The sequence below is a fragment of the Ascaphus truei genome, chromosome 2 (genome assembly GCF_040206685.1).
Source record: "Ascaphus truei isolate aAscTru1 chromosome 2, aAscTru1.hap1, whole genome shotgun sequence".
NCBI lineage: Eukaryota > Metazoa > Chordata > Amphibia > Anura > Ascaphidae > Ascaphus > Ascaphus truei.
In genome coordinates, this window is record NC_134484.1 from 202,331,098 (window position 1) to 202,403,186 (window position 72,089).

At 45.6% G+C, this 72,089-nt stretch overlaps 1 protein-coding gene across 3 annotated transcripts; it reads right to left on the reverse strand.

The window, feature by feature from the left end:
- Positions 1–11,422: 11,422 nt before the first annotated feature.
- On the reverse strand, positions 11,423–45,656 carry LOC142487111 (serpin B10-like). Of its 3 annotated transcripts, XM_075585832.1 has the most exons (8): positions 45,474–45,655; positions 44,672–44,858; positions 43,036–43,083; positions 32,679–32,816; positions 29,980–30,097; positions 25,131–25,273; positions 24,821–24,988; positions 11,423–12,733 (listed from the first exon to the last, which is right to left on the reverse strand). In XM_075585832.1, exons 2-8 carry the CDS (start codon positions 44,837–44,839, stop codon positions 12,329–12,331), a joined length of 1,188 nt encoding a protein of 395 aa, XP_075441947.1. In that variant the 5' UTR covers positions 44,840–44,858; positions 45,474–45,655; the 3' UTR covers positions 11,423–12,328. The 3 variants fall into 3 exon arrangements, with proteins under 3 accessions (XP_075441947.1, XP_075441948.1, XP_075441949.1); XM_075585833.1 differs by lacking the exon at positions 43,036–43,083 and having other exon boundaries at positions 45,474–45,656; XM_075585834.1 differs by lacking the exons at positions 43,036–43,083; positions 44,672–44,858.
- Positions 45,657–72,089: the final 26,433 nt, after the last annotated feature.

Genomic DNA, 72,089 nt, shown 5'->3' on the forward strand with positions numbered 1-72,089 from the left:
ATATATAATGTCTGCATCATGCCACAGTATCTTTAGTCCCAGATTAAGGCAGGGAACTTTGTACTTCTCTACTCAGGATTTTATTTACAAGGGTTAAATAATACAATACCAGGCCGCCCATCCCTTTAAGGCAAAACAAATAATAAAGTAAACATCTACTCGTTCATAGGAGACTGACTAAACATGCGTCTTCAGCCCTTTCTAACACACTTCCTGAAACACAACACTCACACTTTGGGGGTGTTCTCAGGCTTGTGGGGGTACTCCGGTTACCGATGCAGATGTTGGGCCCAATTTACGGGCGGGCCTAGCTTCTGGCATGGACCAGCGGGCGAAGCCCCGGAGGGGAACTGGGGGAGACAGCAGGTGTGGCCAAATAGTTATTTTATATAAATGGCTAAACTAATTAACATACTTTAATGAAATCCTGCATAATGTGGAAAAAGGGGTAAAAGAATAACATTGTGCCTCAATGATAGAGTAGAGACAGAACCCTTCCAACAAAGATTACATCCTTTTTACTGATGTAAGAATTTATTTTTAGGATTAAGAGCACATATTTCAGATTTCTGTCTCAGAAATATTTAGGGTGTTTGACACCTTTACGTAACAAGGCCATGCTTAAAGCCAACCCTAATAAATGAGGGAGTGGTGTCTTGATTTCTAGGCCAATTGTAAATTTGAAACCTTTCACAATGAATTCTACTTGACCGTTTCTTATTTTTTACCTCTCCATTGCATTCAATACTGTAGACCAGGAGTGCGCAAACATTTCCCCGTGCACACCCATGCCTGCTCTCCTCTGCGCATCGCGCCCCCCTCTCGGCCCCAGCATCAAATGATGCACAGGGTCATGTGACGTCACGTGACCCCGCGGCGTCATTTGATGCTGGGTTACCAAGACGACGCGTCACTGGAAGGGTGTGTTATAGAGGCTTTGTGCGGTTCCCCGGCATTTAATTTAAATGCCTTGGAGGAGAGCGTGGGACCTCTATAACTGCCGCGCCCCACCTATAAAATCTAGCGCCCCTCAGTTTGTGCACCCCTTCTGTAGACCTCCCTCTTGCCCTGCTCATTATTCTGTCTCTTGGCATCTGTTGCACCGTTCTCACTCATTTTTCCGTGTACCTCTCTTACCATACCTTTAACTAAGCCCTCCTCTGCCTTTACTTAGCTCTCTGTTGGTGTACCTCAAGGCTCTGTTTTAAGTATGGTACTAAAACACAAATGGTGAAAAAACAAATAAACAGCGCAAAAAATGAAGTGAAAATTATTTTAAAAATATGTTAAAATATAAGTAAAAAGTGCAAAAAAGAACAAACAAGCGTAAGTAAGTGACAGAAACCTGCCACCTAGATATGTGACCTTATACCAAAGTGAAGGTGATGAGTTGGCTGCTATCCATGGAAAGATGGCTCACATCTTAAATAACTAGAACAAAAACAAGAGGAAAAAATGCACAACTCATGGTGTAGAATGCAAAATAATGTATTGGTGGAGATAAAAGGTGAGTATCACACGTACAGGAATAAAGATCTTTTAGTCATGTTTATGCATAAACCAGCATTATGTTACCGCAGCCGATAGGAGACTCTCGCAGGTGGGCTACGACGTCAGCTATTCAGTCAAGCAGGAAAGGTGAGTCCTTAGATGGTCAGATAAGGCTGGCGACCATCGAGTTTATAGTTCTCCACTGGAGGTTTCAGCTCAATCAACAGGGGAGTAACAGTCCTGAAAATCGCCAGGAAAAAGGTAATGAAGCCAGCATCAACCACACTCAGTGCAGGGAAATAGCTCTGGGACTGACCTGTATAGCAGAACGAGATAGCTACTGTATCACACCACCATTATGCTGCAGGAGCTGCCAGGTGGGAAAGCTTAACACAAATATAGAACTGCACAGGATCAGATTCCACTTAAAGTTGCTATATGTACACACGTTGTGATGTGGGAGATAAAGCCAGCAATAATCTTAAATAGTAGGGCACCACTTTAGGCTACTGCTTAATGCAGACTCACCTATAGAGCAAACGGCAACGAACAGCAGCGCAACTGCTAAGCCGTGAGGCATTGTGGCAGGAGACGTGCTGCCGTAAGCGCCGATTACTTCGCTCAGGTGTACGGTAGCTGCAGCTAATTGCCGTTAAGAGGGGAACACGATAAAAGGAATACAAATACTCGTAGAACACCTGTTTGTAATGGTGCACTCCCTCCTTACCTGATGTCTCACGCAACCCAGGGGAATGCTTCTCACTGGATGGAGAGAAGGGACAGCGGGCACCGCTCGGCAAAAAAGAGAGAGAAGGCTGGACTGCGCTGGGTTAAAAACTTATTTATGTAGCCATATGCCAACATGAATTAAAAAGGGATGGTCCCCCGCAGTAACTCTAACGCGTTTCGCCCCTACGGGGCTTTGTCAAAGAGTGATAACTCTCGGTATGCTGCACATTTAAATACCAAGCCTAACCGGAAGTGACGCAGTCCCACCGTATGTGAGGAACTCCCACAAGAATCGATTGAGGAAATCCCAAACACCGGTGCACAGTATAGCCACTCCAATCTAAGCTAAACTAATCAAATAGAAACTACAACAACAGCAGCATTAATAATATGAAAAACATAAACAAGTAAAAAACTTAACATTACAAAAAGTAAAAACTAAACAAATATAACAAAATAATAATAAAATGTGCAAACGGATGTACAAAAAACATAATGAAAAAAAACATAAGTGTAAAGAATTGTTAAAACCAAGTGGGGGAATGGGGACAACAACTGCCATTAGTAAATATTGAAATCTAATTGTATGAGAATATTAATGGATGTCATCTAATAATTAAGAGAATATTTTAATAATGAAAATAATTAATATATAATATACAACTACGGTTATCAACAGAATGATCCAAATATGTGCATATTTGTGTGTTATTAGATGGATAAAATGTTTGATGTACATTCAAATAACCATTATTGGTAGAAGTGTTACACATGCAAACATTATATCTGTATCTCACTAGTAATGGCTGACATGAAGATCGCAATATAGCCATTCTAATTGAAATACACACTAAACAAATTGTATAATATGCAAAGCACAACAAGATATGAGACAAGAAGAGGACATATAAAAGGCATCACAGTATGAAATATGATCATAGAACTCTAAAAGACTGCACCAACAGTCATTAAATTGTAAGTGATAGTTTGCTACATAAATATGAGTAGCATATTGACCTCTAGCTCCATCTAGAGGAGAAAAGTTATATTAAAGCTATGAATAAACCTGGAAGATGTATCAAAAAACTACATCAATCCCTACAGCTCATAATGAATGGGACAATGGTGCAAAAATAAGGATAGTGTTGGTATGATATTCACAAGCAAGGTCTTATTTAAAGGTAATGTTTAATCTCCCACTCGACATTAATGCCATTGGGCACTAAAGTGTCCATGGTGAAAATCCAGAACATTTCTTTCTTATTTAAAATGTTCTGGCGATCACCATGTCTGATGGGTAGGGGCACATGCTCAACACCACAAAATGTGAATGAATCCATTGTACCCAATGGGCACTCAACAAAGTGTCTTGCAACTGGGGAACTCAGATCTTGATTTTTTATTGATCTTACATGCTCCATTATGCGTATCTTTAATGCACGAATGGTTCTCCCAATATAGCTCCTACCACACCCACAGGTTAACATATAGACCACATAATTTGTGTTACATGTAATAAAACTTTTTAATTTGATTCTGTCATTATTTTTCTTAGATTGTATAATTTTAATGGATTTAGCATAAGGACACATTTTGCAAAAACCACATTTGAAAAAGCCTAGCGGTGGTAAGAATCCTTTGGTCGTCATCGATGGTGTTGAAAAAAGAATTGGAGACACATAATTTGAAAGTGTTTTAGCTTTTTTAAAAACAAATCTTGGTTGGTCCATGACCGATGGTTTCAACTTATTGTCTAATTTCAAAATATTCCAATGTTTAGCAACTATAGAACGAATAGTATTGGCCTGTCGGCTATGTTGTGTGACAAAACATAATGGAACTTGTTGGCCATTGTCTCTATGTTTAGTTTTGTTTTTTAGATTGTCTCTATGTTTACTTTTGTTTTTTAGAAGATCAACACGTGGAGTATGGCAAGCATTATCAAAAGCCCCCTGTATGTCCTTCTCCTTGTATCCCCTTTGACGAAATCTTAAAGCCAATGTCTTGGCTTGATCTATACATTTATCATCATCAGAACATATATGCTTAAGACGCAAGAACTGCGCTTTAGGAATGCCCTTGAGTAGGGGTCTCGGATGTCCACTATCTGCCTTCAAAAGGGCATTCCTAGAATTGGGTTTCCGAAACATATCAGATTGTATCTGACCATGAAGGTCAATGTATAGTTGTAAATCCAGGTAATCAATCTCTTGAATATGGTAGGAAAAGGTGAACCGTAAATTTAAATCATTTTTGTTCAAGTGGTCCACAAACTCCAACAGTGACCCTGTGTCACCCTCCTAAATCATAATCAAATCATCAGTAAATCTACGATAGAATATAATCTTATTACGAAAAGTGTTAGTGTGACTGAATACAGTATGTGCATCAACTCCCAATAGCCCATAAAATAATTAGCATAAGAGGGTGCGAAAGATGTGCACATTGCTGTACCTCGTGTCTGTAAGTAATAAAGTGAATCAAAAAGAAAATAGTTGTGCGTTAATAAGAATAAAATAGATTCTATAATAAATGTGACTTGTGCTGGTGATAATTGTGATTGATTAAGAAAGTGTTGAACAGCTGAAATACCATGTGAGTGATCAATTATAGTGTATAAGGATGTGACATCTAATGTGACCCAAAGAAAGTGTGTGGTCCCGTGGGGTCCGGTGGCGGAGCACAGCAACGCAAACAATGGGGGCTGCAGACCAGTTCAGGAATAAAAACGATTTATTGGGTGGTCATAAGGAGTACAAAACACTCTGACGCGTTTCAGGGCCTAAGTCCCTTTATCAGCATTTTTTATTACAAAATTTTTGTTGTTCTTTAAAGTCAAAAGACTTGTTCGTTCTTCTTTGGTTAAATTCGTGCTGTAATTAGGGGAGAAACTGTAACCCAGACCAAGTGAATATAAGTCACGTTCAACTAATTTCTCGATAGTGGTTATATGTGGACCTATTGTATATGAAGGATAAAAGATGGATTTACTCTTTAATACTGAGTCACATGAACCTGATAGAAAAGAGGAGACATAATCAATATCCTCATTTGTGTCCTGTTCTTCCAGGAGACTGTTCATATCCTGTAGGGTGCAAAGGTCACGGAAAGTAGTTCATTCACATTTAACTGGAGAATCCATTGTGGCAAGTGGTGATCGATCAGGTATTGTCTGTTCAGATCTAACACTTGCCACAGGGGTAATCTGCAGTGACCCACTCGTATGAAAATCACTATCCTTATTGAAGAATTTTTTTAACACTAGCTTTCTTACAAATCGCTGCAAATCAATAACAGTATCAAATAGCTTAAAATTTTCATACGGAGCAAAATTTAAACCCTTATTGAGCAACAATAACTCTTTATCTGCAACATTGATTCCAGAAATATTAATAACATTATTTGTCTGATCTAATCGTATATAGATTTCCTTGTGGTATTGGTTTTCTTACTATGATTATGGACCAATTTATATGATGCTGCTCTGTTCGTTTATCCACTTGATATATATCACTTCCTTAGGTCTAGCATAATAGTATACCTGCTAGACACTAGACAGTTTCTCCACCTCTTGTTGTTTTTAATGTTCGCGTTTTTAACTATTATAGTCTTAGAATGTATGTCTTGTATTATCCACACTGTGTTTTGTATATATTGCTACTCCCCCATAATACATACGGCTCCCAGGCCATACCCACAGGGGAGGCGAGTCTTCAGCTAGTTGCGCCATTGGTTGTTATATTCACCAATGGGTTAGTCTTTTGAGCAACCCGCGCGAGATTTGGAGCCCCGCGACGTCATCGTTGGGGGCGGGAGCCATAGTTTATAACGGGGAATACAGCAGACGCGAATCTACTCTTTGATAAAGGGACTTAGGCCCTGAAACGCGTCAGAGTGTTTTGTACTCCTTATGACCACCCAATAAATCGTTTTTATTCCTGAACTGGTCTGCAGCCCCCATTGTTTGCGTTGCTGTGCTCCGCCACCGGACCCCACGGGACCACACACTTTCTTTGGGTCACATTAGATGTCACGTCCTTATACACTATAATTGATCACTCACATGGTATTTCAGCTGTTCAACACTTTCTTAATCAATCACAATTATCACCAGCACAAGTCACATTTATTATAGAATCTATTTTATTCTTATTAACGCACAACTATTTTCTTTTTGATTCACTTTATTACTTACAGACACGAGGTACAGCAATGTGCACATCTTTCGCACCCTCTTATGCTAATTTATTTATGGGCTATTGGGAGTTGATGCACATATTCAGTCACACTAACACTTTTCGTAATAAGATTATATTCTATCGTAGATTTACTGATGATTTGATTATGATTTAGGAGGGTGACACAGGGTCACTGTTGGAGTTTGTGGACCACTTGAACAAAAATGATTTAAATTTACGGTTCACCTTTTCCTACCATATTCAACAGATTGATTACCTGGATTTACAACTATACATTGACCTTCATGGTCAGATACAGTCTGATATGTTTAGGAAACCCAATTCTAGGAATGCCCTTTTGAAGGCAGATAGTGGACATCCGAGACCCCTACTCAAGGGCATTCCTAAAGCGCAGTTCTTGCGTCTTAAGCGTATATGTTCTCATGATGATAAATGTATAGATCAAGCCAAGAAATTGGCTTTAAGATTTCGTCAAAGGGGATACAAGGAGAAGGACATACTGTACAGGGGGCTTTTGATAATGCTTGCCATACTCCACATGTTGATCTTCTAAAAAACAAAAGTAAACATAGAGACAATGGCCAACAAGTTCAATTATGTTTTGTCACACAACATAGCCAACAGGCCAATGCTATTCTTTCTATAGTTGCAAAACATTGGAATATTATGAAATTAGACAATAAGTTGAAACCATCGGTCATGGACCAACCAAGGTTTGTTTTAAAAAAAGCTAAAACACTTTCAAATTATGTGTCTCCAAGTCTTTTTTCAACACCATCGATGACGACCAAAGGATTCTTACCACCGCTAGGCTTTTTCAAATGTGGTTTTTGCAGGATGTGTCCTTATGCTAAATCCATTAAAATTATACATTCTAAGAAAAATAATGACAGAATCAAATTAAAAAGTTTTATTACATGTAACACAAATTATGTGGTCTATATGTTAACCTGTGGGTGTGGTAAGAGCTATATTGGGAGAACCATTCGTGCATTAAAGATACGCATAATGGAGCATGTAAGATCAATAAAAAATCAAGATCTGAGTTCCCCAGTTGCAAGACACTTCGTTGAGTGCCCATTGGGTACATTGGATTCATTCACATTTTGTGGTGTTGAGCATGTTCTCCTACCCATCAGACGCGGTGATCGCCAGAACATTTTAAATAAGAAAGAAATGTTCTGGATTTTCATCATGGACACTTTAGTGCCCAATGGCATAAATGTCGAATGGGAGATTAAACATTTCTTTAAATAAGACCTTGCTTGTGAATATCATACCACCACTATCCTTATTTTTGCAACATTGTCCCATTCATTATGAGCTGTAGAGATTGATGTAGTTTTTTGATACATCTTCCAGGTTTATTCATAGCTTTAATATAACTTTTCTCCTCTAGATGGAGCTAGAGGTCAATATGCTACTCATATTTATGTAGCAAACTATCACTTACAATTTAATGACTGTTGGTGCAGTCTTTTAGAGTTCTATGATCATATTTCATACTGTGATGCCTTTTATATGTCCTCTTCTTATCTCATATCTTGTTATGCTTTGCATATTATACAATTTGTTTAGTGTGTATTTCAATTAGAATGGCTGTATTGCGATCTTCATTAATGTCAGCCATTACTAGTGAGATACAGATATAATGTTTGCATGTGTAACACTTCTACCAATAATGGTTATTTGAATGTACATCAAACATTTTATCCATCTAATAACACACAAATATGCACATATTTGGATCATTCTGTTGATAACCTTAGTTGTAAATTATATATTAGTTATTTTCATTATTGAAAAATTCCCTTCATTATTAGATGACATCCATTAATATTCTCATACAATTAGATTTCAATATTTACTAATGGCAGTTGTTGTCCCCATTCCCCCACTTGGTTTTAACAATTCTTTACACTTATGTTTTTTTCATTATGTTTTTTTGTATATCCGTTTGCACATTTTATTATTATTTTGTTATATTTGTTTAGTTTTTACTTTTTGTAATGTTAAGTTTTTTACTTGTTTATGTTTATCATATTATTAATGCTGCTGTTGTTGTAGTTTCTATTTGATTAGTTTAGCTTATATCGGGGTGGCTGTACTGTGCACCGGTGTTTGGGATTTCCTCAATCGATTCTTGTGGGAGTTCCTCACATACGGTGGGACTGCGTCACTTCCGGTTAGGCTTGGTATTTAAATGTGCAGCATACCGAGAGTTATCACTCTTTGACAAAGCCCCGTAGGGGCGAAACGCGTTAGAGTTACTGCGGGGGACCTTCCCTTTTTAATTCATATTGGCATATGGCTACATAAATAAGTTTTTAACCCAGCGCAGTCCAGCCTTCTCTCTCTTTTTTTGCCGAGCGGTGCCCGCTGTCCCTTCTTCCCATCCAGTGAGAAGCCTTCTCCTGGGTTGCGCGAGACATCAGGTAAGGAGGGAGTGCACCATTACAAACAGGTGTTCTACGAGTATTTGTATTCCTTTTATCGTGTTCCCCTACGGCAATTAGCTGCAGCTACCGTACACCTGAGTGAAGTAATCGGCGCCTAAGGCAGCACGTCTCCTGCCACAGTGCCTCACGGCTTAGCAGTTGCGCTGCTGTTCATTGCCATTTGCTCTATAGGTGAGTCTGCATTAGGCTGTAGCCTAAAGTGGTGCCCTACTATTTAAGATTATTGCTGGCTTTATCTCCCACATCACAACGTGTGTACATATAGCAACTTTAAGTGGAATCTGATCCTGTGCAGTTCTATATTTGTGTTAAGCTTTCCCACCTGGCAGCTCCTGCAGCATAATGGTGGTGTGATACAGTAGCTATCTCGTTCTGCTATACAGGTCAGTCCCAGAGCTATTTCCCTGCACTGAGTGTGGTTGATGCTGGCTTCATTACCTTTTTCCTGGCGATTTTCGGGACTGTTGATTGAGCTGAAACCTCCAGTGGAGAACTATAAACTCGATGGTCGCCAGCCTTATCTGACCATCTAAGGACTCACCTTTCCTGCTTGACTGAATAGCTGATGTCGTAGCCCACCTGCGAGAGTCTCCTATCGTCTGCGGTAACATTATGCTGGTTTATGCATAAACATGACTAAAAGATCTTTTATTCCTGTACGTGTGATACTCACCTTTTGTCTGCACCAATACATTATTTTGCATAATACACCATGAGTTGTGCACTTTTTCCTCTTGTTTTTCTACTAAAACACGAATGCATGCCATCGTACTCTCCGTTATTAATTACTGCAACATTTTTCATCTGTCCTCCCTGCCTCATACACAGGGATTCCAGTTTTCGATGTGTATTTTTTTAAATCTCTAAAATCATTGTTTATTTAATTAAGTTGTTTTTGTTTTATTCAAAAATCAGTGTTTACAATGAAAGTGAATCGACACACATTTGAATATGGTGTTTAGCTGTGCACTTAGTTTTAGTTTCCATACTCCCCTTGTGTTGCCTTTGTCTCTTACCTATGGCTGAGCTGCTATCTACAAGAGGTAGAACATTATAGAGTTTATAGCATTAGCAATATGACACGTTATCAGATTAACCTCTTTGTATTTCTGACTTTTATATTATTCATTATATATCTTTGTATGACACTTCAAGCTATGTCAATAGAAAGTGTTAAGTGCCATACCCACAACTTTTTTGGGTACCACTTTTACCTGTGGTTCCCCCTGTGTGTTACAAACAACACACTCAAACTGCCCCTGTCAGGTTCCTCTCCATTGTGCCATGGACATGTGACTTATGATGGACATAGGATCAGCCAATAATCAAGGCTGTGGAAGAGGTGGGACTTAGGAGAGAGGAGCCTTTAAGACGAGTTGGCAGGGCACGTGTGAGTCAGATCTACACAAGCCTGCATGCTTCAGGCTTGACCAAGTGTGAACTGGGGCCAGTCTGTGTCCTGATAAGAGAGAGCAGGCATTGACTGGAAGCAGAGCAGTATATCATGCTGGGAGGTCCAACAGATCATCACCTGGAAGCAGCATGGAGGAATGAGTCACAAGGTTCCCAAGTATCTATAAATATATATAAACTCAGTTATATTAAAAATGCCATTGTAGTTGTCGGACCACACACCACGTGTGGCATATCATCCAGAGATAAGGACTTGGGTCCCCACCGCAGCAACAGATATATCAGTCTGGCGTTTAGGAAATAGAAGGGTTACACCTGCCTTTGACATTATTATGCAAGTCACTGGTCTGGCTGTGATTAACGGCAACTTTTGGTATGACCTATTTATCATAACGTTATTTTTCTGCGCCAAAATAACAGAGTTTTGAGAATCTGAGATTTTGGGCTAGCACAGTGATTTGCAACTAGGGTTCCACAGCCACCAGGGATGGAGAGCTGGGACAACTCTCCCATGCTGTCCCAGGCCCAACGGCACAGCAGCACCTCACGTAGCAGTGACCCGGGGGGTCCCTAAATCAGCAGCAGCATGCGCCCGGTCACTGCTATCCTTCCTCTCCCTGCCTAAGTCAGCGCCGGAAGTCGCTTCAACTTCCAGCTGACATGATGGAGAGGAAGGATCAGGTAAGAGCGCACTGCTTAAAGTGTGTGTGTGTGTGTGAGAGGGGAGTGTGTGTGTAAGTAAGTGAGAGGGGAGAGTGTGTGTGTAAGTCAGAGGGGGAATGTGTGTGTGTAAGTGAGAGGGGAGAGCGTGTGTGTGCGGGAGAGTGGGAGGGGGAGAGACACGAGAGACAGGGCTAAAGGTTCCCCAGAATTTCGCAATCAAATTCTGGGGTCTCCTAACCAAAAAGGGGTTGAAAACCACTGGGCTAACTGTTCATTGGCATCTAAAATGCATATGAGTAAGCCTAAAGTCCAACAACAGTTATCAATACGCTATTTTACTGATTAACTCTAGGTTATCGTTATGTTAATCTCCTTAGTGGACAGGTGTAAGGAATATCCTTACGATAAATAGCCTTACTGAGCCTTGTGGATCAGGCACTATGTGCAGTGACAAGATACATCATCATATTGAAGTCTGGTTTTGCTTTATTAAAATTTCACACAATACATATAGTAGAAACAAATGATGTGATAACTGGACAACCAGTTCATACCTGCAGTAAATGCATTCATGTTCTTTTTAAGGCAATATGTTGCGAGTTTATCTGACAGTAAAGAGAAAAAACAAAACTTGCTTTGTACTGCAGTAGCAAACGAGGATGCAGAACAGTACATGTATTGAATTTCCAACTATCATATATGTAAATTACAAGATGAATGTTGTATTTTTCCTAAGTGTAAGCAAAAATTTATTTTTAAAATGTAAGAAAAACTGTTGCAATTAATATAATATCCATAGTCTAACATTTTAAGTTTGATTTTGCAAACAAAACAAAAATTTAAATGACTGTACAACACAAAGTTACAGATATTGTTTCCCTTGGTGCTGACCTAGTAAAGGCTTAAGAGCCTACAACAGGCCCTGTTTCGTGTACAGGTGTGGCGCATTGCAGCGGGAGATACCCAACACACCAGTGGGAGAAGCGGCCATTGTTTTGAATCAGCCTCTCAGGAGTAAGCCATGTGTTGTAATAACGTTGGCTACATCTGTAACCACATAAAAGGCAGGTGAGTACGTGGCTAAGAAGACAGCCTGAAAATGTGCGTCTGATAAATGAAAATGGAAGCATTATCCTGTATTAAGCACTCTTCCTAATATATCAACACTATGTTTTCATACATGTTGATGGAAATTCTGCCAGCTTTAAGAGAAGCAATCAGATTGCATTATAAGTGGGCAGGAAAATATCGTAAACATGTTCAGGTGTAATATGGTAACTTGCTTTGCACTAGCAATGTACATAGCCTGCCTTATGGTTGGAAGAAAATAGCTTCATGATTTTTGCCAATCAGGTGATCAATGAGTGACACAGTCTATGGGGAGCAGAATTTTCCATAGAAGAGAATGCTGTTTGTCTTGTTATGTCTTATAAAGAACAAGAAAGGGTGATCTGCCTCAAATGTAACATTAAAGAGGGCACTTCTGACCGCTGCAATTCCAGCCGTAGCAGCAGCGGCCTCTGTCCCCTCTTCATTAATTTCTACAAAGGATTTGTGAAACACTTGTGACAAGTAGAGCTTGCTTTTAGCTGATATGCCTTTAAGATCAGCTATCTCTGCATTGAAGAGGTCACTTAATCCCATGCTACTCAGAGATCCTTTCAGGTCATAGCTCTCTTCAAGGAGGATCCGGGGGAGATCCACCACCACTTTTGTCTTTTCCATCATATCTGCGCTGGTCCACTCTTTTAGCTTTTTGACGCTCATTTCTTTTTCTAGCTGTAATTGTTAAAGAAATTATTAAAAAAAAAAAAGATAATGAAAATGTAAAATTGAAATGTAAATACTTGAATGTATGAGCAATTCATTCATATTATAATATTTAAATATAACTTGGGGAAATATGACCACTCCATTTCTCTATTTTCCCCTACTGGCAGCACAAATTGGAGAATGCTCTTGTGCTTTTATATTTTAGACAAGCTAACAGAGAGGCAACCACCACCACTGACAGAGAGACATGGACACATTGGAACTCATATAGTATGGGTGTCTGCATTTATGTTTGGGGTGGGGGGGATGTAATAGGGCCTTAATCCCTGTCTAAAATGGCTTCAATAGAAAGCCTGTAATGGTCCGAGGAGTATAGCAGGGAGCTGGTTAATTGCTGCTACAAACAATTAACCAGTCTCCACCTGCCTCATCAGACAGGTAGAAAAGCCTCCTGCTTGAACTGCAGGAGATTTCTTAAAAACAGAGGGACTGTGCTGCCAGCAAGAGACTCACATGAACAGTTGTCTTGAGAACAGAAGAATTGCACTGCCAGCAAGACACCCTAAAACCAGACGCTCTACATCCAGGGCACAGCAGACCTTGGAACCGGCCAGAGGGTGGACCCCAATAGACACAACCCAGAAACTGACATAAAGGATCTCCTGCATTCAGCTACAGGTTCTGCTGCTGGCGGGGGGTGGGGAGGAGAGCTGGGAAAACTGTACCAGACTCAGCTGCCTGACGGCACACCATTCCAGACTCGGCAGCGCGATGGCACCCTACAGTATGCAGAGCTGACCAGCTCAGCAGTCGCCCAGTCACTGCAATTCTTTATCTCCCTCCTCCCGTCGGCACCGGAAGTCACATCTGACAAGAGGAGGGAGCCGGTGCAGTAGCGTAGGCCTCCTTGCCCCACTGTAAGTGGTGTGTGTGGGTTTGTGGGGGGGGGGGGGGAGTATGTGTGCAGAGGGGGAAGAGTCTGCGAGGGAGTGTTAGGGAGGGAGTGCGAAGGGGAAAGAGAGTGCGAGTGTATGGGAGGGAGTTTGAGGAGAGGGAGTGTAAGGGAGGGAGTATGTGGGGGAAGGAGTGTGAGGAGGGAGTAAGTGTGATGGGCAAGAGAGGGCAGAGAGTTTGTATGGGAAAGAGAATAGGGAGAGTGTGAGGGGGAAGGGTCAGAGGGAATGAGTGTGAGGGGGAAGAGAGGGAGTGAGTGTGAGGGGGAAGAGAGAGGGAGTGAGTGTGAGGGATAAGAGAGAGGGAGAGAATCTGACGGGGAAGAGAGAGGGAGTGAATCTGAGAGGGAAGAGAGGGATTGAATCTGAGGGGGAAGAGAGAGGGAGTGAATCTGAGGGGGAAGAGAAAGGGAGAAGAGGGAGGGGGATAGTGTGAGTGGTAAGAGATTGGAGGTGGGAGAGTTTGAGGGGAAAGAGAATGGGGAGAGTGTTAGAGGGAAGAAACAGAGGGAGAGGGAGTGTGAGGGGGGATAGAGAGGGGGGGAGACAGAAGAGGAAGCGATTGGAGAGGAAAAAGTTTGAGGGGGGAAGAGGTGAGATTGTGAGCTGGGATAGTGTGATGAGGGAAGAGAGAGAGGGGGAGTGAATGTGAGAGGGAAGATACAGAGGGTGAGTGAGTGTGAGTGGGGGAGAGGGATTGTGAGGGGGAAGGAGTGTGAGAGGGAAGAGAGAGGGAAGAGAGAGGAGGGAGAGACGGAAGAGGAAGAGATTGGGGGGGGGGAAGTTTGAGGGGGGAAGTGAGGGGAGTAGAGTGTGGGGGGAAGAGAGAGGAGGATGGAGTGTGAGGGGGAATAGAGAGGGGGATGGAGTGTGAGGGGGAATAGAGAGGGGGAGAGATGGAAGAGGAAGAGTTTGGAGGGTAGAAAGTTTGAGAGGGAAGAGATTGGATGGGGAGAGTGTGAGGGGTTAGAGGGGGAAGGAATGTGAGGGGGAAGAGATTTGAGGGGGAGAGTGTGAGGGGTTGGAGGGGAAAGGAATGTGAGGGGGAAGAGACAGAGGGGGAACGTGTGTGAGTGGGGAAGAGAGAGAGGGAGATGAGTGCGAGAGCGGAGAGAGGGAGGAGAATGCGAGGATGAAGAGAGAGAGAGGGAGGAGAGTTTGAGGGCAAAGAGAGGGAGGAGCATGCGAGGGTGAAGAGAGAGAGGGAGTGCAAGAGCAAAGAGAGAGAGAGGGAGGTGAATGCGAGGGAAAAGAGAGAGAGGGAGGTGAGTGCGATGGCAGAGAGGGAGGGGGAAGAGTGAGAGGGAGGAGAATGAGGGAAGAGAGAGGGAGGAGAGTGTGAGGGGAAGAGAGAGAGTGGAGAGTGCGAGGGCGAAGAGAGAGAGGGAGGAAAGTGCGAGGGCGAAGAGAGAGAGGGAGGAGAGTGACAGGGGGAAGAGAGGGAAGAGAGTATGAGGGCAAAGAGAGATGGGGAGGAGAGTGCCAGTGTGAAGAGAGAGAGGAGAGTGTGAGGGGAAAGAGAGAGAAGAAGGAGAGCGCGAGTGGTAGGAGGGAGGGAGTGTAAGAGGGAAATGGAATGTGAGGGGGAAGAGACAAATGGGAATGAGTGTGAGTGGGGATGAGAGAGGGAGAAAGTGTGAGGGCAAAGATAGAAGGAGGAGAGTGCGAGGCTGAAGAGAGGGAGGAGAATGCGAGTGTGAAGAGAGAGAGGGAGGAGAGTGCGAGGGCTGAGAGAGGGAGGAGAATGTGAGGGTGAAGAGAGAGGCAGGAGAGTGCCCGGGCAAAGAGAGAGAGAGAGGGCAGTGCAAGGGCAAAGAGAGGGAGGAGAGTGTGAGGGCGAAGAGAGAGGGAGAAGTGTGAGTGCGAAGAGAGAGAGGAGAGTGCCAGGGTGAAGAAAGAGAGGGAGGAGAGTGTGACAGGAAAGAGAGAGAAGAAGGAGATTGCGAGTTGGAAGAGGGAGGGAGTGTAAGAGGAAAAGAGACAGGGGGGGAATGAGTGTGAGTGGGAAGAGAGGGGAGGGAGTGTGAGTGGTGAAGAGAGAGAAGGAGGAGAGGGCAAAGAGAGAGAGGGATTGAGTGCAAGGGTGAAGAGAGAGAGGGAGGAAAATGCGAAGAGAGATAGGGAGGAGAGTGCGAGGGGGAAGAAAGAGAGAGAGAGAGGAACAAGTGTGAGTGGGGAAGAAAGAGGAGAGTGCGAGGGTGAAGAGAGAGGGTGAGGAGAGTGTGAGGGGGAAGAGAAGAAGGGCGGAGAGTGCGAGGGGGAAGAGGGAGGAAGTGTAAGAGGGAAAGAGAGATAGAGGAATGTGAGGGGGAAGTGACAGAGCGAGAACAAATGTGAGTGGGAGAGAGAGAGGGAGGGCATGTGGGAAAAAGAGAGGGAGGGAGTGTAAGGGGGGAAGTAAGAGGGAGGGAGTGTTAGAGGGAAAGAGAGAGGGAGTGTTAGAGGGGGAAGAGAGAGGAAGAAGAGTGGGATGGGTGAAAGAAACAGAGGGGAGGGAGCGTCAGGGGGGAACAGAGAGTGGTCGATTGAAGAGGAAAAGATTTGAGTGGGGAAGAAAGAAAGTGGGAGGGAATGTGAGGGGGAAGAGACGGGAGCGAGGAAATGTGAGGGGGAAGAGATAGGCAGGGTGTCTGTGGGAAAAAAGAGAGGGAGGGAGTGTTAGGGGGGATGAGAGAGGCAGGGAGTGTTGTGGGAAAGAGAGAGGGAGGTTGTCACGCTGCGCTCACCACAAACAGGACGGAAGACCGCGGGGCTGAGGTGGGGATTGATAGGCACCGACCCACAACCATGCAGTCCTGTCCGGAATGCGTAGTCCTAGTCGTACCGCGTCGTAGGGTTGGAGAGGTCAGGGTAGTCAGGGTACTTGCCGTGTTCCAGGGTTGGAGAGTCCGGGTAGGTAGAGTTTCGTAGCCAAGGTCCTGGGTAAATAGAAGGTAGAGTAGTCGAGTAACGAAGCCGGGGTCAAAGTGCTGGAGAGTGCAGAAATCCAAGTAACAGGCAGGGTCAAACAGGTCAGACAAAGTTCAAGACAAAACTAGACAGCAGCGGTGAGCACAATGCATAAACAGGAGTTTATGCTCAGCAATGAAGGACAGGCAGAAGCAGGTATATATGTGGGAAGGGTCCAATTACCTTGCAGGGGTGTGTAATGGTCCACCAATGGTGTCAGAGAGACACTGATCAAAAACAGCTTGCAATTAGGCTTTCCTGATGCTAGGTCTGGTTGCCGGGCAACCCACGCGCGTGCGCGATGCGCGTCGCGACGTGATGACGTCATGCGGTTTACTCAGCAAGTCTCCGCCTGTGGGAGGCTCCAGCAGCTCCCTCACGTTCTCCTGCTTCCTGGTTGCCGAGCAACCCGTGCGCGTGCGCGATGCGTCTCGCGGAGCTCCACCATCACGCCGCTGCGCCTGCACTGCCCTGGCAGTGCGTGGGCGCATGACTCTGCCCCGTGGTGCTTCCCTGAGTCGGTCTCCGCGCGGATCAGAGGCAAGTGTGACAGTATCCCCCCCTTGAGGGGAGACCTCCGGGCGAACCAGAGATGGTTTCTCAGGATGCCTACGGTGGAAGGCAGAGATGAGGCGGTTGGCATGTACCTGATGATGAGGAATCCACTCTCTCTCCTCTGGGCCATAGCCTCTCCAGTGTACAAGATATTGTAATCCTCCTCTGGATATTCTGGAGTTGAGAATGGTCTGAACCTCGTATTCTTGTTGGCCCTCTACCAGTATGGTTTGCGGAGGTTTAGATTGTCCTTTGGAGGATGAGTCTTGATGATAAGGTTTGAGAAGGGATGAGTGAAATACAGAAGGAATCCTCATATTTTTTGGCAGTTCAAGCCGATAGGCTACTGGGTTGATCCTTTTGGTGATGCGGAAAGGGCCGATAAAACGTGGTGCCAGTTTGGGTGAAGCTACCTTTAGCCGAATGTTTTTGGTAGATAACCAAACCCTTTGTCCTACAGAGTACCCTGGGACCTCTCTTCGGTGACGATCCGCTTGTCTCTTGTGTAATATACCAGCGTGCTGTAGATTCCGATGGATCTTCTGCCATAGGTCTTGTAAGTGGCGAATCCTGTCCTCTGCAGCCGGGACTCCAGACTTGGAGATGAGGGAAGGAAGTGCCGACGGATGGAAGCCATAGTTGACCATAAATGGTGACTGTCGGGATGATTCGTTCTGTAGATTATTGTGGGAGAATTCTGCCCATGGGAGAAGTTCCGCCCAGTCGTCCTGAGTGTCAGCGATAAAGCACCTCAAAAACTGTTCCAGAGACTGATTGGTGCGTTCCGTCTGTCCATTGGTCTGGGGGTGATATCCTGATGAAAAGTGTAGGGTAACGTCCAGATTTTTACAAAACGCCCTCCAGAACCGGGAGATGAACTGGGATCCTCTATCGGACACTATGACCTGAGGGGACCCATGCAACCTGAAGATCTCCCTGATGAAAACTTCGAATAACATTGGTGCAGTGGGTAAACCCTTCATAGGGATGAAGTGTGCCTTCCAGTAAGTGCCTCCACTCTTCCAAAGCCAGCTTGATAGCGAGGAGCTCCCGTTACCTACATCGTAATTCCTTTGGGCGGAGGAAAATTTCTTTGAAAAATATGCACAAGGATGAAGTGGAGCTTGAGGATTCTTTCTCTGTGAAAGTATAGCACCTGCTCCTACATCGGAGGCGTCGACCTCCAAAAAAAAAGGTAATGAAGGATCTGGATGGGTTAAGATGGGTGCTGAGGCGAATGCCGTCTTTATTCTCTCAAAAGCCTGGAGGGCCTTCTCAGTCCACTTTGTAGGATCAGCTCCCTTCTGTGTGAGTGCCGTGATGGGTGCTACTACCGATGAGAATCCCTGAATGAACCTCCGGTAGTAGTTAGCGAAACCGAGGAACCTTTGGATGGCCTTGAGGGAGAGGGGACAGGGCCATTCGAGTACCGCCTTGACCTTGGTAGGATCCATAGCAAGACCGGTATCCGATATGATGTAGCCGAGAAAAGAGGTGGATGTTTGATGGAAATGGCATTTCTCGAGCTTGGCATACAAATGGTTCTCTCTTAAACGCTGCAGGACTTGTTTGACATGCATCATATGTTCCGGCATGGATCTGGAAAAAATTAATATATCGTCCAGGTATACTATAACATGGTGGTCCAGAAGGTCTCTGAAAATGTTGTTGACAAAGTCTTGGAAGACCGCAGGAGCATTACACAATCCAAATGGCATGACCAGGTACTCGTAATGCCCGTCGCGAGTATTGAATGCTGTCTTCCATTCGTCTCCTTCTCTGATTCTAACCAGATTATAGGCTCCTCTGAGGTCCAGTTTGGTGAAGATCCTGGCTCCCTGGATTTTGTCGAACAGTTCGGCTATCAACGGAAGGGGGTAGCGGTTTTTTATGGTGAGTTTGTTGAGGCCCCGGTAATCAATGCAGGGTCTGAGGGTTCCGTCCTTTTTTTTGACGAAAAAAAATCCTGCCCCCGCAGGTGATGAAGATTTCTTAATGAACCCCCTCTGGAGATTCTCCTGAATATATGTTCTCATGGCCTGGGTCTCAGGAATAGATAGTGGGTATGACCCTCCTCTGGGAGGTATGGCCCCGGGTAGAAGATCGATAGGACAGTCGTACGTCCGATGTGGCGGAAGTACCTCTGCTTGACGTTTGTCAAAGACATCGCGGAAATCTTCGTATATCCCCGGCAGCCGTACCCTGTCAGGATCCGTGACCTCCATTCCTGCCACTGCCTTTGGAGCAGACATGCAATGTTCCAAGCAAAAAGAACTCCAACGAAGTGGTGTGGCCTCTGTCCAGTCAATGACAGGATTGTGGATCCGGAGCCACGGAAGTCCCAGAATGATGTTTGAGGAGGGGGTGTGAATGACATCAAAGGTTATAGTCTCGGAGTGAAAGTCGCTAGTCATGATGTTAAGGGGTATGGTTTGTAAGGAAATGATCGCGGGCTGCAAGGGTCGTCCGTCAATGGCTTCAAGACCTACCGGTCGATCTTTGGGTACCAACGGTATTTTATTCTTGAAGGCGAACTTTTGGTCCACGAAGTTTCCTCCTGACCCCGAGTCCAGAAAGGCCTGTGTCTGTACTGTGAAGGTCTCACCGGATATGGAGATAGGTAGATAAAACCTCGTAGAGGGTTGAGGAGGGCGAAGAGTAGCAGTACCCAGCGTGATCTTCCTTATACTCACTGGGCTTTGGCGTTTCCCGGCTTCAGTGGACAGTTGAATACCAGGTGGCCGTTATTGCCACAGTAGAGGCATAGTCCCGCTCGTCTTCTTCGTTGCCTCTCGATAGGCGAAAGGCTAGTCCCTCCCAGCTGCATGGGTTCATCTAGGGCAGGAGTTGTGGAGAGTAGAGGCCCTATGGTAGACAAAGAAGACGATTGTATACCTCGGGGGTGTTTGTTTCTCTCCATCCTTCTCTCTTGGAGGCGCTGGTCCATCCGGATGCACAGGTCTATCAGGTTCTCAAGTCCAGCGGGACGATCCAGAGCTGCTAATTCATCCTTCAACCATTCGGACAGGCCCTGCCAGAAGACTGCAGATAGAGCCACATCGTTCCAGCCGGTCTCGGCCGCCACCGTCCGGAAGTCCAGAGCATAACGAGCCACAGTACGGTCTCCCTGAGAAATATTAAGCAGAGTGGATGCAGCCGTAACCTTACGCCCTGGGGTGTCAAACACCTTTCTAAATTCGGTGATGAAGAGAGTAAGGTCAGAGGTCAAATCTGGGCGTGGCTCCCAGATAGGAGAAGCCCATGCCAGGGCGGCGTCAGTCAGCAGGGAGATTATGTATGCGACCTTAGTACGAGAAAGCGGAAAGCGAGAGGGCATTAGTTCAAACTGTATGAAACACTGGTTCAGAAACCCCCGACAACCGCTGGGATCCCCTGCATAACGGTTGGGCGCAGGTAGTCGTGGTTCGGAGGTAGGTGTGATAAGTGCAGGAGTGGCTGCGAGTGGAACGGGGTTGGTGGTAGATACTGTTAGACGTCTAACTTGTTCAGTCAGGGTATCCACGTCTTGTTTAAGTTGGGAAACTAGTTGTTCTTTTAGTGTAAATGAGCCGGTAAGTTGCCGGAAGCATTCCTCATGGGTGTCTAAGCGTCGGGCTACCTCAGCGGCGTCCATGTTTGTTGGGCTGAGCATATTGTCACGCTGCGCTCACCACAAACAGGACGGAAGACCGCGGGGCTGAGGTGGGGATTGATAGGCACCGACCCACAACCATGCAGTCCTGTCCGGAATGCGTAGTCCTAGTCGTACCGCGTCGTAGGGTTGGAGAGGTCAGGGTAGTCAGGGTACTTGCCGTGTTCCAGGGTTGGAGAGTCCGGGTAGGTAGAGTTTCGTAGCCAAGGTCCTGGGTAAATAGAAGGTAGAGTAGTCGAGTAACGAAGCCGGGGTCAAAGTGCTGGAGAGTGCAGAAATCCAAGTAACAGGCAGGGTCAAACAGGTCAGACAAAGTTCAAGACAAAACTAGACAGCAGCGGTGAGCACAATGCATAAACAGGAGTTTATGCTCAGCAATGAAGGACAGGCAGAAGCAGGTATATATGTGGGAAGGGTCCAATTACCTTGCAGGGGTGTGTACTGGTCCACCAATGGTGTCAGAGAGACACTGATCAAAAACAGCTTGCAATTAGGCTTTCCTGATGCTAGGTCTGGTTGCCGGGCAACCCGCGCGCGTGCGCGATGCGCGTCGCGACGTGATGACGTCATGCGGTTTACTCAGCAAGTCTCCGCCTGTGGGAGGCTCCAGCAGCTCCCTCACGTTCTCCTGCTTCCTGGTTGCCGAGCAACCCGTGCGCGTGCGCGATGCGTCTCGCGGAGCTCCGCCATCACGCCGCTGCGCCTGCACTGCCCTGGCAGTGCGTGGGCGCATGACTCTGCCCCGTGGTGCTTCCCTGAGTCGGTCTCCGCGCGGATCAGAGGCAAGTGTGACAGAGGTAGAGAGAGCATTAGGGGGGGGTGGGAGAGCATAAGGGGGAAGAGGGATGGTGTAGGGGAGAAGAGGGAAGGAGTGTAAGGGGGGAACCGAGAGGAGTGGAGAAGGGAGATAGGGTAGAGAAAGAGACGAGGGGGGGGGGGGAGTTGGGGTTCCCCAGAATTTCACAATCTAATTCTAGCTTTTCTAAACCAAAAAATGGTTGAAAATCACTGCCCTTGTGCATAACCTGGGGGTTGTCTATCAACCTAATGTGGTACTGTACATATAAAACAATTTAGCACATATTAGTAGGAATGGGTGCACCAAGGCTTGAGTCAATGGGGAGGCATGGCAGAGGCATGGCGGATGTGTCACCAGGCTGGTTCGCCCTCATTGGCTAAACCACTCACTAGACGCGGCCACTACACGAAGAAACCAAATTATTTGTCTTTTGAGAAATCTGCCGCACGGTTGCGCTTCATCACGCTTGCGCGATACGATGGCCGGCCCGTATCAGCTCCTGAATTTTGTTCGTGCAGCGCGCGAAATCGCGTACACCGTCGCACCTACTATAAACGCAGCCTAAATGAGCTGTTTCCAATGTCAGCACACAAGGGAAAGCATTCAATGTAAGGTTAGAAATTGGTACCTGCACTGCAGTGGGCTGTAAAGGTGCAGTAAAGTAAAGAAACAGAAACTATCCCTGTTCAAATCCACAACAGTGATAATACATATAAAAATGTGTCTCAGTGTTCGGATCAAACAAATGCGATCTGTATATCTTAATGAGCTGTTTCCCACAGCATTCAGTGTCAGCCAGTTAAGGAGGAAGTTCTCAATCAGCAGTTAGAAAGTGAATTTCTCAGCAGTAGCAGAGCTGCAGCGAGCTGTGTGGCACAGCATAACCTGCCAAAGTTAGTAGCAAATCCAATATAGATCCTTAGTAGTTGATCTGATCGGCTAGTTTCTGTTTCTTGACATAACGGCACCTTTATAGCATGCTGTAAGGGGGCTAAAGAATCACTTCGTCCCTACTAATATGTGCTATGTTGTTTTAAATGTATCATCTTAGGTTGATAGATAAATGTGCAAACCCCCAGGTTATGTCCTAGGGTATCATTGTCTGATATAATAACGAACACCAAAAAAGTGATATTAGGCGACGCTTTCACACAACATACAAGTGATTATTAGATTGAATTAATCAAGTGATAGATAAGTGAACAAATAAATGCTTGGGTGAATATTGCTAAAAAAAAATCTCTGGTAAGGACTTGTTTCCAAAAGTCCTCTACCTCAATCAACTCTCCACAAAATCCAGAAGGAGCAGGATCACGCAAGAGGAAAAAAGAAAATATATAGTGTGTGCTTTTTAAGAACACGGGTGGGGGGTATCTTGGTGGAATCTTGGCTCATATGTTAAAGTAAGTAGATAAATAAACAGCCTTCTTCTATAGATTAGTGTAGATGTTCTCTCAGAATAAGGGAAACATGGTAACTCACATTTGAGAGAAAATCTCTGCTTGACGTCACAATCAGAGCGGAGTCTCAGATCAGCACATTGGGAAGAGCCCGTGGGCAGTGCCAAGAATGGTCCCAGGGAATAGCCGCCGCTTTTGTGCAATATCACGAATGTATAGTCCACACTATCTTGTTCTTCAGTGGAGGAGGGGAAAGATAGAGATAGTGAGAGCAGGATAGTGTTGACTATATATTGACTATACATTCGTGATCTGGCACAAGCGATGGTTGTTCCCTGGGACCATTCCTGGCACTGCTGGTGGGTTCCCTCTGATACGCCGATCTGAGACCGTTCTCCGCTCTGATTGTGACGTCAAGCAAAGATTTTCTCTCAAATGCAAGTTACCATGTGTCCCTTATCATGAGGAAACATCTACACTCATCTATACAAGAAAAAAAAGTTTATGCCACAGTTGGAGAAGGCTGTTTATTTATCTACTTACTGTAAGTGGGCTAACATATGAGCCAAGATTCCACCAAGATAACCCCCATTTTCTTAAACAGTACACACTATATATTTTATTTTTTCCTTTTGGGTGATCCTGCTCCTTCTGGATTTTGTGGAGAGTTGATATAATAATGAAACAAGGCTGACAATGTTGTGATTATGACAGCTTTTAATCAGTATACAGACAGATAACCGTTACAAATTGCTTTTGATACATATATTCGCAGTTGCACTGATGCCTGACCTTACCTAGTCCTCTGCCTTCCCCTACTTTTTACCCGCATGCACCTGATTGTTGCTGTAATTTACCTGTCGTTGCTTAGCAACATGGTCCCACCCCGTCCCTGTTATTGTATGTTCACGCCTTTTTAGGGTATTGTGTTGTTCCTAGCAGGTATGTAATCCCTGAAGAAGGTCCCCCTGGAGACTGAAACATCAGGCCTGTGTGCATTTTGGACACAATAAACAAATCTTTTGCCCTACATTAGTGTTGTAGCAGTAATATATATATATATATATATTATCTTCATTTGAAAGAAAGATGGGGTCCCCTAGAATTGAACAATGGTTCTCCAGGCTATGAGGAGCTCTGGTTCCAGAGATATTTCATTTTGAGATTCCCTTTTTAAACCGATTGTCTTGCCGAAACAAAATTGCCCCTGTGGTGAACACCACTTTAGCGGGCAAGCCGTGACATCTTCGTGAGAGGGCATTGCTGCTTCTAAATTGGTGACCCCTTAGCCAAGTTTGTGTTTCTTTACATCTACCTGCAAAAGTTAAAAGTGTAATATCTCAGCAATCGGGTGGGGTGGGGTCTGGAGCTATAAGTGCTGAAGGATTATCTCCACTGCACCCTCTGTTTCATATAGAGTAAACAAAAATACTTAATGTTTGTGTGATTACTGCTTTAAGGCTCATTTGGATGACCACCATCCTAATATATTTATTTATACACATAAAATGTCTATAAATGTAGAAGTCTTCATTGCTCCCTATGGTGTGATATGCTGTGACATCACTGCCATTCAATCCTGCGGAGACTGAGATTTTCAGTTATAACAGGATGTCCTGTTATCTCAAGGGATCACAAAGTTGGCTATATGAACAAAAAAAATGGAGAAAGCGTACCTTAAGGGAATCCTGCAATTATTTGAGGACCATTTGTGCTCTACAGGCTGCAGTTTAAGAATCACTGCCTTATTTCGCACATCAATGCTTAATTATAAACTAGCCTCACCTGTTCCAGACCAGTGGAGTTGTCTTTAATATCATCCGGCAGTAATATTATCATACTCAATTCTTTATTAATATATGGAAGTTCAAGCACCTTTGTCTCTAAATCCTCAATGTAAAACATATTACACGTATTCTCCTGGTGCATCATCTGGACTGGCTTACTTTTAGTCTGTACAAAGAAGAAGACACCATTTTTCAAAAAAAGTTATACATCTTTGATTATTTTTTTCTTACACAGATAGTTTTCATTGCTTTCTAACATTGATATCCATACTGTATAACACCATCATCATCAGAACATGGAATCATACCTTGCTCATTCTAAATGGTTTCTCTTCTGTGTTTTCTTCTGGGAATTTATTTTCCCAGTTTCCTTTAAAGTAAATTGCATTTACCAAGACCAGTCTTGTCACTGAGTCGACAGAACCCGAAGGCAAAAGATCCTTGATTTTTCCTTGAAAGAAGAAGCAACAGACATGGATGCTAAATTTAATCAAGTGTTCTAAGAAATATTTTTTACATTTCTTTTGTATATTATGTTACATGGTATAAATAAAATGAGTAGTCTATGTGAGATGTGTTTTTGCGTGATCAAGTATATACCTTGAGTGTCTTGGATCTTGAATACTGTATGTGCCATGATTTTTAGCAGGTATTGAAAGGAAGGTAAGCTAATTTTAGGGAAAGAAAAATGATTCATGAATTATTTATTTAGCAGTGTGTGTGATCTACCATGCCAAACTCTGCCAGTTTGTCAAGTTACATTTTTAATAAAAGCAACATTTGTTACGTGTGTGTGTGTAGAAGTAATATAAAGAACTCTACTGATTTGGAGAACTTTGGCGTTTCTCCTATCTCAAAAGAGAGTCACAGTGCGAAATGAACACCACCAGTTTGCCAAAGACATCCTGTTGGGGGAAAGACAGGGCAGTGGACAACTTGGTTAAGACTTGAAGAGGCAGGTGAGGGCGCACAGTGTTTGCAGTATTCCTTCAGCCGATAGGAGAACATCACACTGCTGGCATCACATATCTGGACCCTTGGAGGCACAGTGGGAGAAAGAAGGGTAGGTTGGCCAGGCTATAGGAGGGAGGAAGGTTAGATGTAAAGTGAATGTCGGTGGTAGGTGTATGCGAAGGATCGAAGAGGAAAGGCATGGGAAGGGAATTCACTAGAGATCAGCAAGAGGAGCATCAAAAGCCACAGATATTACATTTATAGACAGGCGCAGCAGGCAGAATGCTGGCCCAAATCAACATAATAGGACAACACAATCAAATAAATGCTAGCCAGGCTGACAATGCAGAAGCATCTGAGTCTGACTAGCTGGTAGGTTGAGCTGGATTCTACTGGACATACTGTAGGCACAGGCACTGAGTCTGCAGGGAGTTTTGGCAACATGGTGCAAGCTATATGCATTTAGCCAGTCAGAGTAAATAGTTATAAACTCAGGCCGCCAGCAAGAAAGGAGAGCAATTAAAAAGCTTTAAGCTGTGCTTGAGTAGGGGTGACAGAAAGCCTACATTGGAATTAATACTCTTCCTCCCTCCATATATGACAAAAGCATTTGCAGGCTTAAGCCTTCAACTTGTCAGATGAAATTACCCTATGGGTACACAAATGTTTCACTACTATGAATTACTGTTTAAAAGTAAAATGTAGTTTGATCACTATACAAGTAAAAATCAACATCTTTAGAGTGGCAAGGAGAATAAGGGAAATCCTAGCAAAATATTCCCCCCCCCCCCTGGAGAACTGGTAGTTGGACTTTAGTGATTTTTGTGATCTTATTAGCCAGGTTTCTTTTGATAAAAAATACAAGTTTGTCATCAAAATTAACTGTAACAGCCAAAAGAGAGGAGATAAAGAGGGGGACCTTGTGTCTAAAGTAGGTGGGGGTTAGGGGATAAAGAGAAGGCCCTGTTTGTAGAATGGGATTGGTTAATATGGAGAGGGCTTCTTATTTGTAGGATAATATCAGTGATAGCTCAACAGAAGACCCTTGAAGGATATGTAGGGTTTGCCAGTCTCTCACACTTATGGAAGTAGGTTGATCTTGTCTGGGTAAATCAGAGCTCATCAATTACCTCTTCTTAAAGGAAATATGCCCCAAATGATCCCAATCCATTACACAGAATTAAAAAAACCTGTGCAAGTTGAACAGTCAACGGTTCTAATCACAGAAGGAGGAATCTTACTGCTCCTCGCAATAGTAGACACACCCGGATTCAGAGATACTGTGGATAATAGTAAATGTTGGCAGCTGGTTATTGACTACATTCACAGTAAATGTCAAGAATACTTGAATGCAGAATCTGTGGTCAGATGTCAGGTGCCAGATAACCTTGTGTAGTGTGCAGTGGCAAAAGGGTAAGAGGAATACAATATTCTTGGGGAGTTGTAGAAATGTCCAACAGTAAGCACTGTGATTTCACTATTCTGTAAACATCTTAATAAGAACTCATATGCAAGATCTCAAAGAGGTTACTAATACATGTACATTATGAGAACTATTGTACAGGAGTAAATAATTGTCAACTGCTGCAACTAATAATTGAGTTGCTAACAAAAACCAAGGGCAGCTAACAAAATTTGACACAGTTGATTTGGTGATAACACCAGCTGACAGGGATCAGACTGACTGGAGCAAGTTGTCTGGTAGGGAAAAGAGCAGATGCTTGTGCTGGAGAAGTTGTAGGGTTGCCCAGAGAGTGGACTGAGATAAGAAAGAGAGAGTCTGATGAACCCTCTGGCTCCAGTTGGAAGAGGAGAGAAGGGAACATGTGGCCAAGATGAAGAAAACGGGGATGGAAATGGAGCACATCTTTAAGATAAAGGTCAAAGAAAAAGTTCAGGAGCTTAAGGACTCTGATGCCGAGCTTCAGTGATGCCATGAACAAATGAAAAGGGACTTGGAGGCTCAGCACAAGGAGTTGGAGTAGAAGTTGGTCGAGGAGTTGGTGTCAGAAGAAGAAAAGCTAAACGGGGAAGCACAGGATTTTGGTAAAAAATAATAAGTAAATCAATACGGTCGCCATTCTAAAATATCTTGCCTATCAGTTGCCAAATTGCCAGCCCAGATATCAGTGTTTGTTGGAACCATTCAGCTTCTTTTGAAACTACTGTAGTTGTATCAATAAATGTTGGAATAAAACGGCATGACCTTTTTTTTAATGACTATCATTCTTGATGGAGATTACGACATTTTGAATTGTTGAAGGTTTTACAGCTAAATGCTAAATTGTCATGCTCCTCTCCCCGTGAAGCCATGATTTCCATGTCTAGTAAAACATGAAACAGACTGCACAATAAGGTAGGAACAGACGAGTTCATTTCATCTTTAAATGACCTACTCTCAGTATCAATGCATCATTTCTGCTGCTTTGCCACAAAAGAAAATTAGAGGGATGTAAAGATAAGGTGGGGGGGGGGGGGGACTGTTCGCTGTTTCCTACTGCAAAGAGATAAGCTACACTTTAATTCAGTAGGAGCAATACTTTGAAAAAAATATCTAAAGTAAATATATCTACAAAAGAAAGCAGCAATTTGATTCTTCTGGCTAAATAAGTAACTAAATGGAAATAACATATACTTTAAAATTTCCCCAAACACAAGGTGGTGGTTCTAAAATAAGCCTTCTGTGCACTAAAGCCTATATTTCCCATGTGTAGTTTCAAACAATGGAAGGGTCATTACAATAAATCACATGCTGTTGTGTATGAAATCTTATATTACATATGAGCGAGTTAGAAGATGCAACAAAGTATGGTGATTTTTATTTTCATTGTAGTTAGTGTTACTATAGTGTGGAATATCCGGCGACCAGCCCCCAGAACATAATTATACTGTAGCGAGATAGGGGGGAGAAATGGGAGCAATCGCTTGCAGGGTATACTGTAGTTCGGAAAAAACAGACTTTACCCGGCATACTAACTTTCTGTATGGCAGGGCTAAAAAAATAAAATAATCTTCTGTGTGCCATTCTCTACTAAAGCTTTTGTAAAAACATAGTTTGTATTGACTTTTTTATTGAAGCATTTTATTTTATGTAGCCGAGCTCCCCTCTTATCCAGGGTGCAGGGAGGGAAGCTTCAGGGGTGGTCGGATGCTACAGGGGTGGTCGGCTGCTGGAGCTCTGCGGTGGACCCAGTGTGCAAGGGGCCAATGTTGGTTCTTGTGCATGCGCAGTATAATGCCTCGCGCATGCGCAGTGTAACATTGCAGTGACCATCTTGTAAACGGCTCCGCATGGGACTACATGTCCCAGCATCCTAAGGGTCGAATGCAGGGAGGAGAAGGTAGTTTGGCGCGAACGGCCCCACAAGCATTCTGACGGAGGCAGCAGAGGGGAGAGGTAGTGTCCCGGGGACTAGGCCAGACTTCCCCCGCATACCCCAGCTAGGCCCTGAGCACCTTCTAGGTTGTGTGTGTTGTAGAGAAGGCCCCAGATATGGATGCTTCCCCTTAGCGCACAGCAGTAGTACCACACAGGTGACCGTACGGCCACGCGATGCCCTGCGGCTTGGGACCTGGTCAAGGGCCCTATAGACTCTGAAGGTGAGACACTCCAGCTGGAGCTCACCCAACGCGGTGGACTTGGATAAGGTGTGAGGGGATTTATGTTGGAAGCCCCATGCCATGGGACCTGCCTGCCCCTTTTATCTATCAGCAGTACCTGGGTACAGGAGTGCCCAGGGAGGTAAAGTGCACCAGCAAATTCACATAGGGATAGCGCTACTCCATACACTTTGGGTGGGACTGCCTTACAGATGCCGGGTGTTTAGGTGCCTAGGGCACCCTCAGTACTTTGGGGGAACCACACCGGGGTGTTGGGGTATTGTGTGAGTATCGCATTGGGGCATTATCATTGTAGGTGTTATTGTATTGTTAGTGCTATATGGGCGTGTGTTAGTAAAACATTGTTATATACCTGTGTGTATTACTCTTCACTGTAATCGGTTCCTGTGAGGGGTTATCGCGCTATGCTGGGATCCCTCATAGGAGGAGGTGCAGTACCTAAGGAAGAAAGAGTTCACCCCAGGCTCCCAGTGGCGGAGGGTTATGCCTCCTGTGAGCAAAACAGGTAATCAGCATGCGTGGTTCCCTTAGTCATAGCAAAAGGGGACTACATTTATAAATAGGCAAAGGAGATGTGCTCACCCTCTGTCTGTCCTTCCACCCAGGAATTAATCTTCTTTCTGGCATCATCCGCAGCTGCCACGAAATCAACAGCTTGTACCTCTGCGTGATAATATTTCTGAATCAGCTGCATGTATTCCTGGGATGCAAGAAAAGTTCATACTTTCTTCATTGTAATGTTGGTGCAAATAAAAAAAAAAAGGTGTGCAAATGCTTGTATTTGTGAAACATCATCCAGACATGTTATTTCCATAACCTTTCATACCACGTTGTGCCTTATATGCCTCTGTGCGGGAGCTTAATTGTGTGCAAATCCCCAGAGATGGTGTGTTATATGTCGGAGTCATGATTTACTTAAATTTACCATAAACATGTTCCATCATGCATTAAAAAAAACAAAAACCTTATTCACTTACCTCCTGATCAGGTTTTCCCATTGACTGGCTTAAAATGCTGTTTCCACTAGCAGGCAAAGTCATCTAATGGACATTTTTTTTTACTGTGAAACGAAGCTTGGAATTGATGGAAATGTCTACCTTGGCATTAGCATATCCAAAGAGTTTTTTTTTTTTTTTAAATACCATTTGCTATGTCTTAATGTCATATGTTCTTGAAAATTATTTTGCTATGTGGATTGTGTTTACCTTAAATTCAATAACATCAGAGATAGGACAATTAGTTTAGTAATAGGAGTCACACAGAACATTTCTCGAGGAAAATGGGTGCATTACATGAGCAAAAAACAGCACCAGATACCATTAAAAAAAAAATACCTTTAAAAATAGGGTATTTAAAAAAATATAAATCTCTGTTGTTTTTTTACCACAATATTATATCTGCAAAACTTGGATATACAGCCCTCAGAATGTTCACTCATTAAAGTGATTTACCTCTTGGTTTATTTTTATTTTTTACTAGGTTTGAAGCAGAGGGTCTACGGAGCTGAACTGCAATACAGCCCAAGATACGTCTATCTTACACAATATGGCTGTTTAATGGTCCAGAGTCCTGCAAGCCAATAGGAAACTGCGATGTCATCCCTTGCGGCTTCCTATTGGCCTGCCTGATGTGAGACCTTTAAACATGTAAGAGATAGTGACATCATCGTCAGATGTACAGTAAGAATCTTGGGGAAGGGACCCCAGAGCAAGGGTCATTGGAGCTGAAATTAACGTGGTTTAGCACCGGTGACCCCCTTGCTTTAAACCTAGGGGAAAACAGTGGCACTCCAGTGGTCTTCAAATGAAAAAAAAAGGGTGAGTGCTGAGCACGTGCAGTTTAAGTGAAACTTCTTTGTCTTTTGTCAGTGAAATTGTGTATATTATTGTATAGTCTCTGTGTTTTGGGAACGAGCAGAGGCTTCTGAGTAAGGCTTTGGAATGGATTATGCACTCGTCTATTGGGTGTTCTATATTTATTGTACATTTTCCATATTTTATAGCTGGATACTGAAGCTACTTTGTTCCTTTCCCCATCTGATAGCAGTGGAAATTGTTAATTTGTACAACTTTCACATGGTCTCTATTCATTGGAATCTTTCTGATTACTATGGGAGCTATATATTAGTTATTCAGTGTGTCTGTCTGTCTCTCCCTCGTTCTGCGCATGCGCTGGTGGCGCTGGACGTTTATGGCATGCGCTGGTGGTGCTGGACACCTCTGTGCATGTGTTGGTGGCACCTGCCATCTCTGTGCATGCGCTGGCAACAACAGTTGCCTCTGCGCATGCTCTGGTGGCGCTGGCCGTCTCTGTGCATACGGTGGTGGTGCTGGCCACTTCTGTGCATGTGTTGGTGGCACCTGCCATCTCTGTGCGTGCGCTGGCAGCGACAGCTGCTTTTGCGCATGTGCTGGCAGCGGCCGCTTCTGCGCATGCATGCGGCGATGTCCGCTTCTTTGCGATGCGGCCAACACAGTCCAATGACGTTCCTTCCATTACGCACTTCCGTCTCCATGAAGGAGATTTGTGCCATGAAATTTTACTAGGTTCCAGGAAAGAAGTTTCACTTAAAAAATAATTTCATAAACAAGGATCGACATTTTGGTCCACACAAGAACTTTTGACAAAGGTTCTTGTGTGGATCGAAATGTTGATCCTTGTTTATTAAACTCTTTTTTTTCATTTTGAAGACTACCGAGTGCCACTGTTTTCTGTTTTCTGATACAGTATCTGCGGGTTCCCTGCATGCGCTGGACTGTTGCTCTTGGTCACCTGGGGCATTGTGTCTACTAGTACTGTGAGTGCACCCTTTCTGGACTTTAAACCTTGGGGGACATGCTGTGTGTGTCTGTGTAGGCAATAGTGCCATTTTTGCTATACTTTCCACATACAATCTAGGAAATGACTCAATGGTCTTAACAATTAAGATTGTTTAACTTGATGCATAATTAAATGTAACAAAGACAAGACTGAGATCCATATTTAGGTGAATGGGCCTTAACGTGTCTTATGGCGTATCCCCGCTTTGTGAATATGGCCCTGAAGTCCTGCTTCCAAAGCGGAGGGCTCAAGATGGCATTGTGATTGCTCGCATATTTGTAAGAGATGGATCATGGGCATGAGTTTATAAATGTTACATTTCAGAAAGCGCAATTATTTAATAAAACAAGCATAAAGGATGATATGATAACAAGAACGCGTCTTTCAGCGCAAAATGGAAAGGGTATTCATTTATTGAATAAACAAACCATTTATCCCTGATATTTGTAATTCAAACTTACTTTAACGACATTTAAACTCTTTTCACTGTATAACGTATTGGCAGTTTTCAGCTGGTATGCACTCATAGGTTGGTTGACTCTCGACAAGAGTTTCTGGAAAACTGGGTGAATGTTGTCTGATTTCCCAGCACCTGGGTTCTTAGTAAAAATAATTAAATAAAAAAAACACAGTTGTTATAACTTTCCACTCTATACACTTTCATTAGATTTGTTTTTTTTGTAGAGTTTTCTTAAAAAAGAGATTGGAGAAACATGTATTGTTGCAGCTTATTTATCCAGTGAGTGATATCACCGAATCAATCGCCTTCTTCTCCATCTTCTGTCTGACCCCTAATCTGGATTACAAATATATGATCATAATAATACACCAGGAATGATTCACTCCATGACCGGGTCTGAAACGTGTGTAAAAAAAGGAGGTGATGTATTGTACCCTAACTCCCAAGTCCACAGCTCACGCTTTAGGTGTTGCTTCATTGTATGTGATTACCCCTGAAGTGACCCTTGTACTGTATGTTTAAATATGCAATTGTGTTAACTGCACACTGTTAACAATGCTACCAGGCACTTACAATGGACTTCACTTTGTCGGTATTGTATTGAGATGCCGCTGTTAACTCATCTATACATCTATATAATTGAAAATTGTGAGATTGTTAGTAGATGTGGTGAATCTGATTGGTCCGTGGGTCTACCCGCCCCCCCCCCCGACTCTCATTGGCCAAGAGGTACGCTCCACTGTGACACACACATACACACACAGACATTGGTCCCTGTGTCTGCTGGCCCATAGTCAGCCTCCCACACGACTCTCATTGGCCAAAAGGTACAGTGACATCACCTACTCCACTGTGACACACACATACACACACATACTGCCACAGACTCTCACCATACCTCCTGAGACTGTCACCCCCCTGCGGATTATCACACACTGAATTTGGTAAGTGTAACCCACTTTCCAACCCCCTCATCCACAGCTCACCGCCTTGCTGGCTCCCCCCCACCATCACCCCCCCTCACCCACAGCTCACCTCCCCGCTGGCTTCCCCCCACCATCATCCCTCCCACCCCCCTCACCCACAGCTCACCTCCCCGCTGGCTCCCCCCCACCATCACCCCCACTCACCATCACCCCCCCTCACCCACAGCTCACCTCCCTGCTGGCTCCCCCCCCACCATCACCTCCTGAGACTGTCACCCCCCTGCGGATTATCACACACTGAATTTGGTAAGTGTAACCCACTTTCCAACCCCCTCATCCACAGCTCACCGCCTTGCTGGCTCCCCCCCACCATCACCCCCCCTCACCCACAGCTCACCTCCCCGCTGGCTTACCCCATCATCATCCCTCCCACCCCCCTCACCCACAGCTCACCTCCCCGCTGGCTCCCCCCCACCATCACCCCCACTCACCATCACCCCCCCTCACCCACAGCTCACCTCCCCGCTGGCTCCCCCCCCACCATCACCTCCCTGCTACCTTCCCCCTCTGTGCACCTTCCCCCCTCGCGGCACCCTTAACCCTGCTTGGCCACATGGGGGAAGCGCGGCTGACTGTCCCCTCGGGAGGCCAGTGGGGGGGAACACGGGGAGCCTCCAGCCTTCCCATAAGCGACACCAATGCGGTAGCTGCCTCCGGCTCACCCTCCTCCCCCATGCAGCTTTCTCTGACGTTGACCTGACCTGCCTTTTACTCTTTTAGCAGCCACCAAAAATGGAATCACACAACCTTTTATACCACCACCCCATTTTACAATACACCACCCTCCCATTCGACTTCCAACCCCCCCTCCATTTCCCACCCCCAGGTGGGGGGACACGGGGACCCTCCAGCCTTCCCACAAGCCACAACAATGCTGTAGCTGCTGCCGGCTCACCCCCTCACCCGCGGCTTACCTTCCCTTTCGGCGCACCTTCCCCCTTCAACAGGGGGGAGCAGGGCAGTGGCAGCTATGCGGGACATGCAGTTCCCTCTGGTCAACTTGCCCACTGCACTCCTTGGGAGATGGGCATGGGGGGAGGGGCAGAGCAGCCTGTTCCGATCGCCGGACATTCCGCAGTCCTCCCCCCTCTTGTCCACTGTCCCCCCCCTCCTGTCCACACTCCCCCCTCCTGTCCACTGCCCCCCCTCCTGTCCTGTCCACTGCCCCCCCTCCTGGCCTGTCTACTGCCTCCCCTCTTGGCCTGTCCACTGCCCCCCCTCCAGGCCTGTCCACTGTCCCCCCCTCCTGTCCACTGTCCCCCCCCCCTCCTGTCCGGACAATGCCGGGTCTCTCAGCTAGTTATTATTATTCCCTAACTTCTATAGTTTTATACTTTCTGTCTTATTCAGTGGGGTATATTCATAATCCGGTTTTTGAGACTCATACGAACATCAAGAGATTCTGTCAGTATGTTACCCTCAATCTTTGTTGTTTATTACTTAAGATGTTTCGGGGCTTATTTCATATCCGCCGAAGCAGTCGTTTTCAACTGAAATTCCCTACTAACTTCAATGGGGAATTTCATTTTAAAACAGCCTGATCTTCTGCATCAATGTATATAGTAAGCCCCTTAGTATGTGTAATACCTTTTGCCCCCCCCCCCAATTGCAGATGGGGACCTGGAGTGGAATCTGGGTGGGGTATTTGGGCCGGTATTGACCGAGGTAGTTCAGAAAAAATGACATGACACCCCGGAGGCAAGGCCCCCGGAAAATGTAGAGCGGCCGGGGTGATATTCTCCCTTACTTCATAACGGGTGGCTGTAAGGAGTATGTACCAGCGGTATGTGGGGTTCCATTTCCGACAAATTTGGCGGGCTTGAGCAAACCCGGGAAGGGATCTGACCCGAGTAATGACTTCCTGAGAGGGAATGCCTGTGGGCACATCCCCCACCGCAAGCACATGGCGGGGGAACTCGTCTAGTTCCAGCGTCCAGACGCGCACTTGTTGCTTGGACGGTGAGAACATGGTGGCGAATGCAACAGCTAAATTTGGACTTTAATAGAGCACCCCAGGTCTGAAATCTCAGCAGCGCCTCCAAATGTAACACCTTTTTCCCCCCTACCCCCAATCGCAGCTGGGGACCATATGTGGAAATACACTTGTGTTACCGGGTGTGGTGCGTTACCTGATAGGCTCACAGAAGGCCTGAACCTCCGCCGCTGGGAGCCTGGGGTTACCTGATTATTCGGATACAGCGCCTCCACCTGTAAGGGTTCCCACCAGAGTGGGATGGTCCTCTTACAGGAACAACAATAATAATAATACACGCACACAGTATATGCTAGCAACCGTTTTACTATAACTATTAACCTCTGTACTCTGTACCACACAGCATGATGCATATAACAATACACATAGAATTTCACCTGGTGCACACAGCAACATAGGTATCCCCCAAAGTACATGGGTGCTGGGCACCAATTCCCTGATGTCCCTTATGTCCAAACCCACCCAATGTGTTGGAGATAGCGCTATCCCTTGAAGTGTTAGTGCACTACTATAGGTACCTGCCCGGGGCTCCAGCCCACGGGTGCAGCAAGATAACAGGATTGAATCCGCCTGATCTGATGTGACGTCTGCCTACGCGTGGGGTGAATTCCGGCATGGATAATATCACCATGCACCGTACTGTCTATACCTTGCGCTGGATGCATCGGGAGCACCGACGACAGTGTCGCTCCACTGATTCATGCATCCATGGCCAGAAGAACCGATCTTGCACCAACCCAAAGGCCTTTTCTATGCCCAGATGGCCATGTTCATCGTGTAAGGCTTTCAGGACCAGATAATGTAAGTATCGGGGTAGGACCAATTGTTTCCTCTCTGGATGGTCATGATACTGTACCAACCGATAGAGTAGACCGTTGTCCAGCTGGAATTTGTCAGCTTCTCGCATGAGAATCGCCACAAGGTCACTGGTAGCACGCTTCAGCATATCAAGCTTGTTTTTCTGCACCGCCTGCCGGATAAGGCCCGCCACAGGGTCCCTTACCTGATATTGTATCATATCTTTCCACAAGATAATTTTATCAGGGGTGACGTTCATCCCATCGGGGTCACAGTAGGCAGCAGGTAGAGCCTTGGATTGACATCCCAAGAAATCCATGACACGTAATTCAGAGAAGGCCACTTTAGTGGGAAATATAGCAGCTGTGTTGCACATGGCTCGCATTCCTGGCACAGGAATTTCTTCCCAAATGTCATCATCCGGAGTGGCCTCTAGACCTGGCCTTCTAGATCGGGCATCAGCTCCAATGTTTAGCGGCCCAGGCTTGTACTTCAAGGTAAACCTGTAGTTTGAAAGGGCTGCTAACCATCGATGGCCTGTAGCGTCCAGTTTGCAGTCGTCATTATGTATGTCAACGGATTATTGTCTGAACGCACTCCAAAGGTGACCCCATACAGGTAGTCATGGAGCTTATCCACAATTGCCCACTTAAGGGCGAGGAATTCTAGCTTATGAACGGGATAGTTCTGATCACTGGGGGTTAAACTGCGGTTGACATAGGCCACTGGTCGGAGACCGGCCGGATATTTCTGATAGAGTACTGCTCCTAGCCCGTTGAGGCTTGCATCCACATGAAGGACGTAGGTTAGTTTGGGATCGGCGTACGCGAGAACGGGTGTCTCTGTTAAACATTTCTTCAGATCAAGGAATGCTTGTTCACAGGTGTCTGTCCACTTGTCGTCGAACTGCAATCGCGCCAATGTAGCAGGTCGCCCCGTATCTTCTGGGTATATCTTGAGAAGATTGTTAAGAACTTTGGTCCTACTGGAATACCTCTCTACAAAACGGTGGTAGTATCCGCAGAATCCTAGGAATGAGCGGAGCTCCATAACGTTTCCGGGTCTTGGCTATTCCATCACCGATTCAATTTTGGCGGGATTCGTGGCTATCCCCTCAGCGGATACTATATGTCCCACGTAGGTAACCGAGGTACGACAGAACCGACATTTATCCAAGGATAACTTCAGACCTTCTTGCCCCAGTCGATCCAACACCTTCATTAGCCGTGCCTCATGTTCTTCCAAAGATTTGCCAAAGACAATGATATCATCCAGATAGACGAGACATTCCCGCGGGTTCATGTCTCTGATTGTCTTCTCCATCAACCGTTGGAACGTTGCTGGAGCTCCACAAATACCTTGGGGCATGGGAGTGAATTGGTAGAAGCCAAGGGGGCATACGAAAGCTGTCTTCTCCTGGTCTTCTGCACTCATAGGCACCTGGTAGTACCCAGACCTCAAGTCCAAGACACTGAACCACTGACTTCCCGACAGTGCATTGAGAATTTTTCAATTCGTGGCAGTGTATACTGATCAGGTATGGTATGGTTGTTCAGGATCCGGTAGTCGACACACAATCGCACCGACCCATTTTTCTTCCGCACCACCACAATCGACGATGCGTAGGGGCTATGGGATTCAGTCACAATGCCCGCTGTTTCCATCTCTCGTAACACGTCTCTCACATCCTCCACGTCTCGAGGGGCAATATGACGGGATCGGTCCTGAAACGGGGTGGTGTCACTTAGCCGGATAGTGTGTTGGGCATTTCAGCTACAGCCCACATCCATTTCACTCGTGGAAAATACGTCCTTCCGTTCTTCCAACTTGGCAGTCTGAAGTCCCCTCCATGCAGCGGACAAGGCGGACTCCCCGAAGTCAAAGGCCATTTCCGTGGTCTGCTCCAGTGGTGCTGCATCATCTACTTGGGCGGACATCATATCGACAGAGGTAACAGGGTATATCCGACCCAATCGTTGTCCCTGGTCTAGGGACATGGGATAGGGAGAGATGTTGTGAACATATACCTTGACATTCATAGGCATTCCGCCCTTCCACTCTCGGATTTCAGGCACACGTCGGTAGCTGCGATAGGCATCCTCTTCGGTTGCACTCTCTAAGGAGAAGAGCTGATCGGCCTCATCTCGTTCTGGATAGCAGGCTTCCGCGCACATAACTTCTACACCCACTGGGGAATCACGGTCACTCCTTCGTGAGTATTGAATAAGTCCCCGTATTCTGCTTCATCCTGGCTCAGCGGGCTTCTTCCGTCATACTGGGTTGTATGGGTAGAGCCGAAAGGGGTAATTCACAAGCCTCTTTCACGTATGCTTGGAATACTGCCCGTACCACATCGGTATTTGTTCCCAGGATGATCGGGGAACTGGGATGCTCTTGAGGTTCGGGGCATATCAACACCTCCACCTCCATTGGATGGGACTTGCCAGTGTTCAATTGTAGTATGGCCAGCCGAAGTTTCACCACGCCGTCAATGGGGTAGGCCTCATGACTAAGTCCCCAGAGTCTCATAGTGTCCGTAGTTTGCAATGGCAGGTGACTCAGATGTTGATCATAGAACGAGTGATACACAATGGTCACCTGAGACCCAGTGTCCAATAACGCGGTTGCGTAAATGCCTTCTACGAGGATGCGTATGATGGCAGCCGGCCCCACACGAATGTAGGTGTCCGTGGTTACGGCTTCTTCAAGACTTGGCGGAGCTGAGCCCTCGGAAGAAGAAGGGATTTCTTCAGTCTGTGCCGTGGAGGTCATGGCTTTGGGTGAGTGGGTCGGATCTGACCTTTCTTGTCCCTGTGCAAGCATTAGCGAAGTGCCTTTTTTGGCCGCACCTGAAGCAGACTTGACCACTCGGAGGGGTCTCAGCCCTGGAGGCTGCCGACTCCTTCTTGGGGAAGTGTAGTGCAGCAGTAGGATTTTTATGAGCAGGTGAATCCTCCTCGCCTTCGATCTCTTTGGCTTTTGCGATCGCTGCTCTTTTCAGTTCATCTTGAGGATATCCCTTGGCCGAAGTAGCGGTCTTCTCTCGTTTCATAGTCACTTGGGGGTTTGGACCTATGCAACCGTAGATTACCTTCGTGAGTTAATACTTTATCCATTAAATCTTCAAAGTCTAGAGGCTGGTCTGGAGAGAGAGTACAACTGACTCGTTTCGCCACGGGGTGCATAGGCAAGGTGCCCTGCAGAAGTTGCTGGACCCGCATGCCGTCAGCTTGGGCTGCAGGAATAATCTCTTTCTTTACCAGAGGCCAGAGGGTCAACTGGATCCGACGAAGAAACTCTGACACTTCTCCGTCGACTTGTGTGAGAAAGTAGAATTTGGCCAGTAAGGACACAGCGTCCTTAGGACCGTATGTCCGGGTTAGGGTCTGGATCAGGGGAGTCGCATCGGCGTTAGGGTGTTTATTGTCATAAAACTGCACCATATGTGTAGCAGGTAGTAGTAAACACTCAATAATTCGTTGCCGTTTTACTGCATCAGAGCACGTCCACTCCGGCAGCACGTGTTCCGTGTGGTCTTTTCACTCTTTGAATTCTGCCTCACCCGCCGGCGTGGGTCCCGGAGAATATCTTAAGCTTACGGTATTGATGGGAATGGGAGGCCTGGCTCAGGGCTTCTACTAGCTGAGGTAGGATTCCTTCCGCTGCTGGGTCCACCTTATGCAAGGATGGAGGGGCCCGGGATTGTATACTGGCTTGGAATCTAGTACTGGTCTGTCGTTCAGTGGACGGGTACACGAATGATGGGGGTCCAGTCTGGAGGGGGGTCTGGAGGGGGGTCTCCACTGGGGACCCGGGACTGAAAATCACTCTGGGTACCAGTGGCTCTGAATATAGTAATGAATTTCCTGAGGGTAAAGCGTCATATCTCCCGGAAGCACAGGAAGGTCCTGGAGTGGAATTGGGGTGGGGTATTTGGGCCGGTATTGACCGAGGAAGTTCAGAAAAAATGGGGGGACTCGTCTAGTTCCAGCGTCCAGACGCGCACTTGTTGCTTGGACGGTGAGAACATGGTGGCGAATGCAACAGCTAAATTTGGACTTTAATAGAGCACCCCAGGTCTGAAATCTCAGCAGATTAATAACACCTTTTGCCCCCGTCCCCCCAATCGCAGATGGGGACCATATGTGGAAATACACTTGTGTTACCGGGTGTGGTGCGTTAACTGATAGGCTTACAGAAGGCCTGAACCTCCGCTGCTGGGAGCCTGGGGTTACCTGATTATTCGGATACAGCACCTCCACCTGTAAGGGTTCCCACCAGAGTGGGATGGTCCTCTTACAGGAACAACAATAATAATAATACACGCACACAGTATATGCTAGCAACCTGTCTCTGAAGCAACCACAAGCTGGGGCAAGGGTAATAGTTATCTGTGGCCTATGGGGGTGACTGGCCTAGTGCAAGGGGCTACTGCTCCCCTGCACCCTCACTTACCCAGCTCCCTGCTCCAACTTATCTCTCCCTCTGCCCGCAAAAAGTATCCATTCCATGCTACCGGGAATCCTTGGGCCTCATTGGCTGTTCTGGGGCACCTGGTGCATGCCTCCCTAGGCCTCATGGGAATTGTAGTCCATCTGGAGGCTGCTGTGCATTGGGGCCGCGTGCGCAATCGTACTGCGCATGCGTGACTCTGTAATGGCCGCCGCAGCTCCCGATCGCTATCTGCGCATGCACGACCACTGCGCATGCGCACGCATATCCACAATGGCGGCCCCCGCTAGCTGAGTGCGCCGCAACGAACCGGCTCACCTCACCAGCCGCCCGATACCCGCTACTCACCCCCCGCAGGAGTGAATACCATAGAAGGGCCAAGGGGAACCTGGCTACATATAGTTTATCTTTTGTACACTGTGTTATTGCACTAGGACTGCATTACTAATTGCCATTATTCATCTTCTATTACTTTGTACAACTACCCTGTAAATGAGAAAATTATTTAATTTATATATATCTTGGTGCACAGTATTTTCATTAATGAATATACAGTAACATAATGTTTGCCATGGCCTCTCTTTGCTGTGGGGTCCTGCCTCACGCCAATGGTAATCCCCTCTGCCAGTGTACCGGTCGGCGCCGGACGTCGGGCTCAACTTCCACACCCAACTGCGTGACCTCGGCTTCACCGCCGAGGGAACGGAGACCTCCCCCATCCCACAAAAGGTACAATTCTTAGGCTGAGTCCCCAGTCAGCACTCTGGCACGCGCGCCCGGCGGGGGAGCGGCGCATGCACAGTGCTACACCGCGATCTGTGGTCTGAGGGGATAGGGAACGTTTGTGAATGGGGCCGCCCCCTTAGAGAGAGGGGGGGATTGAGTGTGAGCAGAAGGGACTTAAGTGTGAGGAGGGGGTGGGGGGTTGAGTGTGAAGAGGGTGGTCGATTGAGTGAGAGAGAGCGAGGGGGTATAAGGCTGCGGTCCCAGTCACTGCTACAGCGCACACCTCGGCGTGTACTGTGCGTGTAAGCACCACCCCTCAATGGGCCTGGGCCCAGTATTCACCTTCCCACTGCCGCGTTGTACTCGCAGTTTTTTTTAACTCAATGGAATTGAGTTCAGAACTGGCGACGGAGGCGTGGCCACGCCCCCGCCGGCGGGTCACCCAATGAGGGCGAACCAGCCACGTGAGGTCATGGCCACGCCCCCGCAAAACCCCAACCACGCCTCCTCCCGTCGCAATCTCCCTCTCTCCCTAAAGACCGCAGATCGTGGGTAGCGCTGGGCACGTGCCGCCTCCCCCCCCCCACCGGGCGCGTGTGTCACAGTGATCACTGGGACCGCAGCCTATGAGAAGGAGGGGGGAAAGGTGGAGGAGAGGGAGGAAAAGTGAGAAAAAGAGGGGGGAAAGTACGTGAGCGGGAGAGTTAGTAGAGAGGAAGAGAAAGGAGGAGAGAGGGAGAGAGAGACGGGAAGAGAGAGGGACACAGCGGGGGGGGGGGGGAATGAGAGGGAGATGTGTAAGAAGTGTGAGGAAAATAGATGTGAGAGAGCGAGAAGGTGTGCGAATGGGGGGAATGTAGGAGAAAGAGAGGAGGGCCCCTTGTAAAATCTCTAGATTTATTTAACATTTTTTATTTGGGGTCCTTTAAAATCTTTGTGGGGGGTGGGGCCCAAAAATTGAGGTTACGCCACTGTTTATTAGTATCCTTGTTTCATAGTTTATATTATTACTTACACAGTAAGATGATCTGTATATATGTATTTACTGATCATACTTTTCCGATATATACATTGTCATTCTGAATTGGTTTGGCGTTAATAGTTATACTGTATACTATTTCTATTGTGTGCCCTTTTAGACCATCATATAATTATATATTTTTCTGTCTGTGCTACTTTTTGTTCTCGTGTATACAGTATTCATTCAAGTATCTTTTTGCTCCTATTCAACAGATGTCAGTATATTTCTTTGCATATCATCCTGTTATGTGCGGGAAACAACTTTTGCTTCTTTTTGCTGGGCTTTGATGTTAATGTCTTTACAGATTGTGCATTAGGTCTGAGGCATTATTCAGATTTCCGATATTCAGCGACTCTGTATGAAATATAAGTCAATATTTTACCTTTGAATGGCAGCCTTTCGTACCTCCACTTTTGCTGAAGTGCAAAACCTAAAAATAAATACAGGGACATGTTTGCAGTGCATGGGTGGTACTAAATCCCATACAATTAGCCTGAAATTACAGTTCATGGAAGTGTATTGTAGTTTTTAAGAGGACTTTAAATGTCTTTATTTTAGAAACCTGATCCTGGGTTTGCACCCATATTGCAGATTCTATACTATATGGCAAGTTCAACTAACACAAGCAATGATTTCTACCATTCTCCTAACGGAGAAAGCAAGCAATGAATTCTGGTCACTACTAGACCATTAATGTTCTTGCAGTGCATTACATCTTGATTCTATTAGCAGTGACACACAACCTAGCCTAGAGGACAGATGCAGGTTTCAAACTATATCCAGGACTAGAAGCTACAGTACACAGACTCCAAGTTACTAATGGTAGTAACTGCATTGCTTCGTTGCCTTTACAGAATAACCTCTGAGGCACTATACAGGTATTTGATTGCTTTAATGAGGGTACAATGTACACGATTTCATTTCAGTGTAGGAGAGTGATATTGCTGCAATTACCAAACAGCCCTAAAGGCAGTATTCATTGATATACAGTAATTGCTAATGTACACAGCATAAGGTCTATCACAGGGAGATATAATTAGGCTATAATGATAAGGCCTATTGCCACAATATAGCCTATTCAGGCAGTACCAATGAATCCTACTGTATTGTGTCAGCAGGAGGATCTTTATTTGAAGTAAGCATATACACAGTGGTGTAGTCATACTGCAAGACTAATTACCACAAATTCCTTATCCACCCACATACTGTACATAGACCACCCACTTAACGAGCTTTACACGCATATCATTGTTTTTTTCATTGATTTTTTATTTTCTTTTATTTAGAAATACATATTAGTATTTTATTTTGTGCATAATAAAAGTTGTATCTTATTTCAATTAACCATCAGTTTGTCACTTGAGTGCATGTTGACCCATGGTTCTTTTTCCTAGTTGCTATAGGAAGCAAGCAATTCTGGACTTTCAATTAGGCTTTAGTCCCCACATAGAACTGTAAAATTCTGAGAAGTGTCACTATGACATTTTAGGGTTTTGGACCAAATTTTTTAATTTTAATGAAATTGTACTGATTTTATATCAGTGAGACTCCATTAACCCTTTGGTTCTGGGAGGGACCGTGACACCAGAGCAAATCATGATCATGTGATCACAGCAGTGCACCTTAATTAGGACACGTAATTAGGACCTGTATTTCAGATCATGTTCTGCGCTCCTATGGAACTCCCCTACAAAACGAACACTTAAAGGGCATAGCGTAGCCATTAGATCATTGGGGCCCTGAAGTGCCAGACCCTGTGATATAGTGGCTATGTCCTGGGTCACCCAAAGTGCTAAAGTCTATGAGTCCACTGATGCTCACTATCAGGGAGTCTGACTCCAAATCAATAGGACTTACAAAAAAAATCAGTGAGAGTTGTCATGTCTACTCTATCGGCATGTTTATTCATGAATGTTTTACTGTTTGTACTGTAACTCAGGACATGCTAATCCAATAGAAATGTATAGGACCACTGTCAGTACCAATTGCCCATCACTTTAGTAAAAAGCCTTACTTACCTGAGCCATCTGGGACTCGGTATTACCTCTAGCACCAAGATAAACCATGGTCAGGGCAGATGAGATACTCCAAGGAGAAAAAAATATGTTCTGGTCTGCATTGCCCTCAGTTAGTTTTTTGTAAAGATCCAAAGCAAAGGTGGTGTTCGATGCAATCAGTGATTCCATTGTCTTAATCTTCAGCAATCTTTAGAGAACACATTGATACATTTTTGTATATTTCTTGTCACAACTGTTTCTATACATCACAGGTGCTCAAACTGAGTCCACAAGGGCCACCAACAGGTCAGGTTTTAAAGATATCCCTGCTTCAGCACACGGGGCTCAATCCGTGGCTTAACAGGTGTTTATCAGGGTTGACAGGAAAAAATTGACACATTTCAATCCTGTGTGTCTGTTTTCTGAGCCACCTGCGTTTGAGGACCCAGTTTGAGCACCACTGTTTTTTTTTTTTTTTAGCAAAATGAAAACACTGGAAAACACTGGAATCCCTATTTATAATGTAATTTGAAACTACGTGTGCATATAAGAAATACAAAATTAGTGTTAAAGATAATGCAAATATTTGCCAAAATACTCATGCATTTTAGATGAGGGTTTTTTTATTACGTTTTTGTTTTTAACAAACAAAAAAACGTCTGTAGACTAAAAATAATTTTACAATCCTCATAGTGAAGAAAATATAACTGTGAAATAATTTGATTACAAATAACTGAAAACAATACTTTTTGCAAGTTTAAAAAAAATGCAATTCCAAAATTTACATTCACTATATAGTAGCACAAAATGTCCATTACTATACCTTGTGTTAATGAAGTTGATTCTCTAGCCCAGAATAATATACTTCCTGCATGGAATAAAGCAATATATACTCCTTAAAGATATTTCCTCTTTTTAGTTCCCTATGTACAGTACCCTTATTTTATTGGCAAATTTACAGGCGTATTTGCTAAGAGTGTAAAATTACAAGCAATCGATGCACAGGCTTCATTATGTTATAAAATGAGAATGACTCTTTATTATAAATAACCAAGCACCAAGCAAAAAGGAAGTGCTGAAAAGAAGGAGGACTCACCAGACAAACCAGGTCCCGAACGGCCAAAATACGCGGGAAGAACCTCGCCTCCGTATGACTGCCGTACCCCACCCCGGGATATGTCCTGCTACAAATGCGGGAAGAAAGGACGTATCTCATATGATTGTCAGATGGGAGAGTCTCGCCACCGAAGCCCGTCCCCCAAAAAGTTCACGCCCCAGACCATGGTCTGCGGGGTGTATGCGGTCGGCCCAGAAACTCCGGTGTCCACCCAAAGTAGCGAGGACCCCGAAGAGGAAGGTAACCGCGTGGGACCGGTGGCGCTGATCCAGGTGTTAGTGGACGGGATTTACTCCTCTGCACTACTGGACACGGGGTCGCAAGTCACCATCATATAGCGGGGATTCTATGATCGACATCTCCAGAAGCGGCCTCTGAGAGCGGCAGGGCATATCAAGGTACGAGGCTTAAGCAATGAAGACTACCCCATCGACGGGCTGGTGACCGTGGATCTGGAGATACAGCAGCTCAACACGGGGAAGTCTCACCCCATGAAGGTGGACGCCTTGGTGTGCCCCGAACCCAAAGATACACCTAAGTACCCGATCATCCTAGGCAGAATGCGGACATTGTACAAGCCATCATCCGGGCCTACCTACACGAAGCTAATGAACTGCCCATGTCCAGCCTACAGTTGCAGAAAGTCCAGGTGGATCCAGTTCCCCCTCCACCCCCCACGGAGGACTACGGACTGTTGTTCTGCGGACGGGGAGGGTTGACCAGACTCTTACCCGCGAGACACAGAGGGTACCCGCCTGGTGTGCCTACGCTGAACGAGTAGATGAAGAGCAGCTGTTTTCTTTAGAAAGCACACCCGAAGAAGATGTCCGCCGAGGTTATCGGCTAGTGCCGGAATTCCGGGATTGGCCAACTGCCATTCCCAGTCGAATTTACGTGATGGTGCAGAATCTTTCACCCTTCCCCATGGCCATCGACGAGGGACAGCGAATAGGGAAAATTTACCCTGTCAGCTCGTGGGCGAAGCCATGCAGGTAAAGACTACCCGAGTGGATGAAACCGGATCGCCGTTAGATTTTGACTTTGGTTCATCCGAACTGTCGGACGCCTGGAAAGAACGATTATGAGTACTGCTGGAAGAAAGAAGATCAGTATCCTCTACTAGTGAAATGGATGTGGGGGATAGCCGCAACGCCCAACACACCATTCGGATGACTGACACCAAACCCTTCCGGGAGCGTTCCCGTCGGCTAGCCCCTAGGGACGTAGAGGATGTATGAGCGGCGATCAATGAAATGGAAGAGGCCGGAATTGTCACGGAATCACGAAGCCCTTACGCCTCACCCATAGTGGTCGTGCGAAAGAAGAATGGGACCGTGAGGTTATGTGTTGAATACCGGACGCTGAACAATCGAACGGTACCGGACCAGTATAATATTCCCCGCATAGAAGAAATCTTGGATACCCTACATGGGAGCCAATGGTTCAGTGTACTGGACCTTCAGTCCGGCTACTATCAAGTACCTATGAGCCCGGAGGATCAAGAGAAAACGGCGTTCGTGTGCCCCCTAGGGTTCAATCAATTCACCCGTATGCCTCAAGGTATATGTGGTGCCCCCGCCACCTTCCAGCGGCTAATGGAGAAGACTCTAGGTGACTTGAACCCCCAAGAATGCCTCGTGTATTTAGACGACATTATAGTCTTCGGGAAAACACTGGAAGAGCACGAGGCTCGACTCTTGAAAGTACTTGACCGATTAGCGCAAGAAGGGCTCAAACTCTCCTTGGATAAATGCCGTTTCTGCCGGACATCGGTGACTTACGTTGGACACATCGTATCCGGCGAGGGAATTGCCACAGACCCCGCCAAGATAGAAGCTGTTGTCAATTGGCCCCGCCATGACAATTTGGGGGAGTTGCGATCGTTCCTGTGGTTCTGCGTTTTGTGGAGGGATACTCCAGATGGGCCAAAGCCCTCAACGGCCTCCTCAAAATATATCCGGAGGACACAGGCCGGAAGGCCACACCTGCCCGACAGTCCTTCGGGGACAAATGGACACCCGAGTGTGAACAAGCATTTACGGATCTGAAACAGAGTCTGACTGTGGCCCCTGTGCTGGCCTATGCCAACCCTGAACAACCGTATATATTACATGTGGATGCTAGCCTCATCGGCCTAGGAGCCGTATTACATCAAAAATATCCAGAGGGATTGCGACCTATAGCATATATCAGCCGCAGTCTTACTGTCAGTGAGCAGAACTACCCCGTGCACAAACTCGAGTTCTTGGCCCTCAAGTGGGCCATTGTGGACAAATTCGTGATTACTTGTACGGTGTGTCATTCGAGGTACGGACCGACAATAATTCCCTCACATACATCATGACCTCCACCAAACTCGACGCGGCCGGGCATCTCTGGTTGGCCGCTCTATTCAATTACACTTTCACCTTGAAATACAAGCCAGGCCCCCTGAACATTGGAGCGGATGCCCTGTCTAGGCGACCAGGGCTGGCCACTACCCCCAATGAAGATCAGTGAGAAGAAATTCCGGGACCCGGAATAAGGGCCCTATGTTGTACAGCTGCCATAGTCAATGACCAAGTGGCATTCTCTGAATTACGAGTGGCTGACTCTCTAGGGTGTACGGCAAACGCTATCCCGGAAGCCTATCGAGACCCCAGTGATATGCATGTTACTCCAGACAAGATCATAGCCTGGAAAGACATGGTACGATACCAAGAACAAGACCCGGTCACAGGGGCCATTCGTTATGCCATCCGACAAAACCACCCGGCCCTCCTCCGACAGACACCGGGGGATGTAGGAAGACTATTAATGCGAGAAGCTGACAAATTTGAAATACGAGACAATTTGCTATACCGAGTTGTGGAGTATCATAATCACCCGAACAGACGACAATTAGTACTGCTGATGGTGACACTGCTGACACTGCTGACGGTGTGTGCGGTGTATTCAGAGGAAGACTTTACCCACCTGGGCCGCCCCAATGGGCCACTTAAAAAGTACGGTACCTATGGACTTAGTATGTATGGACTTCTTGTGTATCGAACCTGATAGCCGTGGCATAGGGAATGTGTTGGTCATCACGGATCATTATACCCGATACGCCCAGGCCTTTCCGACCAAAGATCAAAAAGCCATTACGGTGGCCAAGGTGCTCTGGGAGAAGTACTTCATGCATTATGGGCTTCCTCAACGCCTCCACTCAGATCAAGGAAGAGACTTCGAAAGCAAGTTAATCAAAGAACTGCTGAAACTCTTGCATATCAATAAGTCCCGCACTACTCCATACCACCCCGAAGGGGATGCACTGCTGGAACGATTCAACCGTACCTTACTAGACATGTTAGGCACGTTAACGGGGGTGGAAAAGACTGAATGGAGTCGGCATGTGGAAACATTAGTGCATGCTTACAATTGCACGCGACACGACTCCACCGGGTTCTCGCAATACTTTCTCATGTTCGGCCGAGAAGCTAGACTGCCTGTGGACATACGGTTGAGAGTCTCCACCGATGGAGTGCATAATACTACACATTTCCGCTATGTGCAGCGATTGCAAGAGAATCTGCAACGGGCCTACCTACAAGCCGAGAAGTCCACCGAAAAGCTGAATGCCGGGAATAAAAGGCGGTATGATCATAAAGTTAAACACAGAGACATTAAACCTGGTGATGCAGTGCTTCTCCGTAACTTGGGAGTACCAGGGAAACATAAGTTGGCTGACCAATGGCGGGAGGGAGTGTACGAAGTCGCCTCTCAAATGCCCGGCCTTCCAGTCTACCGCATTAAAGACTCGGAGGGCCAGGTGAAGACCTGGCATCGGAATCATTTACTCCCTATTCCCCGAGTAGAGGAGGGGGATGTGGAATGGCCGTCATCCTCATTGGATGGGGAGATATCCACGGAAGAAGAGTCAGGGAACTCCTATGTTCCGGAAGATCCACAAGAGGGTACCTCTCAAAGGGGCCCTCCACAGAAAGCACCTCCCGGCGGAGCTTCGGGTAAAGGGCTACGGGAGCGCTCGCCCCAGGGGGTGGCTCCGGAAAATTCATCGCTGGACCCACTAAGCCCATGTTTTGCACCAAGTCGGGATACTTTAGACACTGTAACCCCCTCAAGGGGAGAGCTCGAGGTTCAAGACCAAAATAGTCACTCCCCCAAGAGGGTGACCGAACAGTTGTTAAGGCGAAGCCAAAGGAACGGGCAACCTCCCATGAGGATGGCCTATGATCAGTTTGGGGCACCCCACTATGAGGCTCAGCAGTGGGCCCGCAGCCGCGTACAATCAGTAATTGTGATGTTCAGTGAAATGTACAATCTGATTTAAGAGAGGGATATGTCTTATGTTATACAATTTTTCATTATATAAAGTTGTACCAATTCAAAGGTATCGTCCAAGCGGGGACGTTGGAATCCGCAGGGAGGAGGATGTAGCCGGGATCCCCTTTTTCCACCCTTTTGTTGTTATGGGTGGGAATGTTGCAGTTAGGGAACATTCCGATAACGGAGGTTTCGCGCAAGGGAGCCGCCATGTTGTGGTTGGCGCCAGCACAGACTTAGCCTAGCAGAGGTTGCGCATGCGCAGAGCGAGGGTGAGAGAAAGCCCGCGAAGGAGGTAGAGCACGACGAGTCCCAGCAGCCCCCGCGGGTCCCCGTGATGCGCCTGGGCCAATGAGGTGCGAGACCAGGAGGAAAAGGAAGTGTTTGCACGCACGAGAGGTCAGAGTTGGTTGGAGAGGAGAATGAGCTTCGGTGTGGGGAGAGAAGACCGCCCCCTACGTAGGCCGCATGCCCCAGGCCCAGTTAGGCCCTGAGTCCCCGTAGACACAAGCAGAGCTAGGGACTGGCCATAGTTAGGTTCCGGTTCCTTTATTGCCACATTATTACCACTGGGACAGTTCTAAGTTGGCGGGAGGTCTGGGCTCAGACCCCGCTATCGAGCCGCAGCGTGTCTGGGTAGAATCGCCCTAGACACCTACGGGTGACGTGATCTACACCTTGCTGATCCTTTGTGAAGATTGTAGCCGCACCGGGTACTGGAGTGCCCGGCAGGTAATTCTAAAGTGCACCAACGGTACCATCCTTCATTCGGGACACAGTGGCTGCGCAGTCTCACTCATACACATTCATTGACTCACTTGAGGGTGGGAGAACTATTCCCAAGGGGAACTGGACACGGGGTGGGATCACCCGGTGTAGGGAGAAGGGAGGGTGAGCGTTCAACGAGACGCCGAGTATAGTGTCTCCTCTAGGGAGGGACACCTGTTGGTATAATCCATATGGTACATGCAAGTAAAGTTAATTGGTTAAGGGATATTGCTGTGTGTGTGTGTGTGTTGTATATAAGTCCTGCGAAGACCCACTTCCCCTTGGGCGGAAGCTGTCACAGGTGGAGGAAGTTGCACCAAGTTCTAGATATTGTGTGTACCCCAGGCTCTCCGTGGCAGAGGCTCAGACCATGTGAGCCTACAGGTAATACAGCATATGGTAGTGGCCTGTGTTCGCTAGGAAGCAGAGCTACACTTGCAAAGTACTTGACTTACACTATAGTATGCAACTGGGCTTTCTTAAAGCTGCACATCAAGCAAAAACCCACAGGCGTGTTTTTTAAGTGAAACTTCTTTAGCAGCGTGAATGCATTTGATTGAGATGGAAGTCAGTGATGATGCCCAACAGCACCACCAGGGGGTGGGGGGAGGAAGTGTGCTGAGCATGCGCACATGCGTTACCGTGCCCTTCAGTACCCCCCTGTGGCCCCGTACCCCCGCTGGGGAGCTGGCTGCAGCAGGACAGCAGCCATGTCCGCAGCTCCGCCAGGGGCGAGATAGTGGGGCCTGTTCCGGTCATGTATCTCCGTGGGGGGGGGGGGGTGGCTGCACAGGAGGCTCAGACAGAGCCCCCCGTGTCCGCAGCTCTGCCGGGGGCTGGGGGAGTCAGGAGAGAGGGGGGGGGGGCAGGACACAGACAGAGAGACACACACCACACAGAGAGAGAGACACATACACTGACTGACACACACACTGACTGACCCACACACATATACACACACTGACTGACACACATACACACACTGACTGAGACACATACACACATTGACTGAGACACATACACACACTGACTGACACACACACACACACTGACTGACACACACACACACACACACACACTGACTGACACACACACACACACACACACACACACTGTTACGCCGATGCTCGCCACAAACCGGGACCGGACCGCGGGGCTGAGGTGGGGTTATATAATCACCGACATTAGTCCACGCAGACTGATCCGGAGTGCGCAGTTCATAGTCGTACATCGCAGGGTCAGGATTGGAGAAGGCAGCATCGTCATTAATGAAGCAGGAGTTCGGCAACAGGAAGTCAGGAGTACCCCGCTTCAGCTTAGGAGCGTGAGCGCGGGGGTGGCTTCTGCGCGAGGAGCGGCCTCGGCCCATGACGCCGATCTCAGCAGGAGGAGACAGCAGGCTGGCCGAAGTTCACCGCTGGGCAGCGTCGGGAAGAACCAACGCTTCAGCGCAGAAGTCCAAGGCAGGCCACTGCAAGAGGATAGTAGCAGTCCGCAGGAACAGAAAGGGTAGCCACTGCTAGGAGGGAATGCAGCAGATACCAGTGCTGGCAACAACGCTTCAGCACAGACGTCCAGGGCAGGCCACTGCAAGGAGATAGCAGCAGGCCAGTGCTGGCAAACAACGCTTCAGCACAGACGTCCAGGAACAGGCCTCTGGATACTCAGGAACTTGAAGGTAAGAACACTTGGAGTGAGGCCTGGGGCGGTTTGTGGCAGAGACAGTAACGTCCAGGTAGGAAATTATGCTCGGCGCTGGTTCAGTGCCAATGCCTAGAATATAAAGGGCGGAGATCCAATCACAGGAGGAGGGTGTGTGAGTATTCCTCCAATGATGTAGCACAGGACAGAAGCTGCAATTGAGAGGCAGCACATGTGCCTTTGATTGCCAGGGGAAGCTTGCAACTGCATGATTCTGCAAGGCTATAGTCAAAGCCAGTAGTGGATTCCTTACACACACTGACTGACACACACTGACAGAATGACTGATACACACACTGACTGACATACACACACACTGACTGTGTGAATGACTGACTGACACACACACACTAACTGACATACACACACACACACACACACACACTGACTGACACGCACACACACACTGACTGACACACATACACGGACTGACACATATACACTGACTGACACACACACATACACACACATACACCCCAGTGATGCGCCAAACACTGCCCTCCGAATGATGTGCTTATCCACCCGAGTGAGCTGCCGAGCACACCCTCATGTCCCCGTACTTCCGCCAGGCTGCTGGCTGCAGCAGGACACACAGCCTGTTCGTGGATTGGTTTGTGAGTAAGCTGTTCAATGGGAGTCGGTGAGTAGGTCAAGTAATGGTAAGTGAACTAAAGAAATGTATTTAATGTAACTGTGTTTTTTGTTGCTTTTTACATGTGTTTTTTTTATTGTACATCATTTCTTGCAACTGTATGTATGTATGTATGTCTAGAGAGATAAGATAAGAAATGATAGTGTTTTAAAAGCTTGCTTTGCACTATTTTAAATGATTGTGGCTATGCTGCTATGCATAGATGTGTGTTCAATGTATTTTATAATTAGATAGATGTAATTTTTGGGCTTCTATGCTGTACTTTAGGTAATGGTGAGGCTTGCTTTTGTATATTGTAATTTTTGGTGTCCTATTTTGTATGATGGTAACTTGTTCTCTTTAACGGTTGCTATAGTTAATTGTGTAATTGGTATGGATGCTATTTTAATTGTTTTGGGATGTAATTCATGTATGCTAATTGATTCATGGTGACTTTATTGGATTACATTGTATACTTCTTTTGATGTAATGCTATTTTATTTGAAATATTGTATTGTTAACATTGATTTGCAGCGTCTACATGTAGCTTACATTTTATGCAGCATGTATACAATGTAAATGCAATGTTTTAAGTGGCATTTGAGGCTTTGGATTGGCATTTGATGCTTTAGATTGGATTATTACATTTGATTTGTTTAGGAAATTGCTTTTTAATTCATTGAGGATGTTATGGATAAGTGGTATTGCCATTGCCAGGATGGCTTAACCCCTTAATTAATTTTGAGGTTAGTACCCGATAAGGTGATTAAGGGGTTCATTGATATGTGAATGTCATTGCAATGTATTAGCTATGTATTATTTTGGCAATGGACCACAAGGATGATGCTGGCGACGGGGCCTTCTTATTGTTTTCTTTTTTTTACTATGCTAGTTAATGTGTTTAATAATGGCCAAATAATGTATTATCCCTATCTGGATAATGGTTATTTGGCACATTATTGTACTGTATGTGGTGGGGTGGGAGGAGGGGGTATTGGCCCCAAGGGTATGTGGTAGGACTCCCTTGTGGGAAGTGGGTGAGGGTGGTTAGGCCTCAGGGGGTGGAGGGGTAGTGGGGGAGGGTATGTGGGTGATGGTGGGTTAACCCCTTAATGGCTGTAGCGGTTAATAACCGCTATGGTGATTAAGGGGTTAGGGGACATTACATTAGATGTTTTTATTCTTGTGTCTGTTTTGCAGAAGTGGATGGGGCATGGGCAGGATGAAGATGAGGATGGCCTTCATCGTGGCAGCCGGACATGGGTGAGTGCTACATGTATTTAATGTATTTATTGTTCTGTATGTATTTTAAATGGACACATGCACTATTATCCATTTGTGGATAATAGTCATTGTGCCCATTACTATACTGTATGTTAGGTGGGTATAGGTGTTGTTTGTGTAATACATATATATATATACAGGTAAACCCCGTTATAACGCGGTTCTCGGGGTCCACCCCGAGACCACCGCGTTAGTAACGGGGTCGCGGGAAAAAAAATGGCCGCCACATCGGCGTATCATCACCCTCTCCCCCCAGCAGCACCCTTCACCCCACGGGACAGGAGATGGGAGCCCTCCGGTCCCCGCTTCCCCCTGTCACCGCATGACAGCCCGCGGGGAAGGAGATGGGAGCGGGGATGTCCCTCCAGTCCCCGCTTCCCCCTGTCACCGCGTGACAGCCCGCGGGGAAGGAGATGGGAGCGCTGATGTCCCTCTGGACCCCACTTTCCCCTGTCACTGCATGACAGCCCGCGGGGAAGGAGATGGGAGTGCTGATGTCCCTCCGGACCCCGCTTCCCCCTGTCTCCGCTTACCTTCTCCCCACCGTTGTCCCCGCTGCCTGTGCGGGAGGAGGGGGGGGAGAAGGGGGGGGGGGCGGGTGGTGGTGCTGGTCGCGGTCTTTCCTCTGTTCCGACCTCCCCCCACCCCCCGTCTGTGTAGAGTGAGAGAGTGTGTGTGTATGTACAGTATACAGTATATGGGAGAGAAACTGTGTGTGTTTATGTGTGCCTTGTGTGTGTAAGTGTGTCTAGGTGTGTCTAAGTGTGCGTAAGTGTGTCTAGGTGTGTATAAGTGTGTGTAAGTGTGTGAAAGTGTGTGTAAGTGTGTGTAAGTGTATGTAAGTGTATGTAAGTGTGTGTAAGTGTGTGTAAGTGTATGTAAGTGTGTGTAAGTGTGTGTAAGTGTTTGAAAGTGTGTGTAAGTGTGTGTAAGTGTGTGTAAGTGTGTGCAGTGTGAGCAATGAGCAGTGTGTGTGCAGTGTGCAGTGTGTGTCAGTGTGAGCAATGAGCAGTGTGTGCGCAGTGTGCAGTGTGTGTCAGTGTGAGCAATGAGCAGTGTGTGTGCAGTGTGTGTCAGTGTGAGCAATGAGCAGTGTGTGCAGTGAGAGTGTGTGCAGTGTGCAGTGTGCAGTGTGAGCAGTGTGCAGTGTGTGCAGTGAGAGTGTGTGCTGTGTACAGTGTGCAGTGTGTGCAGTGTGTGCAGTGTGTGCAGTGTGCAGTGTGCAGTATGAGCAATGAGCAGTGTGTGTGCAGTGTGCAGTGTGTGCAGTGTGAGCAATGAGCAGTGTGTGTGCAGTGTGTGCAGTGAGAGTGTGTGCAGTGTGTGCAGTTTTTTAAAAACGGGAGCCACGGGAAAACCGCGTTATAACCGAATCGCGGTATAACGAGGCGCGTTATAACGGGGTTTACCTGTATATATATTTATTTATATATATATATATTTATTTAGTTAGTGTGGGGCTGTTGTGTGTGTTTTCTTTTTATTGTGGGAATAGCGGGAGGGTTTAACCCCTTCATGACCGTAGCGGTATTAACTGCTACGGTCGTGAAGGGGTTAAGCGCACCCGCAACCCCCCCGCAAGCCCTAAACAAACAACAAGGGCCAAATACCCCCTTCACCCACCCCCGCTACCCACAATAAACCTGGCACGGCTGTTTAACCCCTTCATTGCATTAGCGGTTAGCCGCTAAGGTAATGAAGTGGGCTTTAAATGCATTTTTCCTGCCTCGGATGCATGCCGGGGGGCTCCGGTGCTGGTATTAATGGTATCAGCTCAGGAGACCCCCGGCATCAATCCCAGCCAGGAAAAAGGCCAGAATATTTTCTAAGTGCCCCATCAGCAGCCTCTCACCATCAACTTGAATACAAAAAGGATGGGGGAGCACAGTTGTGGGAAACAGGCAGTGTAATGTATCTAGTAATTCACCCTTAATAGGATATAGCGGTTAGACCCGAGCAAGCGTAATGGCTCAGGTGGCTGATAACCAATCTTAAAGGGTAAACATACATAAATTGTGTATGTGTGGGAAAAGGGTAAAAATAATATAATATAACTTACACGGCCTTGTGTAAGCTCAGTCGCTTCAAGGTTTCTTTGGGAGTCCAGTTGATCTTGCAATGATGCTTTTCTCTCTGCGATGTGCGTTCTTCTTCTTGTCGTGTATACTGCTTACTTCGTTGGTTCAATGTTCCGCTCCAGGGGGATTTCCTCTCATATAAACAAAAAAGAGGATAGGATTAAGTCATATGTATATAAAACGTAGATGAGGGGGAGGATGGGGTATAAATAGATCATTGAAATAAAACAGTATACTTTAGCACTCACACGGGCTAATGTGAGTGTATTCTTATCTTGGTATCTTGTTTCTGCCCATTAGGGATGTAACCCAATTGGTAGCAAATGGTGATACAGGTGTGGGGACAAAGATATAAAGTGTATATACAACACAATACTCACACGGGCCAGTGTGAGTACACATTCCTAGCGATTTCTTTGTGCTTACAGTTCTCGTGTAGCTGAAGCTGAAGATGGGTTAGGCAACAGAATATAAGACACTATGGTCTGGAGGGTAAAAAACTAACTTTATTAAAAAAAGAAATAAAAGTATAAAAGCAGAAACCAAAGGCTTCTGTGGGGAAGTAAAAGCAAGGGGTGGTAGGGTGGTGTATATTAGTAGGGGGTCTCGCCTTCCACGTCCGGATGGGGAGCTACAACTACACCTCTGCCTCCTCTGTGATGTGCTGTGAAATGTCTCTGATTCATTAAGAGCAACGCGTTTCGTCCGGAACTGGACTTCCTCAGGCTCTGTGGATCAAGACCGACTGTTACTTGTCCTTTTTATTGAGGCATTATCCAATCCTGATCGGGGTGCGGTCCCGTTCTCATGTCTCTAATGCGACTGGACGTCGCCATCTTTCATGTTGCGCGCGCATCCCATCTTCTATTGCGTCGCGCGTGTGCGAAATTTGGTATGTCAATAAAGTTTCCGGAATTGAAGGGGAGTGGTATTGAGGGTTGCGTATGCATCCTGGCATAGGCTATGTAGCCATACGCCCTCGTTGAATCCTTTGTATTGTCCGTGTTGCGTCTCAATAAAGTTCCTTAATTGTTGAAGGGTAAAGATGCGCGCGCAGTCCTACGTATGCTGCGCATTTGTATATCCTAATGGATGTCTCTCGGGTTTCCTATTCGTGGCCGGGTGTGGGTTTCCTACCTAGTGAAAGTTGGAATCATGCCAAAGGGTTGCATTGAAAGTGTGAATTGTGCCTCCAAGGGCTACATATAAGAAGTGTAAGAATTATATTGTGCCATAAATCTCTATTATAATAAACAAATAAAATTGCATATATGTAGAGAGTTTTGTGTCTCTTTTAATGATCTTTTAGTAATGATTGGTGGTTATCTTTAAGTGAAAAAAATAATATAAGGAAAGAATTTAAAAATGTGTCTTAGAATAGGGGTTGCCCCAAAAAAAGATATGTATTATTTAATCTAATGTTAATTCAAAACATGATAAAAGTAAATGGAGTTTAGATATTAAAGGTGATGAAGGTGAGATTAATAACCCATTGGGAATTGGTGAATATAATAATGATTGGGGTGATAAATATGCAGTGTGGAAGTGAAGGTTATGAATGTCATACTAACTTGATGTCTTATGAAGGTTAAATGTTAAAGGTGATAAAGGTGAAATTAATAACCTATTGTGAATTGGTGAATATAATAATGATTGGGGTGATGGATATGTAATGTGGAAGTGAAAATTGTGAATGTCATACTGACTTAATTCTAAGTGAAACTTATTTGTGTTTTGTCACTGAAATTGTAGAGTATAATTTATTTTATTTATTTTTCTGCAGAAATTTCCCTTGTATCAGGTGGAATACACAATACAATGACTAAACTTTTGATAACTAAAGTAAGATGCATATATTTTGGATTGTAAAGTATCTAAATGAAGTTGAAAGACTGCATCAATGGTGGAACCTGATCTTGTATTTGGAATGGCTGGATTGGTGTTGAGCGTTAAACTGAATGTTTCTTGCATGAATGTAATGAGCAGCAGTGCTTCTTCAGAGTCAAAGTTTATGTTAAAGTCGCTGCTTAAAATAATGGGTATTTTATGATAATCTTTTTTCAATAAGGCTTCACCTTGAATAGAGTATACTGTAGTAGCAGAATGTATGTATGTCTTTGAATGTATGTCTTTATTTATATAGCGCCATTAATGTACGTAGCGCTTCACAGTAGTAATACACGTGACAATCATATAAATAACAAATAACTACCAATAACACATCATGGGAATAAGTGCATAAGACGTAAAAGTAACATTGGGCAAGAGGAATCCCTGCTCCGAAAAGCTTACAATCTAATTGGTAGGGAGAACGTACAGAGACAGTAGGAGGGCATTCTGGTAAGTACGTCTGCAGGGGGCCAAACTTTATGTATTGTGTATATTATTTGCCAGAGTGCTACTCATATGCTTCTCTAAGCAAGTGTGTCTTAAGGTGGGTTTTAAATGAATGAAATGAATGAAGTCAAAGATATCCTCCACTGTTTTGTTTGGAGAATCTTTTTGGGCGACACGACAGTTCTATATACAGTATATTAAAGAGGGAAAAGAGCTTAAGAAACCTCACAGATACAGTTGAAGAATAGACATAAGGTTATGTAAGCACTGTACAGAATATAGCAGTTTTATTTATAAAGGGCTCTTTTATATTGGTTCTTTAAAAGATATTACAACCTACTGTACAACAAATCTAGGTTACAGTAAAAAGTCTGTTACAACATGATGTAAACAATGCGTTGGTCAAACTGTTACTAAACAACGGAAGCTTGCATGATCTGAGGTTACAGCATTTTGTAAACCTTTTATAGAAAATATTGTACCGAATGTATTTTCTTTCATTTGAAAATTACTAGCTACAATAAAGTACGTGGTTCATTGGTATTTCAGTTAATCCAATCATACAAAAAAAGTAATGGCCATAAACATGAATATGTAACAGTATAGGGCATATTTGTGACTGCAATTCCTTATTATTTGACATTATCTGAAGTGCAGTAACTTTATTTATACATTTAGTGGCTATGTATCATACCAATATTGATGATAAAAGAGATGCCGTAAAAATACATTTTCATTTGAGTCAAAGTTTTTTTGTTTTAATGAGATGTATCAAATTATGCGCCTCAGTGTATAATTTTTTCCTTTTATGTACATCAAAACTCAGCCAGGTTTAAACTGGATGAAGTCTCAAAGTTTACATCAAATCCAGTGGTATAATTTGTATAGAATATGGCTTACTTAGGAGCAATAATAGTTTTTGTTAGTAGGAAGATCCACCGTAGACATAGTTATGTAGTGCCCTTTTGTTGGAAATAAGATGTCTTAATCTTGTGCTTTGTAATCTTGAAGACTTCACCTACTCATGAATTTTGGCAACTACACTTTTGTAATCCTACTGGGGTACAAAACGTGGAATTGTATAATGGCAGCAAAGTCCACCCACTCCACACTGTTTTTAACTACTTAGAATTGATAACAGCTTTGGTGATCGGATATAGGGAAGAGTAAGTTAGAAAAGTTAAAAATGGGGCAAAAATGAGAATAACACAAGTCCAAGTGATGAGTGTCAAGCTCTGTGGCTGGAATTGGTTCACCGGTAAAGACCAAAGAGAGAGGTTGGGAGCAATGAAGAGGCATTGGGGTTTTCAATAGGGATGTTAAAGTTTTGTAAAATCACAGTAGGTTTGTCAGAGTTAGAAAGCCTTGCAGCAATATTAACAAAGACTGGGAATTTTGGCTCACGGGGGCATTAGTTGACAGCAACAGCAACAGAGAAAGAAGAAAATAGGTTTACAGAAAATAAAATGCAACATAACCCAGAATGGGTTAAAACTTTAGTTAAATGTAAAAAACATTATTCTATTCTTCCACTATAACAATAATGATCATTTTCAGCTATTCATATTTCATCAATGTTTTCGTAGCATAATATATTGATTGTTAAAGCATTGTAAAAATATTTATTAACTATGCTAATTCCTGACATACATGAGGAAGCACACTTACTGTACATCCAATTTCAATGCACATGATCTCCTAATCAACTGTGATATTTAATGTTTCAAAACTGCAGTTCTTAATTCCAATCATAATACAGTGGGTTACATCCTCAGAAGTCTGTAAAATGTTGAATACTAACATGGCGTTACTTAATTAGGTAACATCTGTTTTCAACAATTTAAAGGGTATCCTCGAAGCTAATGATATTAAAAAAACAATGACCTTTCCTAAAACTAGCATAGATATGTTATTTATAGATATGAAGCATTGGTTCAAGAACCCTAGGCATCCATGTGGATCTCCAGCATAGGGGTTGGGAGTCGGGAGTCGGGGTTCAGAAGTCGTGGTCACAGACATAAGGGTAGGCGTAGGGGTGGTAGAACCCAATGGGTTCAGAGATGCATCAGATTCAACCTCACCCACTCCAGCGTACATCTGTGTTGCCCCAAAGGCACACAGCCTGATGGGGCTCCCCCAAGAACTGCTCCCCTCTGCACAGGACCAGCGTGCTAAGGGTTAACATGTGCTTGTTCTTTGTTGAATCGGCAACCCCACCCACTGGAATGTTAATGAGCCAAGGGGACACAAAGAAAAGATCTTTTTGTTCACAGATGCATCAGATTCAACCTCACCCACTCCAGCGTACATCTGCGTTGCCCCAAAGGTGCACAGCCTGATGGGGCCTCCCCAAGAACTGCTCCCCTCTGCACAGGACCTGCGTGCTAAGGGTTAACATGTGCTTGTTCTTTGTTGAATCGGCAACCCCCACCCACTGGAATGTTAATGAGCCATGGGGATACAAAGAAAATATATTTTTGTTCACAGATGCATCAGATTCAACTTCACCCACTCCAGTGTACATCTGCGTTGTCCCAAAGGCGCACAGCCTTTGGCGCAGCTGAAGGGCAGCCAAAGGGCGTGAGCCATTTGCTGCTGTTCGCTCATGTTAAAGCTGCTCTATTTCTATCTGAAACTCACAAGCCCTTTATCCCCTGTACCCAATTTTCCTACTTTATCTGTCCATGAAATGTCTGTGAAGTGACTGTATAACCATGTTCTTTTATTGTAACCATGTATTTTTTATAACTCTGTGCCCAGGACATACTTGAAAATGAGAGGTATCTCTCAATGTATTACTTCCTGGTAAAACATTTTTATAAATAAATAAATGGAATGGGAGTAGCAGGAGGGGCTTGCGTCTGGACAGAGAGAGAGAGAGAGAGAGAGAGAAGGTTCTGTTGTAGCAAGTCCATACACCGGTCATTCTGCTCTAGATATTTCTCTATTGTAGAGAACATGTTGGCGTGTGTGCTCAAGACTCGCCCCACCTCGGCGGGGTTCATGTTTGTTGGACTGAGCATACTGTCACGATGTGCTCACCACAATCAAGGAGTGACGGTAGTGCACGCACTCAAACAAAAAGGGTGAAAGTGGGGTACTTAACCGCCGGTGCGCTGGTTCTGGGGAGCTCCTGATGACCCAAATAGATCCAGTGAAGAAGAAGAAGAATCAGGCACACTGTCTTAATCATCAAATGAAAAGGGGTTTAATGTGCCAAGGAATCCAACGTTTCGGCAGTAATACTGTAATACTGTGCACCTTGAGAAAGGCAGTATTACTGCTGAAACGTTGGATTCCTTGGCACATTAAACTCCTTTTCATTTGATGATTAAGACCATGTGCCTGATTCTTATTCGTCGCTCACCACAAACAAGGCATGACTGCGGGGCCGAGGTGGGGATGGATATAAACACTACCCACAGCCGCGTCTGGAGTGTAGGTTGGTCAAGGTAGCCGGGGTCTGGGTTGGAGAGGTACGGATTGTTGTAGGTACTATTATCCGGGGTCTGGGTTAGAGAGAAGAGAATAGTCGTTGTATGGATGCCGAGGTCAGGGTTGGAGAGGAGCAGATTGTCGTAGATAGCCGGGGTCAGGAGTACAGAAGAGCGGAGTCCAAAACAATCTGGATCGATAACAGAGAACTGCGAACAAGAGGACAAGACAAGACTGCAAGGCTAGGAAGCAATGAACACAAAGGAACATAGGATTATGCTCAGCCAATTTGCCAGGGGGGCAGCTGAGCATAAGTAGGAGGGAGCAACCAATGAGAAACCTGCAGCGTGGAGGTGCGTCCGCAACGAGAACTGTGGTTGGTGAATCTGGAGCAGGGATCAGGTGGGATTAGGATTCCTGACAAGGTCTGAGGAGGAGGGACCTGTGTGCACCGAACGCGGGCTTCGTGTGTGCGTCAAGCACCGCCGAGATCGGTGCGAAAACACAAGCCGGAGGCGGAGCCGGAGAAGAGGCATTGTGCCCGGAGCGGGGTATGCGCGCAGGAGCTGTTTGCCGGGTGGTCCCCGAAGGAGAGGCGGAGCCACCAGCAGCGGAAGCGGGGAAGGCGGAAGCCTCGGCAGCGATCGGAGGTGAATGGGGAGCACGCCGAGGGAAGCGTGACTCCACGAACCTTACAGACAGCCCCTAAACTGACCTCTGAGGCATCGGTTTGTAGGATAAAGGGTTTTCTAAAGTTGGGGCTCTGTAGGACAGTCCGTGAACAGAGTATCAACTTGACTCCCGGAAATGTATGCTCGCACTTTGCTGTCCACTGGAATCTATTTTGCTATAGTTTTTTGTAAGATCGGTAAGTGGGGCAAGGACCGAAGAAAAACTTGGAATAAACTTCCTATAATAGCTTGCCAAGCCCTAAAAAGCTCTCACCTGCTCCTTTGTGGTTGGCACCGGAGAACCCATCAAGGCCTACACTTGCTACATACTGGCATTATTTGCCCATTTCCCAGTCTATACCCTAAGCAAATAGTTTCCCTTTTTTCAAATGAGCACTTTGTCGGATTGCCAGTTATGCCCTACTCTTTAAGGGACACCAATATTGTTCCTACTTTGGCCAAGTGTGACCCCCCAATCGGTGGAATAATTGGCCATCAAGGCAGGGAGCTGTGTAGTTGTTATGGGGTAACAGTACTGATCAAGAAGCCTCTAAAAAGTAGCTGGGACATGAACATGCCAAAAGGCATGGTCCAAAAGTGAAATAGACTGAAGCAAGTAGAAAAAGCAATTTTTTCTGTGACTCTTTTGTCAGGGAGAACTGCCAATATCCCTTAGTGAAATCTAACATCGCAATGTATTTAACTTTTCCTAGTCTCTCCAGTAGTTCATTAACACACTGCATGGCATATGCATTGAACTTAGAAATTGCATTTACCTTTCTAAAGTCGATGCGAAACCTTGTAGAGCTGTCAGGATTAGGAAATTACAAATTGGGGCTACACCATTCACTCCGTGCCCTTTAACATGCCAAGTTTGAGCATGTTTTCTACTATAGCTGTACTTTTACAACTTCCCTTAACTTTTATTGAATATGATAAGGTCTTTGTTTCACTTTCTGACCAGGCTCAGTTTTGACACGGTATGCTATTACTGTAAATGTGTCTTCCCTGTTAACAAAGAGAATACGTCAACAAATTGTCTAACCATACTTTATTACTTTATACTTGTGATCTTTGGTCTATAGAGAGATTCTCCACTAGTCGGGTCTTGATCTTTCTACATTTCTCTCACCAAATCCAGGACGCCCCTCAGTTATCTTCCATAAAGTAACTCGAACTGTAAAAGTACTGTGGTCGACTGGGGGACCTGCTGGACCGCGAAGAGCAGTGGGGTAAAGAGTTTATACCAATGCTGGGTATCAGAGGACTTAGTAAAGTGCCCGACAAGCCCATATGTTTGTGGATGATATACAGAGGTCCATACCAACTTAACTCTAAACAGGCCACAGACCTCCTTCTGGACATAAAATGTGTTCCTTGGTTTGTTAAAATGTTGGCAGGAAGCAAAACCCAGGAAACCAACCTAATTCGTTTGGTAGATATTAGCTTAGTAGAGATTATTCTTAATGGAATTGCTTCTAGGTACCTAGTAGCATAGTCTACTATAGCTAGAATATACTGATACCCTGCTGCACTTTTCTAAAGGGGACCGACAATGTCAACACCTATTCTTTCAAATGGTATCATTACTGTGGGAATAGGTACCAGTGGAGCTTTGGTTTCCCCTTTGGGACAACTAACTGGCACTTGCAGCATGAAGCACAGAAATGCTCTACCCCTTTATAAACTCAAGGCCAATAGAAACGAGCCAGGAGACATGTCTGGGTCTTTTCATAGATGACCTGAACAGAGTATGAGCTCAGTGTAGCAGCTCTTTCTGGTACAGCCTTGGTACTAAGAGTTTCCCATTTATGACTGTCACCTGATTATATCCTCGGCCTATCATTCTGTTGCTCTGTGAAAAGTTTGAGAAGCCGATCAACATCTTAGCCTCTAATATGGGGATTTCATCTACTCCCTCTTATGCCATGGCATGAGGATCCACTACCTGACTATTTGGGGGCACCTCTGTCTTGTGGGTGGTACCAAGCTATGCTACCTGGGGACCACCTTCCCTTTTTTTCCAAACTGCGCTGTCTTTTGTGTTTCCTAGGGTGGAATTGTCAAGGAAACAATGCTGATATGAGAATGGCAACAAATGCCTCAGTGTCAGCTCAGCGCCTTCTGTCCCCTGTGGTTTGAGTGCCAGAGCAAGGTTTGTGAATAATTTGTCAAAGAACTCCCAATTATATCCCAATATTACTGGGTAAGGAAGTTCCTTGTTGACTCCTACCACCATAAATCTGAAGTGCTGATCGACAGTCAGGTTGACAGTGGCACTTGGGTATCCTTTTACGTTCACATGAATACATTCAATCTGTACTGGACGGTGGGCCAATAAACCCCCTTTCATGAGTATTTGGCTATACCCCGAGTCCAGCAAACTCTCCTCTTCAATTCCATGTACAGTACTCCAACAGCAACCACGAATTTACTTTTCGGAGAGTGTACTGGGTTTTGCCTAGCTGTTTAAGAGTGTGACTAATTACAGTACAGTCCATGAGGGACACTGGCGAGACAAGTGACTGAGCTCAACACACGAAAAACATTTGGAGCGAATCACTGTCTCCCTTCCACTCTAGGTATTCTCCCCAGGTCTCATTGCTGGCATATACTGAGTACAAGGATAAGTGAAAAGCAATAGAGCACTACTAATAGCATCCAGAATGTGAAAAAATAATCATGAAGAGGAAAGTGCGTTTTCCATAAAAATTATTTAATGGTCATAGGACAGAAAAATAGCAAAAGTGTTGCCCTACCAATGCATTTCACGCTAAAAGAAGCGCTTTCTCAAGGTATACATATCATACTGACACAGTATATTTATAGGTAAATTGTAAGATAACCATGAAAAGTCTTCTTTAATGACTCTGAAAAGTAATAAAAACACAGTCATAAAGGGGGCGGACAAGGGAGGGGCTATTGTTGTCCTAGACAGCTCTCAATACAAAGCAGAGGCTTTAAGGCAGCTTGAGGATCTCATTTCATATACTGTATTAGGTGGAGATCCAACTGCTCCTTTTTTGAAGGCGTTAAAATCATTATTAGAACTGGGGAATATTTTGGGCGTTTTGGACCAAAAATAAATGAATTTCTTGCACAAAGAACATCCTGTTATCCTGATCTTTCACCATCTCCCAAAGATCCATAAGACATTGGTCTCCCCTCCTGGGAGGCCAATAGTCTCTTGCATTGGATCTTCGGGAGATGGTGTTTCAAGATACGTGAATATATTTTTACAGGATTTTGTTCATGCCCTGCCACCATACCACTTAGGGATAGTGGTGATCTTCTCAAACAGTTGAAGCTTATCACTTGGGATAACAGTTACCTATGGATAACACTTGATGTTACCTCCCTATAAACGGTCATCCAACATCATCAAGGGGTGGCAGCTGTCAAATTCTTTTTGGATAAATCTGAACTTTCACATGCACAGTGCACTTTTATTTTAGATTCTATATACTATTTACTCACGCACAATTATTTTCTGTTTGATGGTTCTTTCTATCTCCAGACACGTGGAATGGCCATGAGTACCAGTTTTGCACCATCGTATGCCAATTTGTTTCTTGGTTTGTGGGAGTCGTTCCACGTGTTTGGAGATAGAAATCCCTTTAGAAATCACATAGTTTTTTATAGATGATCTTATTTTTATTTGGAAAAGGGAGCACAATCACTTTTATTATTTATTTATCACCTTAATAATAATGACTTAAATTTACAATTCACGTATAATTTTGATTTTCCTCATATTCATTAACTGGATTTGTATTTGTTGATTGATCAACAAAAACATAATCAAAGTGACATCTTTCGCAAAATGAATTCCCATAACACATTCTTAAGGGCTGACAGCTGCCACCCCAGGCCCTTAATTAGAGGAATCCAGAAGGGACAGTTTATACGTCTAAGATGAAATTGTTCTAATTTTGAGAGACAAACTATGAATCTTTTTGATAGGTTTCTTAAAAGAGGCTATAATAGGGTGGATCTCAATAGGGCCTATGAGATAGTTGTCTTGAGGAATAGATTAACATTACTTAAAAATCAAATAAAAGGATAAAAATAAGAAGACAATATTGTTTCTAACTCCAAAGTTTATTACTCAATATAGTGTTCAATCAGAACAGATAAAAAATATCATAAAACATCATTGGACATTATCAGTTGATCAGCCCTAAAACATATTTTTCAAGAAGGACCCAAGTTTCTCTTTAGGCGAGCAAGAACCATATCTAATTTTGTGTCCCATAGCTTATTTCAATCAGAAAACACCGTGAGCACCCCTTTACCAATAGGTACCTATAAATGTTCAAACTGCAAAATTTGCAAATATATGAACACGGGGCCCAATTTTTCATCAACAGCAACAGGTCGGCTGTTTAGAGCCAGAACGTTTATTAATTGCAATACTGTACACGTTTTGTGGTCTATCTGCTGAACTGTCGCTGTGGAAAACAGTATGTGGGTCACACTGTTCGAGCTCTCAAAGTGAGAATTATGGAGCATGTGTGACTCATTGAGAAGGGGGACTTCCACACCCAGTGTCAAATAATTTTTCTTGTTGTAATCAAGGGGGCATAGGAGCATTTTCATTTTCAGGAGTTGAACAAGTACCGTCATCTATAAGAGGTAACGATAGAGGTAATGTCCTGGATCGTCGCAAATTGTTTTGGATATTCACTATGAAGACAAGGGTCCCATTTGGTTTAAACTCAGATTGGGACCTAGGTCCCTTTAACAAATAGTTAATTATGGATCCTTGTCTTCTGTTTAATATCCATCACATTCTTTCCCCCTCTTCCCTTTTTCCCTTGTCCTCCCATTCAATTTCCCTTTCCCTTCTTCCCCCCCCTTCCCCCTCTTGTACTCTGTTATACTACTATAACACTAGTACTGCTCTTGTTTATCATGTTGTAGTTCTATCCAGTTTCTTTAAATTAATATAGTTGCTTTTTATCATAATAATGTTTTTATCTCTATTTCCATTTTTCCACAGCCTTCTCTCTCTCTCTCTCTTCTCTCTCTCTCTCTCTCTCTCTCTCTCTCTCTCTCTCTCTCTCTCTCTCTCTCTCTCTCTCTCTCTCTCTCTCTCTCTCTCTCTCTCTCTCTCTCTCTCTCTCTCTCTCTCTCTCTCTCTCTCTCTCTCTCTCTCTCTCTCTCTCTCTCTCTCTCTCTCTCTCTCTCATTATTGTAAGTGATGTCACTGTTTTTTCTTTTATGCAAGTTCATTCCAACATTGTGGTTTATATTGCTCATATTTTCTTCAAAGCCTCATGCTCACATATAGCTCGGAGTATACACATCTGTAACTCAGCGTTCACTTCTCGCTCCTTATTCAATTGCTCCCACAGGACTTCATAATCATGGCGGGCAGTTTGGAGTGCAGAAACTAAGGCCTCTTTATCCTGGATCAAGGATCCAGCTTCCCTTTGCTCCTCCTTTTTCTTTGCTGCTGTTCCCGTGACAATTTCTCCCGTCACTCCGGTCTGCAGCACTGTCTGCGCCTTGCTGATGCATGTTGTCCTGATATCGCAGGCTCAAGTGGTTCGGTCACTTCCTCTGTGACTTGAGAAATACTTTTCTTTTTCTTCTTCTTTCTCTTTGCTATATTAGCTCCAGAAACATCAGTGGTACTGGGCACACACTCACTGGTATCAGCTTCCACATCTTCCTTGCGCTCACAATGCATTGCTTGCTCTTGCAGTTGAGGGAGACAATAGTCATCATGCTGCACCTGTTGCCTGTGTTTATATTTGAGAATTTGGGGACACACTTCTCCCGTGTGACCTGGTTCATGACAGGCCCAGCATACTGAATCCTTTAGAAAGTCACCTGGTTTCCTTCTAGCCTGCACGGCTCCGAATTCCTGTCACTGACTCAAAGGTTATGGGTTCCTGCGCTCTGGACGCTGGTCACTTTTGCAGCTTTTATTTGTGTATTTTATTTGTATGACCGAGTTTTTGTTTGAAAGGATGTGACGTCATCCAAAGGGAGTCACATGGTCTACTACAGCCAATCGCGTGAAGATGCGGGCTATGTGAGCAACTGCAGCCATCGGGGTTCTCTGAACTGAGGGTCATAGATTCATTGGGATGCCAATCCAAGGCTGTCCCTGCCACCTAATGTAGCCCAGAGGGAATGAATATCACCCCAGACAAGATAATCGCCTGGAAGGATCTAGTACAATACCAGATAAGGGATCCAGTGGCTGGAATTATCCACCAAGCTATCCAATAAAAGAAGCCCTTATTGATCAAACGTGCTCCCAGTGACAAGGTCGCAGTACTAATGTGGGAAATGGACCGATTCTAAATGGACCAGGGTCTACTCTATCGGATGGTTCAATACCATAACCACCCGGATGGTTCTACCCAAGAACCTACAACACATGGTCCTGAGATCAGTACACGATGAACATGGCCATCTTGGTGTGGACAAAACCTTTTGTTTGATATGAGACCGGTTCTTCTGGCCACGAATGAGAGAGTCAGTAGAACGTCACTGCCACCGATGCTCACGGTGCATTCAATGGAAGACCCTACCCACCAGAGCCGCTCCAATGGCTCATCTGAATGGCTCGGGTCCCCTGGACCTTATGTGCATGGACTTTTTGTGTATCGAACCCGATGCCCGAGGTATTGGCAACATACTAGTGATCATAGACCACTACATTCGGTACGCTCAAGCCTTTCCAACCAAAGACCAAAAGGCCATTACGGTGACCACAATATTATGGGAGAAGTATGCCCAATCGCCTGCACTCAGATCAAGGCGGGGACTTCGAAAGTAACCTCATCAAGGAGTTGCTTAAGCTGTTAAATATGACCAAATCCCAAACGACTCATTACCATCCAGAGGGGAGATGCTCTACCGGAGCAGTTCAACCGGACCTTCCGGTCATGCTCGGCACTCTAAAAGTGTCGCAGAATGAGTGGAGTAAGCATGTGGAGTCCCTGGTGCATGCCTATAACTGCATCCGCCACAAGTCCACGGGGTTCACTCCCTACTTCTTAATGTTTGATCGAGAAGCACGGCTTCCTGTAGACATATGTCTGAGGGTATCGACCGATGGGGTACCCAAAAGGACACACTTCAGATATATACAGCTGCTCCAGGAAAGCCTGCAACAAGCCTACCAGCTTGCAGAGAAAGCTTACGCTAATCTGAATGCCAATAATAAAAGGCGCTACGACCAAAAGATCCGCCATCGGGAAATTCGTCCTGGAGATGCCATTCTCCTCTGTAACCTTGGGATCCCCGGAAAACACAAATTGTCCGACCGATGGGCGCGACGGGGTATTCGAGGTCGAATCACAGATGCCGGGCCTCCCGGTCTACCGCATAAAAGCCGTGGATGGCCGGGTAACGGTCTGGCACCGCAATCATCTCCTGCCTATCTCGCAAGTGAGGGATGAGGATCCGGGAGTAGAGGCTACACCATTGGCGGTGAGCCAGAGGAAACTGAAGATAATTCAGAGACGGTAGCTGACACCACTGAGGATCTGATGGAAGGACCCTCTAGTAATGCAGACTAAAATCACGGTGCACATCCCGAAGGAGCTCTGGGTAATGGGCCCAGTTCAGAAACACCTACCCCGGTGGCTCCAATGAGCCCTCCTCTGGACCCCAGAAGTCCTTGCTTTATTCCTCATAGAAACAATACAGAGACTCTAATACCCGTGATGAGAGAGACTGAGCCTCACTACTCCCCAAAGGGAGATGAAGAAGGGCTTGACCAAAGCCAACGTGTTAGATACCCTCCCAACCGGGTAGCCTATGATTCATTTGGGGCACCCCACTATGTGGCTCAGTAAAATCAAGTCTGTTATTGTAATGTTCACGGAAATGTATAATGAAGTAGAGTTATGTTGTGATAAGTTGTACATATTATAATGCATTTTTATTATATAATCTGTTGTGGTTATGGATTACATGTTCCCAAGCATTTTATTTTTCACCAGTGGGAGGATCTAGACTGGTCCACCTCTGGGCTTTCCTTATGGCCCCCTTACCTCCCTGCGTGAGTACACTAGGCAGCGGAGGCAGGGGCAGGTGCCGGCGGTGTACGGTGGGGGATGCCAGCGGCAGGCGGGCTGGAGATTCGGTCGCCGGAGCTCTGCCGAAGGCGCCGCCAACATTGCTATGTGCGCGCATGTGCCGTATGGTTGCGCATGCGCAGATGACCTCCTAGTGGCGGCCATTGGAAGAATAGGCTTCATGGGGAATACAAGCCCCGTCATGCACCAGGGCTACATAGGTCACATGCAGCCAGACAACCAATAGGGCACCAGGATTCCCCTGCTGAAGGGAATAGATACATTTTGCACACTAGGAGCATGCCAGTCAAAGCTGGTACAAGGAGAGGGTGGGGTGTGTGTGTGCAGGGCGTCTGTGACCCCTGCACTAGGCCAGAGACCCCTTAGGCCCCAACTCCCTGTTTAACTTGTGGCTGCTGCAGGGACCATCCCAGTAGATAGGGACACTGCCCTGTAGTACAAGTGTGAGGGACACAGCAAGGATGCGGTGGCGAACAGGAAATCCGGAACTGGAGATCACTCCACTGATAAGAGACTGTATTCGTGGTGGAACCGCTTCCCATTGTCTTCAGTCAGCGCTACCGGGTGCTGGGGTACTCGGCAGGCATCATACCTACACCTACAAGTGCACCAACTTTAACACGCGGTTGTGGGCAGCGCTGTCACACACACTTTGGGTGGGTTGACTCTTGGGGACACCAGGGTGGTTAGGTGCCATGGGGCACCACAGTACTTTGAGGATATTCCATCCAGGTGTGGACACTGTGTTGGAGGACACTGTGAGGTTGCAGCCGTGCGTGGCCTATTTGGTGTGGATGTATAATGTTATCCCTTTTCATATACATGCAGTAAACTGTTAGCTTTACCCGGGTGTGTATTTTGCATTTGGGTCTTGTGATGGGGTTATCCAACATAATAGGATCCCGCACAGGTGGATGCACTGTCACCAGAGGGATCAGGTACACCCCAGGCTCTCAGCAGCACAGGTTCAGGCCACCTGTGAGCCACAGGTAATACACCACACACACAGTAGCCGCCATATCTCCTATAGGGTGGGGGATAATGCGCTA

Excerpts from the sequence above, each read along its gene's own strand:
- LOC142487111 (XM_075585832.1), bottom strand. The coding sequence starts at position 44,839 with ATGGAATCACTGATTGCATCGAACACCACCTTTGCTTTGGATCTTTAC. Across the intron at positions 24,989-25,130 it reads AACCATTTAGAATGAGCAAG|ACTAAAAGTAAGCCAGTCCA; the intron begins GTATGATTCCAT and ends TTCTTTGTACAG. Across the intron at positions 12,734-24,820 it reads ACTCCACTGGTCTGGAACAG|CTAGAAAAAGAAATGAGCGT; the intron begins GTGAGGCTAGTT and ends TAACAATTACAG.